The 71,691-nt window shown below is 47.8% G+C and overlaps 1 long non-coding RNA gene across 1 annotated transcript; it reads right to left on the bottom strand.

Annotated features, from left to right (window-relative positions):
• Window positions 1–30,997: 30,997 nt before the first annotated feature.
• On the bottom strand, window positions 30,998–41,907 carry LOC123615582 (uncharacterized). The gene is made up of 4 exons (XR_006723233.2): window positions 41,757–41,907; window positions 39,838–40,008; window positions 37,805–37,909; window positions 30,998–37,570 (listed from the first exon to the last, which is right to left on the bottom strand). It is a non-coding gene; the product is annotated as an uncharacterized LOC123615582 (long non-coding RNA).
• Between the last annotated feature and the right edge of the window lie 29,784 nt (window positions 41,908–71,691).

The raw sequence follows: 71,691 nt of genomic DNA, 5'->3' as shown, positions 1-71,691 counted from the left end.
CAAACCACGCTGCCAGCCAGCAGGGTTTGGCTACAAAAGCCCAAGAAGAAGCAAGTTTGTGTGTGTGTCTCTACCTGCAGCTTCTCTCTGCGGAAGTCACACGTTTCTTCAACGGCTTTGATATTTATAGGTGAGCAGTGTTGCCGGGGATGCCCTTTGGGGGAGCTTTAAATGTGGCATGTGAAACTGGCTAATTTAATTGGCTTCATCTACGGTAAGGACACCATCGCTGGTTCAGTCCCCTTTGCATTTAACTAGCCTGGCTCTATTCAAGGCACTGCTGATCCAAGGTGGCACTTTTATAAATGAAGAGCCTTGGTCCAAAATGGAACCAGGAGGAAGGATGTGTAAGGATCATGTTCTCGGTCTACTCCCAGCACCCATGATCACCTTCCCTCCTCATCACCACCCCACCTCACCCCCCGTCACACACTTGATCTCCAGTTTGGTTTGTCAGTTTCTCGATATTCCTGTGATGAGCAGGGGAGTGACTCGAGGAGAAGTCTGGTAGTTCTTCACCATGGGGTTCTGGGGGAGGACTGGCCCTGGGTTAGAGATGCAGAGTCTTTGCTGTTGGTTCTTTTGCAGATGTGGGGATACTTTGGAATCCAGAAACCCTGAAAAGAAAGAGTCGCCCATTCTCTATGTTACGGTCACTCGTTGATTCATTGATTCACCAAACGTCTGCCGTCCTCCTCTCTGTGGGGGACAGGCACGGTGCTTCCTACGTGAAATGTGTTGGTTTCCTAGGCAATGCTGGGTGAGGTCATTGTCACTTCTGTAGAAAAGTCCTGGATGGAAGTCAAGAAATAAAGTCTTCACTGGGTGACCCTGAGCAAGTCACTTCCCACCTCAGGGATTCACGTCTGTCCCCCGAGTTCCCTTGCAGCTCTGACGCTCCGTGTGTCTGCTCTGGCAGCAGGGAGAACCCAGACTCAGCTGCCAGGAGGCGCCTCCCTCGCCCCTCTGCTCCCGAGGGCCACACCTGATGGGGCCAGCCCTCACTCTCCCCGCAGGCGCATCCTCGAGAGTCCTCCTCTTCCTTATCCTCTCTTCCTGCAAAGATGAGGAGCAGACGAAAAGAGGAAGAGGGGTGCAGAGAGAAAAACAAAACGCAAGAGCCGCGTGCCTTCCTATAGCGAGCTGAGCGCTCAGGTTGGAACCTGAACGAAACGGTGTCACCGCGCACCTTGGCTGTTACCTGACGGGGGAGTCCAAATGGGTGTTCTCTGTCAAGTCAGCGATTGTGGTTCAGAGTGAAGACCGATTTATATACACATCACCGTGGCGACGTTTAGGTAAACCGGCTCAGAGGCCCGAGGATGGATATTATGGGATGGCTTCCTTTCTCCTTCTTTTTTTCTTTCCTCTCTGAACACTCGCCTAAGGTAAAGAACAGTTGAGCTGGATTAATTGACTCCTTTTTAGAGATTTCTTACCTTTGGATGTATTTGGTTCTGAAATTGTTGGTGGAAATTCAGCTAAGCTGTCAGCCCAAGGCGCTCTGGGGTCCTTGTGTTGTATCGGGAACGGGAGGGTGTGGCTGGTGATTCACATTGAACCCGATTGATCGCGATGCTCCTGGGAGAAGGGACTGCGTGTGCGTGTGTGTAGGGGTGTGTGTGTTTTGGAGTAGGGATGGTGGTGGCAACTTTGATTTGGGTGTCCACCTTCTCCATTCAGATGCCATCTCTCTGTCCTAGATTGCCTCCGAAATGGTCATATCCAGTGACACCCAAGGTGTCTTTTGTCTGCTCAGCCAGAATTTGAGCCATTGTCTTCCTGGCATCCCATGATCACACACCAGCAGGATCCTGGAAAGCCAAAATGAGCCTCTTCCAAAGGGGCCCAGAGCAGGTGCGGGAATCAACTTCCTGCCCCTTATTCCCCCCGGGGTTGCCGCTAGAAACCCGCACACGCTTATTTATAAAACAACGAGTCTCTTGGACTCCACTGGTTATTTTATTTGATTGCTTTTCCGACTTAGATTTCAGTGCTAGAAGCATCAAGCTCACCTGTGTGCAAAAAATAGCTCCAGTAAGTACTGTTATAGGGGCTACTGGAACTCATCTCCCAAAGATGGGGGGCAGCCTTCAGGCTGGAGCAGAAGTCTCATTTGCCAGGGTCCGTGAGCCCTACAAAGGTGGGCGTTGGCGTGGGGAGTCACAGGGGCAACTGGTGGAATTTTTTTGGAGTCAATTCCCTACTCTGCACTTTCTCCCAAAGTTTGTGAAATATTATTTAAACTCTCCTATCAATTGGGACAAAGACTGGATATTCATTCTCAAGACAAAACATCTGAAAAGTTACAACTTCTACAGGTGTGAGCCTTACCTTTGCAGTAAACAGGTACCTACACATCCATGTACATACATGGAAAATTAGAAGTGGAAACATTTTAAATGTATTTAAGGAGCTCATCAGAGGAAATCCTTGACAATTCCTTTGTGAAGTGCATTGTTTCTTTTAATTTTTCTGTTACCCAGATTTTTCTGCCTTAGGTTGGCTTAGAATAAAGTGTCCCACAGCTTAGGACAAACAAACAAACAAAAAAATGGGCTTGGCCTGAGTAAAATTCAGAGTAAGCAAAAAAGGTCTTTGGCATCTTCATACCTTTCCTTCTGAGACCCACTTAGCATTTTGGGGACATGTGGGCGTCTTTTCTCTTGGTCTCTAAAGTTGCTTAGGTCATGTTTTTTCTTTATAAATGAAATGCTCTTGTTCAGAAATTTTGTTTGTTTGTTTGTTTTATGTTTTAGAAGCTTTTATGGCACAGAGACTCCTAAGAAACCAAGAATTTCTATAATCACCTTTAACATATATTGACCCCCACTCCTTTGAGAAACTCAACTTTTTTGCCATCTCCCAAAACAACCCCCCCTTTGGCTATTCAGAGTATTTAGTCAGCAACTTCACAGGAAGAAATAAGAAAAGCTAACAGAAGGAGGCTGTGAGGATACTGGACAGAGATGGAACAAATCCACTGCAGACTGTAGAGTGCCTTCCAGCTCTGGGCTTGAGTCGACAAGGAACTCCCAGGGCTCTCCTAGCTTAAAGACCCAGAGGCATCACTTCTCTGGTCTTTCCTGGGCTCTGATCGATTTCAATATAATTCCGGTCTTGGCAACAGAGACTTCGAAGCCAAAAGTAGACTCTGTATACTTTGATCCTTAAGAAAACTGGAACAAATCTATTTGTTTATTTAAATTAAAAAAAAAGAAGAAGAAGAAAAAGAAAAAGAAGCCAAGGGTGAGTTTCCCTGGGGTGTGGTGCGAGAATTGTGCTGGGAAAGAAAGGACATGGTCCAAGCAAACACTGCTGAGCGAAGTCTTCCAGCTGGACTGGGTTCCTAACAGTTTCTCCGGGCAGAGTGGGAGATCCACTCTCAGATAAAGAGCAATGCATCATCCTCGGAGCAGCAGCTGGGCAGGCAGCCAGGCTGGGAAGAACAATGATTTCCTCGCTTTTAAATTCGATTATTAGTTCATATTTATTGGAAGCCTGCGGTGCATTTAGCTTTGGAGCCAACATGCAAGAAGAGTCAGCCTCATGGGATTCATTTTTTCCTATTAACTTTTTCCATTTTTCATCAACTGAGTCAGCATCTCACTAGTTAAGAGATGTTGAGCCAGATCTCACCTGATCAGTGTATAAGCTACTCAGATGGTTCCTCCCCTCCCTCTCCTCCCAGCCCCGAGGTCAAATTGGCCGGTTCCTCTCCCTCACGCCCATTTCCACCTCTTTCTGCATCTGTATCAATCAGGTGGAATGGCCTATTTCCTTTAAAATTCCTCTAGGATTGATGGTTTTCTATCATTGCCTGGAAACAAACCAGTTCAGCGTAGAATAAGGTTATTTTCACTCGCTTTGAGAATAGAAGGAAGAGAGAATGGGTCAGGAGACAGGCATTTTTTCCCCTCTTTGTTTTGAATATATATTGAATGTTACCGTCTGCTAGTCTCACTATTATATGAATCTAGCTCCCTCCTCCATAGCCTCCTTACGAGACAGACCGTGTTCTTGGCCCCATTTTACAAATGTGGAAACAGAGGCTGAAAAATCTCTGGGGAAATTTCTAAGCCTGAAGGTTAATGTTTGTCTTCCCACCTGTTCCCTGGATGAACCACTCCGTGCACTGCTTTCCTCAGTTTTGAATGCTGGTCAGAGCCCGATGTCCTAAAAACTCAAAAGCCAGTGGAGAAGCAGTAAGTGGCATTGCCGACTTCTCCTCTGGGAACAGAGTTAAAGCTCAGGTTTGTAGAAATGTTTATAATGAGAGGTCTTACATGCACGGCATCCTGAAGCTTAAAGCATCCTTTTAAGAACACATGGTAGGAGAGAGTATAGCTCAGTGGCAGAGTGTGTACTTAGCATGCACGAGGTCCTGGGCTCAATCCCCAGTACCTCTTCTGAAAAACAAATAAATAAATAAACCTAATTACTTCCCCCAGCAATAAAAAAATAAAATAAAATAAAATAAAATAAAATAAAATAAAATAAAATAAAAAGAATGCATGCTCATGCTTGCATTTGCTCCCAACACCAAGCTGTAGCTCTCTTATTTTCAAATTGCACTTTTCAGGAGTCCATTGAAAAACCAAGGTGTCAGGGGATAAACCCAGCCTAGATGCACCCAGGGGCAGAGCTGCTTGCCTACTTGTCAAACAAGCTGGTGGCTGTCTGAAGGTTGGGCAATCTCACCCAGCGAGTCCAGATGGAGCGCGCACTGGCGACCCTCCCTGGGGATGGATTGCCAGTGTTGGTGCTACCTGAGGTTCCCTCTAATGAGGAATTGTTTCAGCTCCTCTGTTTGCCCATTAGATGAGCTCTGGGTGAAACAATTTGGATGTAAGTGCTACAGGGGTTTGCAAATGAGGTTTTTGCAATAGCTTGATGTTTTCCTTCTGGGGATGCAGTGGATTGTGGTTGACGGCCAGGTGCAGAATAGTTTATAGACTGCCAATAGTGGAAGCCAAGAACAGAGGGAGCTGATGGCAAAAACACTATCCTCTGGAATATTTCATAGATGCCTCATGGATGTCCCTGAGAAAATCAAGGTAGACTGTAGAATGTCAAGTTTCCACACAGATTGCTCTGGGTCTAGAAGAAGTTTATCTTCACAGGAGGTTAATCAAACACATTGCTAAGTTCTGGGTTAGCCCCGGGATTCAGTGATCTGAAGGGGGAGCAAGTTAGGTAGTCGTGGGGTGATTTCTTGTTTTCAGAAGGGTTAGTAGATCACTCTGATCTGGGAGGAGTTGTGGTGCCCACAGGGTCATTTCCAAGAGAGCTGGCATTTCCAAAATAGCACTTCAGTGCGAGATGTCAGCATCATGGGACTAAAACCGAGAGTCTAAGCAAGGCAGGTCCTCTGAGATTCCAGCGGGCTGGCTGAACAAGCTCTTTCTCCCTGAGCAGGCAGGGCTCCAAATGATGCAGCTGAATGGGACAGATGGCACAGTTTTGGCCAACAGCCACTGACCAGTCAATTTCCAGACCTCTCTGTGGGCAGGCAGTCCTGACAAAGCCACCGAAGTCTGCCTGCGTTGGGCTCGTGGGTACACGCAGGTGTTGACTTTGATGGACTATACTTGGCTCCAAATCTGCTCAGATTAAACCAAGACAGACTTGCAATTTGCAAATACATATATTTTTGTATCGATGTAGACCCTCATGTCTAGCCCCAACCCCCTCTTTATGCCATAAATACTTAAGATGGTGATCTTTCCTGTTAGTTCTTCCCAAAACCTAATATGAGATGCTCCAAAGAGTGAGTGGGTGACCAGCGTTATTGGATAGCCTGAGATTTTTCTTCTAGACGCTCCCTCCACCTGCCGAGGAGTCCCCCTCTCACTGCCATGGTACCTATTCCTCGGAGGTGACATTCTGGGAGCTTTGGACTGATAACAAGTAATCGGCCCAGTTCTGTATAACTTTTGAAATGTTTCAAAACTTCTTAAACTTCACTTTTCTCATCTGTCAAAGAAAAGGGTCCTTGTTAGAATTCACATGTATCGTGTGCTCACATGGACCAAGCCCTGCGGGTGTGATCTCGTTCAGTTCCCGCAGATGACCCTGTGGGACTGTGCTGGGCATTCTCGGTTCTCCTCTTGTGTACCCTGCTCTGTGCCCCAACAGGCTGAGCTCAGGGGTCACTGTCAACAGGCTGCCCTGCCCTTGGCCTCCAGCAGGGTTCCGCCAAGGAGGGGAGGAGAGGAAAGCGGGCCATCTCCCCATCAGAGTTCACAGCTCCTGGTAAGATGCATCGCTCTTCTGAGATCTTGCTCTTTGGTCCTGGAGGACGGCCCCCACTGTTTCCAGCCCGAGGGAGAGCACTTGCCCTCGATAGTTCCTTTGTAAGTCGTTCCTTTATTAAACTCTCCTTAAATTACCCAGCGGGAGTGTGCCTCTGTTCCTGCCAGAACCCTGACTGGTACAGAAGTAGCTGCTAACCTGCTTCCCATTTTACAGGCAAAGAAACGGAAGCTGAGAGAGGCTAAGTGACTGAGGCCACACCCAAGAAGAGGTAGAATGGGGATTCAGATCCAGGTTGGTCTGATCGCAGAACCTCATGATGGCTGGCTTCACCTCAGCACTTCTGAAAGGTCCCTTGTTGTGCTGACAGTCTCTGACAAAGGCACCCACAGTTCCTCAGCCGCCGAGCGTTGCTCTCGAAGCCCACCCCTCCCCCACTCTGCCTCCGAAGAGGGGAATTGTGATGCTATGTCTGCCTTCTTCTCATGCCATCGTCATGGGGACAAAAGACACGAGTGTGTGCGGCAGATGATCTGGTCTGGGGTGCAGACTGCACCGCAGTCCTCAGAAGCCGCTGGCAGAGTCACTGAGCCTGGCTTCCTTGGTGCCATGTCCCCTCATCTGCGGGACACAGCACGGAAGGAGTGGTCCAGGGGACACGGGGCCTGCAGAGCTGCTCACCTCATGCTGGAGTCATTCCTGAGAGCACAGATTTACTTCCAGGAAGTGGGCTCGACCCCTTTCCCGCGCATCTTCAGAGCTGGGTCATAGAAAACGCAGGTGTCTTGAGAGGAAGCTCGGCACTTGCCGGGTTTTGTGCAGATTCCCTGTGCTCCCCTTCCCACGGATGCGTTGATGCCAGCGGGCGCAGGTTAGCCGGTTAATACGGTAAGCGATCGTGCTGCCGAGAGAGTGAATGAGTGGGAGAGGTGATCTTACTTTGACAGCACTGAGGGAGCAGAGGATGGTGCTTCTAAAAGCAACTGAATCATGTCCCATTCCTCTTTCAGAACACAGACTAAGGTCAGGGCCAAGAGAAGGCATTTTCTGGGAAATTAGCAGTGCTGGGAATACGGCTGGGAAAATAATAAATGATGATAGATATCATTTAGAGAGTGTGACCCGAACCGGGCATCGCACTAGTGAGGTTTGCCATGCATGATCTCGTTCAGCTATTGCAACTCCATGAGGTGGATAGAGTCACCCCCATTTTACAGATGAGGACGTTGACGGTCCCTGAGAAAAATGTCCATTAGTTCCAGATTTCCTTTTCGAATAAGTAGCTGCATCGGGATTAAAAGGTGGATCTGTCCTCAGACCTTAGAACTCGGGCTAATTATTCAAAACTCTGGGTTGGATGCCTGGTATTTATGGTCTGTTAATCCAGCCTCGTAGGGATGGTCTAGAGGCCGCGCTAACCTCCCACCGCACCTATAACCTCGCCACCCAAGGAATTTCTCTCCCCACATGATTCCTTCTCACCCCGTCCCCCCTTTCCTGAGGTTTCTCTTTTGCCAGGTTCCTCTTCTCCTCATTGTGAAATGGTTTTCTCTCTGTTGTTGCCTGTCCCGGCCCTGAGGCGGGAGGTGCTGAAATGGATTCGCTAGCGTTTGCCCTGACCTGTCTGTCGCAGCTCACACCACACCAGGGGATGCTTTGCCTCTCAGCTTTATTAATCATTTCAATTTGACACTGTGTGTGTTTTACGGTCTTCGCTTCCGCCCCCACTTTGCCCCCATTCAATTGTGTTTACCTTTTAAAGCAACACTGGAAGGGAAAAATCTATTCCTCCTGCCAGATGTTTAAAAAAAAAAAAAAGAAGAGAAAAGAAAAGAAAAACGCTGCCTGGACACACACAGACATTTCTGCCTCCAGTTTTCCTCTTTAACACACACGGAGACATCCGAGAGGTAAGCAGACCTCAGCTCCTCGCTTTTAACGATGAGCAGCAGGCACGTCGTCCTGGGGTATGAGGACCTCTAAAGCAACGCCTCTCACGCTTTCACGTGCACGTAAACCGCCTGGGGCTCATGTGAAGAGACAGATTCTGATTCCGTAGGTCTTGGGTGGAATCTGAGAGGCTGCATTTTGTGCCAGGGAGGAGCCAGGTGGTACTTCACATAGGCTCCGAAGTTTTCCCTTCCCTCTCTTTCCCCCGATGTGTCTCCACTCTCTGTCATTCTAGGAAGGGTGCCCTTGCCTCGGAAGCTCTCCTGGGCTTCCCGACCCTGCAGCATCTCCCGCCAATGTCCAACTCCGTGGTCGCCCCTTACGGCTGAGGGCCTTTTATGGTTTAGGTTGGAGTCTCCCTGCTAAGCCCTTCCCAGGAGAACAGTTAGTTGTCCCTGGCTGGGAGACAAAAGAAGTGCATTTTGCTGGAGCCAGTTTTCCCCCAAACGCTAATGGCACCTTTATCTCCGGGTAATTAAAGCTCTGACTGGTGAATGCATAATTGCGCATAAGCCGGACTAAAATGATCACCGTGGTCTTTCATCTTTTAGCTGACTTCGTGCAGACGGTAACAGTCTCAGGCGTGCTCGGGGAGGATGGCTGTTTGGAGGTGTCTGGGTTGGGTGGAGTCATCTGGGGGGCCGGCCACCCCCACAATTACTGTGGTGAGTGACGGCCAGAGTTGTCTCTGTCTCCATGAAGCAGTGGCTTTGGGTGGCTGGAGGGGCACCGGGGAAGGCATACAGTTTGTCAGGATTTGCCAGACTGCTTGGAGGTTCAAGCCCATGGATCTGGTCCACTTCTGCCTCTGGATGAAGGGGCGGCAGGGCTCTGCGCAGACTCTGGTACCTGGGCCACTGCCCTGCCCTGGACCCCTCCCTGTTTGAGAACAGGCTCTTTCTTCATTCTGACAGCCTTTGAACACAGCTATGTTGGTGTCACTGTCATCCGGTGACCATCCCGCCCAGATCTGGGTCAGGGCTGACTTCAGACTTCTCTCTTCCTGGGAAGATGCTCATGGAAGCAGGGAAGGTGCTGGGTAAACGTCTGGGTCTCAAAACCCCTGAACAGAAAGAGTCCTGTAGAGGGATCATAGAACTTGTGGGTCCTAGACATCGAAGGTGCTCAAAACCCCCCTCTCCCTCACCTGAGCTCTGCCACAGACGATACTTGGTTAAACTCTTCTGCATCTCAGATTTCTCACTTGTGAACAGGGGATTATTGTAGCAACATCACATGATGGATTCAGCAAGATGCAGTGTGTTCTGGCTTAGCACATGGTCTGGCTATTGCTTTGGGTATTCCTGTGCCTTGGTATGCCCCTCGGGTGCCGCAGATCAATCGCAATTGTTTGAAATCACCACCTTGGAGGCTTCTCTTCCTCCCTAACAGAACCTTCAAAGCTGTTGGACCACGTGGGTTGCCAAGAGGCAGGTGTAATCGACTGTTTCTTTAAATGGTCGGTATGGGCTTATAATGAACTCGCGTCTGATCCCCACAAGCACGAGGACCATTATGTGGGGGCCAATTAGCTAGGCCTAAACATCCATGATAAAATGAAGGGAGTAATCTGACGGCATTCAGGAATGAGCAGACCTTTGATGGGTAGCTACCACCTGCCAAGCTCCGCGCTCTGTGTTTTTCACAGACGTTAATTTATCTTCGCCGCATGACAGATACCTACACTTTCATACGACACGTGAAGAAGAAAGAGCTTAGAGAGGTGGCCCTCCCAGTTTATGTCACTACTAACTAATCCATGCTAGGCACCCCTGTCCCCATAAAGACGTTGACACCACTGTCCTTTTAGCCTGACTTTCCGGCCCCTTTATTTCTATTCTCAAATCATACACAAGTTTCTCAAATGTGCCTCCCTTCCCCTAGAAGACATTCATTCTTCAGTCCCCTAAAACTAGGCTCCATCGACACTGTCACCCAAAGGTCAACAATGACCTACCTCTTCACTGTCAAATTCAATCATCTTTTCTCACTAGGTCTTCTCTGTCTTTTCCGGCACCTTCCGTATTCGATGGACGCGTTTCCCTTCGACTCGAAGACGGTGGACCACACCCATTCCTCTCCTTCCCCTTTACTCACCACGTCTCTCTCTGCTGCCTCTTCTTCCATCCCCATACTTGCCACTGGGGCCTGATTCACATCCTATTCCTTGAACAACTCTCCTAATATGTCGCGACTTCAGCTCTACCCTCTGTGCTGACCTTTGTCAAGTTGTGGGTTTTCAGACTTTTCACCCAACAAGCTGCAGGCACGTGTACCCCAGCTGTATCTCTCTCGAGGTCTTGCCATGATTTCCACACGTCTGAATTGGAAGTCTCTGTCGCTCTTTGATTTTTCTTTCACTTTCTGATCTCTCTGTTTGCCAGTGTCCCGTGGCCCTTTGAGGACACATCTCAGCAGTCACACATCTTTGGCTGCTGTGTAGTCTGACCCTTCCCATCCAAATCCTACGGTGTCATTCCTGGCCACGCCACCCCATCCCCTTTACGAGGCCCTGAACACCTCCCCTCTGGCTTCTTGGCATGATTTCCCAAATGCTTTAAATTTTTTCATTTGTTCTCCGTACTAGGACACGCTACACAACACAGCCAAAGTATTTATTCTCCTGGAAATGCTGCTTTTACTGTATTTGTCTGCCTGGAAAGCCTGCAGAACAAGTGACACATGCCTGGGCTTGAGAAGTTCTCCAGGACCTCTGTGTCTTTCTAACCTGCTCTCCCACTGCCCACCTACAGAAACTCTTGGCTTAAGTCAAATTAGACTGTGTTCTAATTAGGATTCAGTTCAACTGCCGGTAACACTAGAGCCTCAAATAACAGAGACTTAAACTACACCGGGGCCTATTTCTCTCTTATTTCAAAGAGCAAGGACAGGCAGCCCCGGCCTGGAAGGAGAGCTGTGCTCCACTGGGTGCCCGGGGACCCAGGCTGCTTCTGCCATGTTTCACGTTACTCCCCCTTGTGTGACCTCCAGTCCCAAGGTCACCCTTGATGCGGATTAGCCATTTCAGATCCAACTGTCCTACTCACAGTCCAGCCAGAAAGGAGGAAAGAATGAAGGGTACTTTTCCCTTTTAAGGCTATTTTCTGACGTTGTATAGATGACTTCCACTTAAATCTCACTGGTCAAAATGTAGTCACATGACCACATGCAGGTGCCAAGGAGGCTGGGAAATGTCTGTTTACTGTTGGCAGGGGAAATGTTTGTGCCTGGCTAAGATTCAGGGTTTTGTTGTAAAAGTAAAAAAGGTGAGAAAGGCTATTGTGAATAACCAGTAATCCTTGCTGCAGCCAACCCTTTCTTTTCCTCGCAAGCCATGGCTATTTTTGTCACCGTGCTGCCATGCAAATTGATGTCTTTGCCTGACACACTCTCTGACTTCTCTAAATCCTGCTTCTCAGAGAAGTCGTCTCCCAGAAAGAAATGAGCACTGAGCTTGGGGTTGCTCGGTACCAACCAATCCCAGCTTTCCCACCCTCCCTTGCCATGAGACTCTGAACTCACTGCCTCTGTGCCTCAGTTTTCTCCTCTGTCAAATGGGGCCACAAGACTCACATTGGTTATTGTGATGATTACACGGTGGGGGTAGTTTGCATTAAGCACGTAGCATATGAACTAGAGAAGTGAACGTTACTTATCTCCTCCGTAACCACGAGATTTACTGTATTATCTCAAAAGGCTCAACTCAACTCTTTTTTCCTTTCACAGAGAATTTCCTGTCCATTCCAGATGAGGACAACCATTCCCTGCTTCCAACTCTTCCAATAATACAAATATTGTTTGAGACACTGATGTGGAAATGAATGTCACATCTTTATTTTTATTTTTTAAAAAAAATCTTGAACGCTCAGAAGAGTTGAAAGAACAGTGCTTTGACTTTTCTTGAATTGTGACCTTCAGTGGTGACCTCCTCACATAGATATGCCTAGTTTTTTCTCACCCAGATGAACTAGCTCTCGAAGGCAACGGCCATGTATTAAACAGGATGTTTCTTTTGTTTTTGATCCTTGCTTTTTAAAAATCCTCCTAGCACCTCCAGTGTTGCTTGATAAAAATGGGTGTTTCACGTCTTCCTGCCTCGTCCCGTCTTTGATAATGCCCACGGATGTCCAGGCAGCTGAAGGCAGCAAGGAAGGCACAGGGTAAGATTCTTAAGACTTGTCGGAATTGTCTGTCATTGTTTCAAGACACAGTCTCCAGGCAAATACACCCTCCTCTCACGTCTCCTTCACACACATCATAACTCCCAGTTGTATTCTTAAAACAAACAGTTGCTGAGTGAGTGAGTGAATGACTGAATAAATGCATGGCCGTAGAAATCCAACTTGTGATGACTGGGAAGTGATCAGATGGTCAGTGACAGAGCGCAGCCTCGGTCAAGGGCTCTAAACTACATCCTGTAAATAGCAAACATGCCCACAGATGGTCTCGAAGGCCCTTTGTCTCCCCGTTTTTTTTTTAGGGAAGTTTAAATGAACCAATGTCAATCTTCTCTCTTAAGAGAATCGTATTAATTAAGATATAACATATACTCTGAGGCTCTGGGGAAGTTTAACTGATTAGAATTCACTGTCGTTCTTTCCTGGACACGGCAGGGGATTAGGATGGTCAGAGAGAGCCGGTCTCCTTCAATACCTCATCCCTTTGACACGGTTGTGGTCTCGTCTGTGGTGCAGTAGGTGGGAAGGACTATCTTAGAGGCCAGAGCAAAACTGCTCCCCAGTTGCATCCTTGTAAATATGAGATGATAAAGCTATATGCAGAGTGTTGGGTGCATAAATGACCTTCACTCTTCACAAAACTTCTGAGGTAGACATTGTCATTCCATTTAAAAAAATGAGCTAACCAAGAACCAAAGAAGATTATACAAGATCGCACAGCCCCCGAGGAGCAGAGGAAAGATTGAACCCAGGTCTGTTTAACCCCAAACTGTTTTTTTTTTTTATTCTACGATGGAACCCTTTCTATGAAAATTTCATTAGTAAAGAACATGTTTTGAAGGGGAGGGTAGAGCTCAGTGGTAGAGTGCATGCCTAGCATGCACAAGGTCCTGGGTTCAATCCCCAGCACCTCCATTAAAAAAAGAAAAGAAAAAAAAAAAGAACATGTTTCAGAAAACATAAAACTCAGCAGATTTGCTGTAGTAGGTCTGCAAGCAGGAAGTGAACATGCAGAAATGGAATTTTTTCAATAATATTCTGGTCCTTTTCCCGTTCTGTTTTTCTCTCCCCGACTGCAACTTTCAGAAAATAAAGCAGATGCCAGGGAAAGTCGTTTTGCTTATTCTTTGTCCAGGCTTTTGAGAGCAAGAATTCATATAGTCTTTTTTCAAAAGTTACTCCTGCTTTATGAGATGGCCTCTTCTCAAAAGTCTTGGGATGCTAATAGCAATTAGGGTACCAGAGGCCAGCTTGCCGGAGAGACAGCAAACTCTCACTGAGTCAGAAGCACTTGCGTTCTCCCCTCTCTCGCTTCCTGGCACATATTATATATATTTTATAGCCACTAATGTGCAGGTACACCTATGACACACACACGTAATAAACTGAACAGGTAAAGTGCGTTATTATGCCTTGTCTGGATCATCAAATAACGTGCCGGCTGAACAAAGCCTCTTAGCAGAAAGATTGCAGAGTGTGTTGGCTTTTGTCTCTCTCCCCTCTCTCCTTCCGCACCCCGACCTGCCCCTCCTTCCCCGGCTCAAAGCACTCCATGTCAGGGCTACAAAGCATCACATTCCTCAAAAGGTTTAATCTTTGCAACATTCCAGCGTGCGAGTTATTAAGAGGAGATTGCGAAGGGCTGTGATGATGACTCGATGGAGACTTTTCCTGGATAAAAGGTCCTTGCCTAGGATTATCTTGACTTCATTTGCGGTAATCCCACCGCCCCCTTGCTTGGTTTTACTTTTCTTGGGGCCGGGGTGGAGGGGAGGCAGGTGCAGGGAGAGCGCTCTGCTGTGATTGGCAAGGGCTCCCTGGGGACGACGTGAAGGTGGACAGCCACTATTGGAGGAAACTGGGGAAGGGTCCAACAACTCTACTCCGTGGACGATGGAGTTTAAACAAGTTCCTGCTGAAAGATTCTGGGTTGGGGGCGGGGGGCAGTCTCTAAGGCTTTGCTTTAAAATGTAAAAAAACCAAGCTACTTGGTTGACTTTGAGGTTGACATTGACAACAGGTCCCAGTGCAGAGCGGGCAGTTCTGCGTCCTAAACAGGCAGTTTCCCGTTTGTTTCGGCTTTTCCATTTTTTTTTCCCTGTCCACTTGCTTCCTCCATCTCTGTCTAAAAGAGACCTGGATTTCCTTCACTTCTCGCTTGCTGTTCCCAAGTGATTTGATTATTTCCACTGATGTTCAAATAAGGAACCACAACAACGTCTATGCAAATTTGGATCTTAACACCCTCAGTTGCCATTTGTCCTCCCTAATGTCCTTGCAGACGGGAAAGAGGAGAAGTCACCTTCAGTTGAGGTGTTGGATGCTGATGGCAGGTTTCTCTTCCACGAAAGTGCATAATGGTAGCTACTTAGCACATCAAGCCCTGAGTACGTACCTGGCTCTTGGTAAGCAGGCAGCCGACACGGGGAGGGTGAGAATGTGTCCCAGGGGATATGCTGGTTGCAGAGACCACCTCGCTTTGAAGGGCCACTAAGACCAAACGGGGCAACGGTTTCTAACCATGACAGGGCATCAGGATTACCTGGGGGACTTACTAAATATACAGCATCCTGAGCATCTGTTTGTTTTAGTTTCGTTTAATTTTGTTTTCAACGAACTCTCGTGGTGGTTCTGCTTGGTACGATGAGAAACACAGAGATGGGTCAGAGGAGGAGTGAATAGTGGCCGGGAGTTAGAAGACGGGCAAGCCAACCACAAAGGGTGAGATTGAGCCTGTGTTGGTAGCAAATAGAATCAGAAAGGCAAGGGTAGATAAGAGACATGTCAAAGAAGAAAGGACACATCTTAGTTACTTCCTGCCTATGGAAAATAGAAGGGGCGGGGGGGGGGGAACGTTCCATGTTTTCAAAACCGCGTACCTGAGAGAGTGGGAAGGGCTGGGGAATCACAGAAGATGATTTTACCGATGGACTTAGGGGTAGTGGGAGGGGAAGCGTGTTTGAGAGGAGATAGGCTGGATATGTGAAGATTCAGAGGAAGGTTTCGAGACTAATGAAAGTACCCAACAGGAATCAGGGGGTTGACGGATGAAGCTTGGATGGAAGTTCAGAACTTGACTGAGAAACAAGGGAGCCATCTGTCCGTGGGTCAGAATGAAAGCTGCAAGGGCGCAGGAGCTCTCCTAGGGCTGGGGAGAGGAGAAATCACACTACTGAACTCACACTCCGTACGTAAGTCATAAGCAGTTCGTCATGAAAAGCAACGAACGGAGGAAAACCAAAAACAAAAGCGAAACAGAACACGAAGAGCACTTAACTGTGAATTCACACAGTGAGTCCCCCAGGCGCCCAGTGTGAGAGGACAAGGGCGGCGTGTCCCATGAACTGGAGGGCGTTCCTAGGGCCATACAGAGTCCTAGGAGGTACCAAGTGACCTTGCACGTGGCTACCACAGGCCTGCTTCCTCCTGATGCAGAGACCAGGTTTGAGTGTCCAAGCTCCTCCTCAACGCAGGACATCTGGCTCATCAAATTTCCTCGTTGATGTCTCTCCCAGAGACATGCACTCCTAATTCCTGCCCCTTCTCTGATCATCATGGGGCCTGAGCCCCTCCCTTAGAGTGTATTTGCAGGTGCCTTTAACTCGTGGTGCTGGTATACAGAACCATTTTTCCTCCTCTAGGCTAAATGTTCATTCCAGCCCATGTACATGTTCTAACAGAAGGGGCTTCAGAGTCCAGGGGCTGTTCTGTGTCCAGAGACTAATCCTCTAACTTCTCTCAATCCCAGTTTCCTTGTCTAGGTATAAAGGAGGTCAGATTCGTTTTTTTTTTCTTCAGTCTATCATATTCTCTTTCAACAGTACTGTATTCTATGCTTCCTATCTAATTTCTCTCGGCATCTCCCAAGTCCATTATCCGTACTGAATACTCAATCAATGTTTGTTTAATGAATAACTGGGGTGTTGGGTTACAAAGGCCAGAGTAAAGCAGAATATGGTTTACTCCTGAACTCTGACTGTTCCTCTTTCCTTCTCTTCTAGCCCAGGGTTTCTCAAAATCTGTTCCTTGAAATTCTTGTTCTGTGAGATCACATATCACTGTTGAATTAAAAAGAGATGGAACGTGTTTGTGTGTGCACATGATTTCCTGTAGAGAAATCCTGTGTTCTACCTACTTTGGGAAATTCTGTGTTCAGAACAGTAATGGGCAAGGCTGTCTTTCTGCAGGCCTTCTCAGAGCCTTTGTCGCACTAATGTATATTGTGAATTGCAGCGTTTAAATAAGGCAGCTTATCAAATAAGCAGCATTTATAGAGTAGATTAGATTTGACTGCAGGAACCACTCCCCATCTTTTTTTTTTTTTTTTTTAATTTCTGAGGAACTAATTTCCTGTGTATTCCACTTTGGGAACTGCTCACTGGTTGCAGTGCTATAGAGCCGTGAGAAAAAAACACAACCTAAGTTGTTATATCATTTAAAATCTCTCAGGATCCCAAATTTCAGACGTTTTCTCTTCCCAAAAGTAAAATTTGAGAGAAGAAACTATGAACTAGGCTTTTAAGGGGCCAGGGGATCAGGCTATTTCGACTAGCGCCTTGACCATATTTATTTGGATTTTTGAAGCATGTTTCATTCCATTTCAAATCGTGTTTGTACTAAAGTCTGAGGCTCCTGTAAAGAGAAATAAAATCAACCCCCGGCACACCCTGAGCGCTATAAAATTACTCATGAGAAACTTGTCAATTAACAGAGTCAAATAATAGGGCGTTTTTTTTTTTCTCTCTCTCTCTCTCTTTATTTAAAATACCACTTCTCAGCCAAGCAGTCATCAGAGTGCCGTCAAGGGCCGGATATGCTGTTTCCCAGCAGGGCTGGGCAGGCTGCCGGGGCTCACCCCGCGGGTGGATTTACGGCTTAGCAGTCCCGTGAGGAGCGGCAGGAGGAGGGAGCCTGTGCTTGTGGCCGGGGCCATTTTCCTTCGGGAGGTGGCACCAAGTGCTCAGCCCCACAGAGGTTGTCTGCTCCCCGGAAGGTTTCTGTTCTGACCTGGATACGCTTTCTGTGAGCAGGCCGGACTGCCCTCCCCATCCATCCTGCCCACTGCTGCTTCCTTATAGCCACCGGGAAGAAAACAGACACCTTGGCCATGGCATTGGGGTTTGTTCGTGGCTCAGTGCAGATGGCAAAAGGAAGCGTGCCGATAAATCCTCACATTATAATATGTACAAGCACCCTTGATCGTCGGTTCTCAACTAGCAAGAAGCATTAGCTGTTACGGTCTTGGCTATTTTCTTAACTAACCATTTGAGCTTTATTTCACCTCTTGGGTCTTGATGCTCTGAGATGAATGATATCAACACTTACCAAGTATGTTCGGGCGCTGGGTACGTTTACTCATATTCCACAAGTATGACGCTGACGGCAATACTGTGTCAGGTGCATCATCATTTGTCAGACACAATGGAAAAAAATTGGGCTCAGAGAGACTTTCGGTGATTCAGCCAAGGTCACACAGGGAATGAAAGATTCAGGAACTAAACCCAACTAAACTCCAGATTGTGTGCCCTTCTTGATCATCCTACTGAGGAAATTGAACTGGACAATCAGCAGGTCCTTTCAGCTTTTAACACCATCTTGCTGTAGGATGCAGTGCCTGCTTGGTGCTGTCTCCAACAGATGGCGATTGTGGAATCTAGAATTCAGGAGGGCCATGGGAGGTCAGCTCAGCCTCGCATCCAGATAGTAAATGGGGTCAGATTCCCTCTTCCAATGCACTCCTGGATCATCTGGCCTCTTTTTGAATTAGACTCACTATTGATAAGGAATCTTTTCTGGCACATTTTGTCTGTTCTCTCCTGCTACAGCTAGAGACAATTTTAAAAATTTTAAATTCTTTGTATGCACTGGAGCTTAATTATATGGATCATTAGCTGAGTAAATGCTATCTGTTTCAAGAGCTGGGATGCACAGACTTCAACAGCCAGTACTGAGGCTCCCTACCTTTGATGAGATTTACTTTCCTCCTGTGCACTTTTTGTCTGAATCCCACACCCCCTCTGTCCTCTCTAAGGCTTCCGATGTCCCCAGGTCAAACCCTGCCATGGCTACCACATCATTCTATTTGCTTGGCGGCCTCAGATACTCTGGGGTCATTCCTCCTCTCTGACTCTCCCCTCTAGCGCTCTGAGTTGTCCATCAACTTTTAATCTTCCGTTCTGCATCTATCACTTTCCCTCTTCCTGTCTTGGTGTCAGTTCTCAAGCCTACGTGCTGAGAAGAAAAGTGAAAAAGTTGAGAGTCTGAAATCTGATGCCCAGCGAACCTGTCTAATCCTGTTCCCTGTTTCGGCAGGGGCTGAACTTACCTGCGCTACAGAGCAATAACCCCAGGACATAAAAAGGGAAGAGGGGGAGAGGGGCACCCTCTCTTTTTCATTCATTCTGACAAATGCCTGTCAACACTTACAAGGGTGCCTTAAGGTCAAAAGGCCAAGGCAGTTCCAGATTATTATTTCCCTGAGTGTGACTTTGGAAGGGCATTTATTCTCCTTGGAAACGCAGTGGCCAAGATGGCATAAACAGAACCTCGTGTTCGGGGAGGAGAGGACGAAGTCAAGTTCTGGTGATGTTGATTACAATCCTAGACGTAACTTCAATTGGCTATGTGACCATGAAAAAGTCATTTACCCTTGCTGTCTGTTTTATCACTGGAAACATACAGATAATAAGGTCCTCATCCTGAGGACGCAGGCTGTGTCTCACCGAGTCTCACAGGCTGTGAAAGTAACAAATGAGAGATGTGACAGGGCTTTGAAATAATACACACATCATATGAACGCGTGGGGTCGTGACTTGTCTTGCGAGCATCACTTTTGTTGGTGGCGTTCTTCAAAGGGAAGTATCAGATTCCCATGGGCTTTCCCCGTTGGCTATATTCTTTGACGGTTGATTGCAAAAAAAAAAAAACCCAACCGATTTTGATTTATTTTGCCTATTATGTGTAATCTATTCATATCTGTTTACAGATGTGAGAATGATCTGTCACCCACTGATCACAGGGGCCACTTGAATGACCTGGCTGGCTAAGTGAGCGTCCCATTTCTTTTTTTTAAATGCACATCCCTCCCACACCTGTGAGCTCAGCTGAGAACAGCCTTCTTCCTCCACCAAGAAGGCTAATTTTCCCATCAAGTTGTGTGAGTAGCGAACTCTCCCTTGTTAAAACCCTCACCTCTTGCTTACTGTCATTTTGCAGCAAAATAATACAAGTCACACAAGAGGGGAAGCTTCTGGGGCTCTTTTAGTTATTAAACTTTACTTATATTTCATCTCATCATGAGGAGGAGATCAAGACAAGCTTTGTTCATAGAAAGAGGACCCAGTAAACCACCTCTCAACGATCATTTTGCAGTGAGATAAAACAAGGGGAGATTAAGTCACCATCTAATTGTATCTCGATCTAATTGTATGTAACTGTCACCATCCACCTTGAGGAGTAAATTTCATCCACTCACAGTATTCTCTTATTATATAAGGAAACCTCTGGAATCAAATACATTTTAGTACAACAAATCCAGGATTGTTGTTTTCAAAAGAAATAAGATCTAAGTTATGCCATTAGGAGAGATGTACTTTCCTCATATAAGACCAGATGGGACGTGTCTAAGAAAATAATAATGATGCTGGCTTTGATGAGGAGGGTTTCCTTCTTGGATAACTCGTGATCATATCAGCTGCAGCTTTCTGTTGAAGAAAGTGTGAACTTGAACTCTGACCTTCTTAACTCTTGAGACTCAGTTCCTTCAGTGTTCAAACCTGTAGAATGCTAAATTTGCAAGACATAAGTAGGGAATGAGGGGAATGGTGGAGCTCTTGAGGGAAGAGTGTGGGATGTATACTGGGGGGAATTATGGGAGAATAATAAAGATGAGAAAAGGACAGGTCAGGAGAAGGGAGCATCCGCGTAGGACCCCTAATTTCCCGAGTTCTATAGTACCTCTTGGTACTCATCTTGGTGTGGCACAAGGAAATAAGTAAGAGAAGCTCCCAGTGTTGCTCTTTGAGATCATCCTGACCCTTCAGTGAAAAGATGTGAGTATTCAAGTAGGTGGTTTGGGGCAGACCAGAAAAGCAGAAAGATGAAGTCAAGTTTCAGTGACATGGATTCCAATACCCTCTATTAGGTCCCGAGGCAAGAAGGAAGGTCTGCCTCCCATCACCCTGTGGATTGCACCAACAGGTACGGGGCTGGGAGGGCACGCATGGGCATCCCCAGGGACCACCAGCCAAGTCACTTCAGGGGAGCAGCAGTTGTGGAGGGGCCAGAAGACCATCAGTGGCTGAGACAATTCCTTGGACATAGTAGACATTAAAACTCATCCCAGGATCACTTCCTCTCCTCCTTGGTCAACAAGGAAAATGCCCGTGACAAAGAAGCAAGGGCCACATACCATGCGGGCTCTTCCTCTGCGCAATTCCATTCTGTGTCTTCCTATTCAGGTCACCTTCCCCTCTCATCACCTCTTTTTTCCCCTCCTTGCACAGCTGGTAAGTGATCAGGGGATACACAGTGACTTAAGTGTGACCCAACTCTAGGCAGGTAGGGAAGCAGTTGCAAAATAAAGCATATTTAGTTCATCTCAAAATTAAATATAAGTATTTCTTTATACATTCTGGGATAGTGACTTCTCTGCAGGTGGCTAGTCATAAGCAGCCTTTCAATTTCCATGTACGAAAATGAGGTGTCTCTCTTGGTCTTTGGTTTCTACTCCGGCAGCCAAAATTTGCCAAGAAATCAGAGGACCCCGTGACCAACGCCCTTTCTGTTTTCCATGAGTCTCTGAGCTCTGCTGGAGTCATTAGCTGGGCTTCTGTGGCTTATCCAAGAGTTCTTTTCTTCGTCTTAGAGGATGGGACAGGTTGAGCTGGTTGTTGCCAGCTTCTTGAAAGCATTCCCAGATTGGAGTGAATGTCTTTGCCAAGCGGTTGGAATAGGAAGAATTTCTAGGGAGGAGTTCGTGTTGGGTCTGGTTCCCATCACTAATTAAAATCTGTAGGTAATGGGTTACTAATTTGTTGGTTCCTTTTACCACGTTATTGCCTTTTGAGGACTCGGGGGGATAAGGTTACGTTATCCTATAGCTCTTGTCTGGCTGGGACGTAAGGGTCTGGCAATGGTCTTTGGAGTCACCTGCCTTGGTGTTCTTTCTTCTATCTAGTACCCTGGATGACAGAGTTCAGAAGGACCTTTCATCGTGGGTCCCTAACCAATGGAAATTCAAGCCAAGCTGAACCGAGCTGCTCCGAATTTAAGCAGAAGAGAGTCACAGCTCACTGAGCAACACTTCCCTTCCCAGAAGGAAATTCATAATTTGGTACCATCAGCTCTCTTGACTGTCACCTTTGCAGGAAGTGGGACTGGGTGGGAGAAAGATGCTGACTCTTTTTTTTTTTTTAAACATGCTAGGGTAGAAAGTCTGAGCACTGGGCTTGACGTCAGAAGTTTTGAGTTTGAATCGGGATGCTGCCGTGTGAATCTGGGAAAGTCATTGGGATTTTCCAAAACTCGATTTCTTTATCTCTAAAAATCGGGGTCCTAATACCTACTTCAGAGGGTTGCTGGAGGAAGGAAAGTTAAAATGAAGTATTGTTTGTGAAAAAACAATAGAATGGGCAAAGGGCAAAGCACAGTGGGATGTGATGTTTGCCCAAGGAATGAGAAACGTTCTAACTTATAAACTTAACCCAAATAAAAGATGCACCACCCCTTACCATCCCCAAATAGATCCTCTCCTCTAAGCAACCCTTTGAGAGCTTTTGCTAGAAATGTTGATTATTGAGTCATAAGAATAACAGATTTGTTCTTGATTTTATACTTCTGATCCTACCTGCCATACAAAGACAGCCTTGTCCACGTCATGGACAATCTCCTGGTGGCTTTTTGGGTGACTTCACAGGGACTTGGACACTAACAGAGCAGGTCAATCTCACGCTTGAATTCTTTGCGTTAGGGGCTTCACATGCCAGTGTCACCGCCTAAGTAGCTTCCAATGGGCAAAACTTCCAGAAGCTCGTAGCCCCGGCGCGGTCTGCTGTGGAAGTGGGGGCAGATCCCAACAGGCCGCTGAGCAGGCACGTCCGGCACCAGCCACAGGGGAAGAACGTCGGGCCGGCTGCCAAGTTTCAGCCAGGAGGGAAGAGCCGTTCGGGAGTTTATAACCCTGCAAAGGAGGCAGTCGGTAACGAGATGCGGCACCACGCCCTTAATAGCACAACATTACTCATGAACACCTTGCTGTTAATTAACAGCGGTAAATCCCACAGTTATTTCACTTTGCTTACCACCCTCTCAGGTGGCAACGCTGAGGCACCCGGCAGAGAAACGGAGGGGGCGGTTTATCTTCGCAAAGGTTTGGTGGTCTTGCTGGGACCGGAGCTCCGGCAGGTCCAAGGGGTCTCTGATCAAGCGGTAAAGGGATTCCCGGTTTTGTTGCCCACACTCTTGCGCCAAATGTAGGGTATGTGGCCATGACTCCTCTGGAAAGTTCAAGTTGGAACCTGCTGGTTTTTGAACACTCCAGCAAGTGCTTATTTGATATAAACACGTCTCCAGCCGTCCGCGAGTCTCCCTGCTTCCTGAGAGGGCCTCCTGAGTGATGCGGTGGCTCTCACCTGGTGTTGACATGTCATCTTCCCTGTGGCCCACAACTTGGAAGGTCTGACTCAGGGAGCGTTTTCCAACTCTCTACAAAAACTTGGTCTTCCTCATAGAGACATGTCCCCACTGGATGTTCCAATTTGACATAGCATTTAAAAACCTTTTCTCATTTTTTAAAATCCAAAAAACACATATCAAAGATACGTGTTCTTCATGCCAGAGGCTGGAGAGACAAAGCTAGATAGGACAGGATTCACGCTTTCAGAAACTCATGGTCAAGTAAAGTAGATAGATGGGTAACAAGTTGAATCACAATGTTAAGTCATACACGCAGTGATGGCAGAGGTGCAGGGTGTGACAGTAATCCATGGGGAAAGCAGTCATCAGGGAGTAAGATATGAAATGAAAATTAGGTTTTGAAGGCTGAATAGGAGTTTCCCGGGCAAAGAAGTCTTGTCATCCCAGGGAGCGAGAACTGCACGTGCAAAGATCTCAAGGTTCAGAAGAGCAAAGCACATTCTGCAGAGTGAGAGCAACTACTCAGTGATTGCTTATCCCAGGTGGAGCTTTTCTTGTGGACTTGTCTGGTTTTCTTAGTCTCACTTCCCTGTGGAACATTTACTAGGTTTGCCCTGTGTACGTTTTTTGCACATGCTGGTGTGTTTATGCCAACGTGCTGTGCATGGTTAAAACAGTCTTGTCTCACATGGTACCAGTGCCGAGCTTCTTTTATGTTTTGTTTCACCTCCAGATATGGGGCTCGGTCCCCATTCATTCCAGTTCTATTGCCTTTGAAGGTAATGAGTTCGAATCCTTCTCTTTGAATATCCCCTCTAATTCCCCCCTTTTAACTGAAGTCTGGAAGTGGGGCCGCAGGAGGGAAGGGAATGGGGCTCGCTCAGTGCTCTCTCCAGCCCACAATTCACCCCTCCATTCAATACTTGCGGGACAATTGTCTAGATTGTCCAGTGGATGTTTCTCCTATTCTGTGAGTCTCCAGTTACAACTGTAGCCTCATGTCTCACCTCCATGCCCCATGGGCACTGTGAGTGTCCTTGGTGAGGTCAACATGACAAGCATGAGGGTGGGGAGGGTTCCTGGCACCAGCTGTTGGGACTCTGAAGTTCCATGAAGTGTTTCTGATTCACTCATTCACTCATTCATTCCTTGACTTACCCACTAGGCTCCAGGCACAGTGCTAGGCCCTGGGGATGCCACACCGGCCAAAGCAGATGGTACCTACCTCTGTGAACCCCGACACGCACAAGATCCTGACTCAGAACACTCCTGCTGTGGCCACCAGTCAGGCTCAGGGTTGGTTCCTGAGTTGGTTAGTACTCAGCCCCCTTCCCAGAAGAGTACTACCCTCAGGAAAATGACATGTTCCTCCTGGGACGTGGGGTCAAGAAGCCAACATTGACCTAGAGCAGCCAGAGCTTCCGGCAAGGGTCAAGGCAGCCGCTGAGCTGGCACAGAGATGCTGAGGAGCATGGGTGCTGAGAAGAAGATGGTCCAGGGTGAGAGTAGGGGTAGTTGATGCTTTGGATCCATGGCTTTAAAGTGAATATTTTGTTTAGGCAAGAGATCTGGAAATCCAAGAAGCATCTTATTCATCCACGGAGAAAATGCATTTTGCGTGTTTAAACACAGACCCCTTCACCTACTGGCCTTGAAACTGCAGATGTCTAAGCCCCGAGAGTCGCTTTTGGACCGGGACATATGAAATGAACAAGCACGTTTCTGGCAGACTGGCTGAGACATCTGCAGGATGGGGCCACGTGCGTGTGGGTATCTGCCTCCAGCCTCTGCCCCCAAGCCTCTTAGAGCCTCTCTGCTCTACCCTCGACCCAGGCAGGCAGGGATTTCTGTCCGTTTCGCTCACTGCCACACCTCCACTGCCTAGGACCGTGCCTGGGCCACAGTAAGTGCTCCATAAATTTTTGTGGGATGAGTGGTTGGAGGCTCATTTTGACCCAGACACAACCACCCAGCTGCCAACACCTTGTGAAAAGGAAGGCGAGGTACTTCTTCTCCTTTGGCTTAATAACAGTCTGCAGGAACTGCTGTCTTTTATATGCCTGCTTAGCTCATTGTGAAGGCCCCATAAATATTAATTGATGGACGAGAAGCTCTGGGGTTTGGCTCCAGACAGATCCAAGTCCTATTTTTTGAGGAAGTTTATAAGAGCAGGGGAATGTCGGGCATTACATCCTGATTCTGGAGACTCTCAGGACCTCCTCCCCCTTTCTCCCATTTCCAAAGCCTGGGAGAAGTAGGCGGGGACAGAAGGAAAGCACCTATTTACCGGGTATGGAATTACCCTGTCAGGTTCCCACTGGTGGTGGGTTTTAAAAGAGCTTTGGGTGATTCCACTTTTGAAATGCTTTGTTTTCCTCGCCCTTTATTTGTCATCCTTGGTGCTGCCCTGGAGTCTTCCAGGAAAGGCCAGGTGATGCCATGCTACCTGGTTGAGCCCCCCAAGGGACTTCGTGTCCTCACATGACAAAACAGAGATCTGGAGAGACCATCTGGCCAATGGTTTAGCAACGGGGCTCCGGTGTCCTGAATTCAGCCTGAGCTCCTCTGCCTCTTCAAGCGCTCTTCACGGTAGGACCTCACGATCCATCAAAGTAGTGGTTCTCACAGTCTTGTCCCCAGACCAGCAGACTCGGCAACACCTGGGAACCTGCTAGAAACGCAAAGCCACGGGTGCCACCCCAGAACTCCTAGAAACTCTAGGGTGGGGCCCAGCAATCTTGTGTTTTAACAAGCCCTCTAGGGGTCTCCGATGCACATTATTGTTTGGAAATCACTGCTGTAGATTTTAGAGTTGAGAACAAGGATTTCCAGGCATGAGTGACTGTGTACGACAGATACCGCCCCCAGACCTACGAAGTGAGAATCTCTGAGTGTGCTGAAGCATCAGATCATTGTTTCATTCTTTTCAGCTCCTCTGGGGTTCAAGGATGCGTGGTCCATGGCCCCAGAGTAATACCCTTCACAGAGGACATATGTTGGAGCTGTTCCCCTGAGCAAAACATGACAGAGGAGGCAGCTGGAGGAACAAAGGAATGGGCCTCACAGATCCTCCCCAAGAACATAGCCAGCTCCTGCACGTTGTCCACACTTTGCCCCGGTGCCTGACCGCAGCCAGAGATGCCACCTCTGAGCCTGGGATTCAGGGACCTGGGTGGGAGGGCATTGCGTCGTGGTTTCACAAGGGACTGAAATGGCCCTTGTGACATTTCAGTTTGGGGAGAGAAGCCTGTTGGGACCACAGTTTGCCAACTCTAGGCCCTAGACCTTGACCCTGAATGCACAATAGAATCACCCTCAGAGGTTTTTTTGTTTTGTTTCATTTTTATTTTAATTGATGCCTGGACCCTACTCCCCAAAACTTGGATTCAATTATAGAGTCAGAGCTTTTCTTTTCGTAACTCCCCTGGGATTCCAATGTGCAGCTAGGGTTGAGAGCCACTGTGTCAGGTATTCACTGAATAAGTAACTACTCCCCCACCACGTCCTCAGAACTTTAAAACATCAGCCAGATCATACTGGTCCTTCACACAGCATTCCCCACCCTCCACTCCCGTGGAGCCTTGGGATGAAGGAAGCCTCTAAGACCACGGAGGCAGAGGCACCCAGCTAAACTGAGCCCAGACTCCTGATCTACAGCAACCATGAGAAAATGACTGTTTGTTGTTTAAAGCGGCTACATTTCAGGGTCATTTGTTACACAGCAATAGGGGTATGTGTACTGGGTCTCCAGTCTAGAGAGGGGTTTGTGAGTCATCCAACATTTGAACAGGATGACCTAGTCAGTCATATATTTACTGCTCCCCTCTCACCCCTGTCCCCACTGTGGTCCAGTTTTAACCCAGATCCCAGATGAGGAAACTGACTGGCGTGGTTCATCCAGAACTATGGAACCATGTGCCTCCCAGGACTGGGGTTTGCATGAGAGCTCCTCGGCCCCATGGGTTGACTATTCTCCTGTCAAAAGCACGGCTTCTTCTCAGTCAAGGCCTTTCGGCAAGAAGGATGTTATCAAATTCCACACTGAAGCAGAGACTTATTGCATCTGGGGAAGGATTCATTCTGCTGAGCCCTCAGCAGCAGGGGCCCTCTCAGGAGGCAGTCCATCCACGTTAATAAATGTCTCACCTCCCAGACAGCTTCAATAAGGTGAACCGCCAAGGGGAGGTCATGCTTGTCAGTTTAGTTTTGCTGAGACATGGAGGGCCCTTCTGAGGAGGCTCTGGAATTTAGCTGTTGTCCCGAAGGAAAGACAGGCTGGCAGCATCTTCCCAGAGACTTGCCCCCTCCCTTCCCGGACGTGCTCTTGTTCTGTTTCCATTCTTGGAGGATAGAGATTGCTGGAGTCACATAGCCGTGTGTATGTGTATGTGTGTGTGTGTGTATGCTACGTGTGTGTATTATGTATAATATATTTATGTAGAGTACAGCACAGGGAACTATATTCAATGTCTTGTAATAACATATAATAGAAAATAATCTGAAAAATATATATTTATGTATATGTATAACTGAATTGCTTTGCCATACACCTGAAACTAACATTGTAAATCAACTACACTTCAATAAAAAAAAAATTTAAAAATGCTTTCCTAACAGCCATCTCATTTGTTGTCTCAATGGGTAAATGGTGCAGGGATCACTTCCCCCATTTTGCAGATGGGTAAGACTGAGTCTCAGAGTTACCTGGTTCCCTTAGGTTTCAAGGTAAATGAGGCGCCCTCCTCATCCCTTAGGATTTCTGATTGCTGGTCCTCCGACAGACTGTGTTCTCCTGTTGGATACGGTAGCTCTTTGCATCACTTTCAAAGAAAATCTTAGCAGTCAAGGGTTCCCTAGGGTTTCTAGAGCTTCAGGACGTCATGAAAGGAAGAAAGCAACAGAATGCCCCAATCTTGGTCCTTCCCAACATACCAGGAAAGGGCAGAAAAACAGAACTGGCCAAGGCAGAATTTTGACAACCAGAGGGACTGTAAGAATCATTTCAGTCAGGCTCTTTATTTGACAAATGAAAAAACAGAGATGTGGGGGAGAAAGCATCCAGAGTCAGGCAGGCCAAGACTGGACCGTGGTCCTGACTCTCGGCTATGGTTTTTAGCATTGTCCTTCTGAACGCTAACCCAGAGGCCAGGTGGCCCTGAAGGATCTACATAAGCACCTACGTGCCTTTGTGCTGGCGAGAATCCCTTCCTGCTTTCCCCTCCACCCTGAGTGTAGGTCCCTCCTTTCACTCAGATAAGCCAGATTTTCTCAGTTTGCCTCGTGTGGTCAGCCTTGCGCTGGCCCTGGGGGCCTGGCCCCGTTCATCTTCCCTTCCCGCCCCAGCTGCTGCCCCCTCCACCCCGCCCTCCGGGGTCCCTAGATGCTTCACCTGTCCCGTTAGGTCTCTCTTCTTCCCCCCTCCGACCCCTCCTTCCCTCTTTCCACTTTGTCAGGCTATGAGTAATGGTCTCTCTCCTTCAAAGAGGAAACAAGATTGATGACAGAGGAAAAGGCCAGGGAAGACTTTTGCCATGCTCCTCCCGCTCCAGCAGAAAACATGCCCACTCCTTATGGATTTATGACGTGAGCGCATCCCCCCTTCCAGATAAAGCCTGGCAGAGACTCGCTCGCCCACAGTCCCGTTTCCTCTTGCAGCCAAGCCCAGAGAAAGATTCTCCAAGGTGGGTGTGCAAGGAAGACCACCAGCGGGGAGCAGAGGCTATTCCTCAGACGAAGAGAGATCTGGACAATCACGCAGACATCCTCTGGTCTTTCAGAACAGCCTGATGAAGTGAGATTAAGGAGAGGTTGCCTTTTTTTCTGTTTTGTAATTTTGTTGATTACCGGTCAAATCCTGCTCCAAGAAAATGGAATTTTTCTGCACCGTGAGAACATCTGTTCCCTCTCTGGGTTTTGTTTTTTTTTTTTCTCCCCTGTGTGATTACTTCTACCTGAAGACAGTCTTGCCAGATAAAATGCAAGATGTCCCGGTAAATTTGAATTCCAGATCAACCATCAGTAATTTTTTTAGCATCAGTATGTCCCCAATACTGTATGGGACATACTGATACTAAAAAAAAATGTGTTCCTTGTTGCTAAATCTGACAGCCCTAGCTGAAGAGGCATTTTGCTTGCAGGTGGTTGGTCTTTGTCTGAAGGATGAGTTTAAAAACTCTCTGTGGGGATAAATGCCCTGAGGCCAGGAGCTGGGCTTCTTTCTTCATATTTCCTCCCTTTCTGGGTCCCCCGGGGCCCTGGCCCTCCTGCCTGGCTGCAGAAGGCACTTGGGAGGCCAGCACACTCACGGTGGATGGCGGTGCCCAGAGGAGGCCAAGGAGAGAGGATTCGTAGAGCAATGGTTCTCAAATGGGGAGAATTTTGCCCCCAGGGGACATTTGGCACGCAGGCAAGAATTATCGGTTTCCAAATAAAGGAAGAAACAGACTAGCTTTAAAATTCTGGCTTGAGGCTCAAACACAAACCATCAGCCTAAAAATACCCTCAGGCCCTCAGACATCTCATCAAGGACTGAACAGGCAGCCTGGAACCTGTAATCCCACCGCCCCCTCCACTCCGGGGCTGCAGGACCCTGCCTCCCATTTCCCCTTCAGGGCTGCCCTGGAGGTTAATTCTAACCATCTTTCTTGCCTATAACAATGATGGGGGATGGGCGGTGTACACAATGTGGGGCCAGGCCCTCATCTCCAGCTTTCCGCCCTGCCCTTCCCGGCCACAATCCCTGTCGACGCGAGCCCTTCAGGACTCCCGCCACACCTCTCTATCCCAGACGTAGGCTGAAGGAGGGAGGTGCCTAATGGGAAATCTGAAAGCCCTGAAGAGGCAGCAATTTTAGGGCCCACCGTTCTCCTGAAACCCACCTCTTTCCTCCCCACCCTGAGCCCAGAGTTCCCAGGCAGGAGGCGGCCCGAGTCAGGATTTAGTCCTAGGTTCTTCCGAAAATTACCCCAGTGAAAATTGTCACATCTTCAGCAAACGAAATCAGTTCTAGGTAACTTCTAGTTCAGGGAGGGTTCTCAAGGTGGGCTTTCTTGCCCGCCCGTCCAGAGATGCCAAAGGGCTGAGCCGGCCCACTCAGCAGGTGGCTCTCCCGCCAAGGATGGAGACGCTGCCGATGCCTCCGTCAGCCCCTCTGAGAGCCCCCCCCACGTGGTGGTGCTGGTAAGCAGTGCTCTGCTTAAAATAGAAAAAAAAAATACCCCCCCCCACCAAAACAACAAACCAAAATAAAAACAAAAAAAAGACAAAAATAAGCAATGAAAAAAGCCAGGGACTTTGCTTCTTGAAGCATACGACAGATCACGTCGAACTTGTTTTCTGAGTTGAAAGAGTTAAAAAAAAAAGTTTTCGTTTGTTGAATTTAGATTTTGTTTCCCACAGCCTCCCACTCCCCCATCTATTGCTGGAGAAGCGAAACACTTAATTTTCTGTGCCTTGTGACTCTCCCCTCCACCAAAGGAGGCGGGCCAGGGGCCGCCGCCGCCCGTTGGGTTTGAGCGGTGACTCTCCCCGCAGCCCCGCCCCTCCCTCTCCCGACCCTTTTGCCGTCTGCCCCCCCCTCCCCACCCCGCCCTCGCCCAGAGATTTATAGAGCAGAGGGGCTTGAGAACAAACGAGCAGACATTAGCCTGATGTGTTCTGCATACTAATGACAAGATACTGCTTCTGTACCTGGGGGCAAAGCCGGGTCAGGCCCGTTTAACCATAAACTTTATTTATGGCTTAGAACTTTGCAGCTGCAGGAGCTCGGCCCAGGCTGGGGACTGAGACCTCTCTCTCTCTCTCTCTCTCTCTCTCTCTCTCTCTCTCTCTCTCTCTCGATTCATATATATTTCTTTACACAAATTTAGGAGGTTGGGGAGAGCGTGCTGGTAGCTCTTTCTTTATGATCTGCTGAGCAGTTCCAGCAAGAAATTTCAGCCAAAGGGAAAAATGAGTCAGAGAAGGAAGCAGTAGTGGTAATAATTAGTAATAACAACAGGTAATGCTGCAGAAATTAACAACAACAACAACAACAACAATAATAATATACTTCCTCTCCCGGAGTTCCTGGAGCAGGAATCTGTTAGTTCTGAGTTTTTCGCAAGCTGATATTTAGAGCTGCCAATCTTGAATCTTGAATCAGAAAATGAAATATTTACTCTGAAATGGGTCCAGACCCTTCGTCCCTGCAGAGGGCCTTCCAAGTTTGACCATCTTCAGTGCCTCCCCAGGCGGGTCCTCTCTAGTCCGGATGCTGTGAAGCTCTGAGCTGGCGACCACTCGGCTTCCCTCCTTCAATCCTCCCCACCCCCTCCCCGCCCCCTCCGCGCTCTGATTATTCTGTGTTACGACCACGTTGGCCCACGTTGTTAGTGCAGCCTGAAACAGTGGCCGGGGGTCATGGGTTCACTGCCCACGGAGAAGGATTGATCTTGCTTGGTCTCAATGTCACGGATGTAGCTCAGGGTAGAGATGGTGTCCAACAGGACGCAGCAGCCCCCGCCCGCAGTGAGCCTGGTAGATGCAGGCACGTGTTTCAGAGCCTGTGCTGGCCCAGTTCTGGTTCCCGGCCCGTTACTTGTCAAGCACGCCAGTCCTTTGAATTACACATTGAGGAGCACGTTGGATGGGTGGTTGGATGCCGGCCTTAGTAACCAGGAGCGTGGGTCATCATCCCTGCCCATCCACAGAATTGTTCATCCATTTAATCTTCCTGCACTTGAGTCTGCCCTTCAGAAAACATCTGAGACATGGGTGGGTGGGCTGCTGCTTAATGCTGAAGGCAGGTGGTGCAGGATTTCCTATTTATTCTTTCAGGAACCCCACACCCCCACTTCCATCTCCCTCTCTCTTTTACCCACCACTCCGGAATGGTAGGTGTCTCTGGCTGGAAAACACAAGAAGGTCACAGGGTGCGGGAAGACCGTGGTAGAGAGTGAGAACTGAGAGGTTGGTTTGTGGGTGTCTTGGGAATGGGGTGAGACCACAGAGCTTTAGAGTTTAAGCCGATCCACTTGCCTTGCGCTAAGGGGTCCAGAGGAGATGCCCTGGCCACCGCATTGGGAAGGCTCCTGAGCCTCCCTGCTTTCCATGCAGAGACAGACAGACCAGCCAGGCTGGGGCAGCTGCAGAGTTTGCAGATGCTCTACAACTGAGAGGTGGACTGTATCAGCTCTGGTCCTTGGGACAAGTGCCATCTCCCTTTGCTGGACACAGGAGAAGGAAATTACCAAACACCTCTTGGAAAGTCTTCTAGTTTTGAAGCTCCAAGAGACGAAAAGGAAACTCTCATCATTACCTTCTCAGTGCCTTGGGGAAATGCAGATTACGTTGGATAGAGAGAAAAGATTAGAAGGTAAGAGCTTTGGGTTCAGGAAAGCAGTGAAGAGAATGGTAAGCGAGTGGACAGACCTTGGCTTACTAGCTGCATGAGCTTGGACGAATCTCCTTACCTATCTGAGCATCAGTATACAAAGGTTTGAAATGGGTGCAACAATAAATCCTGCCCTAGTTACCTTGCAAAGTAGGTAATGCATTTGCGAGGTCTACGTAAATGGTAAAATGCTATAGAAACGTTAGTCTTTTATTTTTTTAAGGTGATGACTTGGACAGTGGAAATCAGTTCCTGATGAGGATTTGTATAAATGACTGCTTAAGCAATCGAAGAGCTTGAGGGCTCCACAGCTTTCATCCCACTGAGTCAATGCCTATATAGATAAATCTATGTAGCAAGTATCACTTGTCATCGCTTGTCTGACTGATTTTTAATGGATTCATTGACACTAGACTCCCCAGGAAAGCATGAGGTTCCTGTGGCCGGAAATAGGTCTCTCCCTTCGCTGTGTCTGCTGTGAAGGGCTCGGTTCTACCTGGACGTCACGCCCGCTGGCTGACCAACCAATGGATTAACAGACTAAGATTAGGGCTGAGCTTTCCCAGACATGGAAATACATTCGCCAGTTTCTTAACATCTACGATGTGCCTGTGAGATCCCTGGAGTTGGCGCCTGTAAGTGCCGACTGAATAAAAGCAGGGAGCTGTACAGTGTATCGTCCTCACACTAAATGTAGATGCAAGGAGTGATGTGGCTCAAGATTCCTTTACCCTGGCACGGTTAGTTTTGGCTCTGCTGCTTCTTCGAAACGAAGAGATTGGGAAGGAGACACTTTGCTCTCTGAGCCCTGGTTTGCTGATCTGCACGCCTGGAATTCTGCCGGGTCCCTTGCAGCTGTTGTGTGGGTTGGAAAGAGCGCCTGTAAAGACCCTACCTGGCTCGGTTCCTGGGACATAGTGATGTTTCATGAATGTTCTCCGCCATATTGCTTTGGTGACAATACCAACTCAACTCAAGACTACGCTCACTAAGTGTAGACACCAGTGTTCACGGTAACTGTGTCATCCTTTCCGTATATCTGCTGCCACTTCACGGCTTGTGAGTCTGTGCCACTCGTCCCCAGGCTCATAGCTCCTAAGGATGTTACTTCTGCACTTCAGCTGACCCCAGAGGAACCACTGGAAGAGTCTTCTGTACCACGTCATTTATTCCTTGCTTTGTCCATCCATCCAACATGTGTTAAGAACATCCTGTTTCCAGGCTCTATGATGGACATTTTGAGATACCTCTAGGCCAGTAGCATTGAGCTCAGAGCATAAACCTAATAAGAACCGACATCCAAACTCAACCCACAAGCTCTTGATACAGAGAAGTCATAAAACGCAACAATTAAAAAACAACTTAATTTAAAAAAATAAATGAAATGTAAAAACAGGACTGCACCAAGGAATATAGAATATAGATGGCAACTAACCAGAAGAAAAGATACTCAACACCATTTGTCGTTAGGAGATTGCAAATTCGAATGATGAAATTCCATCACATGTCTATTAAAAGGGACTGAAACCCCAAAACCAACAATACCAAATTGGTGAGGATGCAAAGCAACAAGAACTGGCGTTCATTGTTGGTGGAAAAGCAACATGGTACAGCCACGTTGGAAGACAACTTGGCAGTTTCCTATAAAACTAGTCATCTCACCCCACAGGTCAGCAATCACATTCATAGGCATTTACCCAGCGGGCTTGAAAACGTATGTCCACACAAAAGTATGCCTGTGGATGGGAGTTTTGTTTATAATTGCCCCAAACTGGAAACAACCAAGGCGCTCTTCAGTAAATAAACTGTGGTGCATCCATATAATGGAATATCATTCAGGGAGAGAAAGCATTGAGCCATTAAGCCCTCAAAAGACGTGGGTAGATCTTAATTGCATATTGTTAAATAAAAGAAGCCAGTCTAAAAAAGCTACGCAGTCTAAGATTCTGATTAGACGACATTCTGGAAAAGGCAAAACTATGGAGATGGTAAACAGATTAGTGGTTGCCAGGAGTTTGAAGGAGAAGGGGGGCAGCTGAGTAGGAGAAACACAGAGAATTTTTTAGACTGGTGAAATTGTTCTGGATTATACTGTAAGAATGAGTACAAGATGGCAAGCATTTATCGGTTATGGAAATTTACAGCCCAAAGAGTAAACTTCAATATTTACAGGTTTTTTTTTTTTAAAGAATCATTGAAGAGTTTGAAGGAATCCCAGGATGAATGATAAGATGAACTCAGAAATATTTATAGGTACATGTATACATGCAGGTTAGTATTTACACATATGTCTATTTTCTCTGTCAACTGAGAGAACCTAGAAGCCATGATACCCTAGAAGCTATGAGCACACCTAGTGCTCAGAACTTTGTTCTTAATGACAAGATATTCTCCAGTAAAAAGAAATGGCTCTTTGGAAAAAAATGGTTCTTTCTGCTGGGGCAGGAAATATACCAAATGAGCCTGAAGAGTCTAGGAGCGTCAGAAAATAAAAAAATGCTCATAAAAAAAAAAAAACCCACCAAAAAAAAAAAACCCAAAACACTACATAATGATGGGATATGTTAAAGGGATACAGGAACCAACTAAAAGAAATGGTCAAAGCTGGCTGAGCAAGAAAATGCATAGAGTAATATTAAGTATAACCCAAAGTATAAAATCAATGCCCATGAGTTCATAACGACATAAACAAGTGATCGAATAAAGAGAGGTGAACAGATCCTGGGGAAAGGGGGTGGGAAGGGATACATTTGGGGGTCTGAGATTTGCAAACGTTAGCCACTATATACATAAATAGATTTTTTTAAAGTTTCTTCTGTATAGCACAGGGAACTATGTTCAATATCTTATAATAGCCTTTAATGAAAAGAATATGAAAATGAAAATATGTATGTACATGCAAGACTGGGACATTGTGCTGTACACCAGAAATTGACACGTGTAACTGACTACTTTAATTTAAAATAAAAAGAGAGAGGTGAACAGACAAATGTCTTATGCAGAAGAATTCTAAATAATGTCTGTAGCTACTCCGCCCTTAAGCATGTGCCATGCATGGTGACTTTCTTCCAAAGAGTACAATGTGGAAAGGGAGGAGAAACAAAAAAAAAAAAAAGAAGAACTTTCCATTGGAGAAACCTGGCAAACCCCGCCACAGCCAGGTGACCCAGGCTGACACCAACCATGATCCATCTCGCAGGTAGTAAGTAGGTGCCCTCAATATGATGGGGTGAGAATGGCACCTGACATCTGTGGTCTTCCTTCCCAAAACCCGTTACCCCAGTCTAGGCATGAAAAGATAATAATAATTAGGCAAATCCCAACTGAGAGACATTCAGCAAAATGCGTGTCCAGTGTCCTTCTAAACCGTCTAGGTCATCACAGATGGGGAAAGTAAGTCTGAGAAATGATTGCAGCCAAAAGGAGTCTAAGAAGACGTGATAGCTAAACATGTTGTGACGTCCCAGATGGGATCCTGGAGCAGAAAAAGGACATGAGAGGGAAACCAAGGAAATACATCGTCTGGCCTTCAGGTAAGAATAATCGATCAGGATTTTTGTTCGTGAGTTGTTACAAATATACCGCACTCATGAATGATGTTAGTAATAGCAGAAATCGGGTGCAGGGTCTATGGGGAACTTCTGAGCTATGTTCTCAATACTTTTGAATATCTAAAAATTGTTCTAAAATACTTATTAAAAAAAAAATACAGGAAGCAGCCTGAATTCGGTCCACGGGTTGTAGTTTGCTGACACCTGTCCCCAGAAAGATGTTTTCAAACCTGACTAGTCATTAGAATCCCCTGAGCAACTTTTTAAGATCTTTATTTTTAAAGAGAAGTCACTTGTATGTTTCAGAGGTCAAGACCCTATAAAAGTCTCTGTCTCATCCACGTCCCTAAACAGTCTGTCACCCCCTACCTCCCATAGTCACCACGTTTATTATTCTCCTGTGTGTTCTTCCAGGATTTTTTTATGCAAATGCAAGCAGTTTGAAAGTATATTCTTGATTTTTATCCCTTCTTCTTATACAGTAATAGTGCCCTATAAACACTGTTCTGTCTGTTGCTTTTTCTTTTTTTTTTCCTTTTTATATATCGTAGAGGTCTTTCCATATCAGTGCAGAGAAATCTTTCTCATTCTTTTTGAACAGATGTATACTATTCTAGACTGAAGTTGGACCAGAGTTTGTTTAATGAATCTCACAGATCATCATTTGGGTTGTCCCCAGTCTTCATGATTACAAATTATGCTGCAGTGAGTAATCCTGTATGTATGGAATTATAAGCTTGTGGAGGTATATCTTTGACACCTGCAGCCCACTTCCAGCCAATTAAATCAGAAATTCTGGGGGCTGGTTCCAGACATCCTCATTTTTAAAAAGCCCTGTGGGTAATCCTAACATCAGCCAATCGCAAGGAGCACTGTGGCAGATCAAACACATCCTGTAAGGTAAGAGGGCGGAAGGGGACACTCCAGGTGGGTTTTCCAAGTGGGACAACGGTTCTCAAGTCTGGCTACGTATCAGCACCACTGAAGAGCTATTTAAAAATACCCATGTTCAAGGCTTACCCCAGAGAAAACTGAATCATAACCAAAGGTGGGTAGAGCCCCAGTATAATTTTTTAAAGCTTCTCCGCGATTCTGTGCACAGTCGTGGTTAAAAACCATCCAACTAGCGGGGTGGAAAGCATCTTTTTAGAGAAAAGGGTGGTCTGCCGAGTCAGAGCTCTCTCTCCTCTCCTCCAGTCCGCTTTCTGTCTCTCCGCTCCCCTCCCAAGCCCTGTCTTGGAAAGCAGTCTGGGAGTCGGTCTGGAGCAGGGGATGAATGGCGGGTCATGGTGTGGCCACGGTGCAAGGGTGGGGTGGTGGGCTCTCGCAGCCCACAGGCAGCCTGAACAGGAACGGAACGCCCGCTGCCGGGGAGCGCGCATCGCTGCCCATCCGTGAGCTCCCAGATTAATATTTTGCCAGCCCTTGATGAACTTGCCTTTCCTTCCGGTGGCCTCTCTCTCCCATCAGCAGAACGGTGGTGAGAGACAAGGACATAGGTGTACGAACAGAAACTTCTCTTTCCTCATCTTTACTTGGTTTCAGTGGCTTGGCTTGAAATCTAAGACATGACATCCTTTGGGCATTGCTTCCTCCCTGTGTCATGAGGAAGGACGAGGGGAGATGCACTGTTAAAACAGAAACGAGAACTATCCCTTAATAACTGGCGTGTTGAGGTTCTTACTCACAGAAACTTTACCTCAAATGTATGAGATTTTATCATCCTCATTTCACAGTGGGAAACAGAGGCACAGAGAGGTTGAGAGATTTGTTGAAAGTAACACAGCCAGGTAGTTTCAAAGCAAGTGGATCTCAAATCCAGGTCTACCCAGCTCCAAACCCCAAGCTCTGTGCCCTGCTACCTTGTCTTTTTCTGATAGGAGAGTTTTCTCCTTGTTCTCGGGGGCCTGTGGTATATTCTCAAGGGCTGCCACTTTGATGGAATCCGAAACACTGGTGGCCTCCACCTTAGAAAGAGATAAAAAGAGTCTTTATACATAATCTGCCTTTATTCCAAAGATTAACTTTCTTCATGAGGCAAAAAAGGACTGCTTTCCATTGTCAATAAGGCCAGAGAGTTTTTCATGGCGTAACCAAAAGGTCCTCATAACATCCCCCGAAAGTGCCACCAGGTTGTCCCCCATGGTCCCCAAACCGTGATAGTCACTAGGGGCATAGACGTGTTACCCTCATTGCCTCGTTTAATTCTCCTTCCACCTTCTTTCAGAAGCAAACTAGGTCTCCCAGAATTTAAGTAACTTGTCCGATGTCACATCACTTGGAAGAGGTGTAGCCAGATTCAAATTCAAGTCTCACTGGACACAGACGCTGTGCCCAGCCCCTCCCAGTGTGTTTTCTAGGGGAACGTTCTTTTTCACCCCCAGTGCGTCTTCCCACCCTCCTCTCTCTACCCTGAAAGACAATCAAAACTTTTAAGTCTCTTTCTTTTCCTTTTCCTACCCAAACCAGAGAGAATTCGGCCACAGAGGATGGATGCATACGCAGAGTTAACCCATATCTTCCCCAGCCGGGGCCAGAAGAATTCTAGAGAGGAGAACGGGGTGCCACGGAGCTGGAGTGAGAACCCAAGGGTTAATATGGCCCTAGTGGGAAAGTTATCTGCTTTGTTGTAAAACACAGCTTCCCAGCACTACAGAAGGGGCTATTAGCATGCAAATGCACTTTGCTTCATGCTTTTTAATGTTTTACTTCTCTTAATTGCTGAAACCGGTTGTAATTTCTGAGCACTGTTGGCTCTGGGAAGCTGTTTCCTCTAAAGGGATCTACCATTGCACCTGGAAAAGATTTTGAATTCTAATTTTATGAACCGGTCGGGGTGGGGAAAGTCCAGGTTGACGTTAGAAACCTCATTTTGCCCCAGTGCTTCGTTTCCTTCAAATTCTTTGGTGTGAACCCTTGACATTCACTAAGAGATCAAAACTCACATGTGATATATGGTGAAGGTAAGCTTAACCAAGACTTTAGGTCTCAGACCCCTGGTGATGAGTCTGCAGTGAAGAGGTCTTCTGGACGCTCCCTGGATTGGGGCATAATCTCATTTCTCACCCCAGAGATCTCGCTGTAGATGCATACGTTATCCCTGGGATTCTCAGACTGCTTTCTGTGAAGTAAACATGCCTTGAGGACCTCAGTCAGGGTGAGATAAATGCTAGCAGCAACCGAGGCACTCTCAGCCAGTTTAGGGAAGCACTGCCTCACCCTCCCCAGCCACACATACGCCCCAGCTGAATTTTTTTTTTTTTTTCACGAGCCAGTGTGGAGAGACTCTGGAACCGTTCTCGGAACTCTTGGCAACAATTATTCTGACCCGGCACTTCTTTCTCGTTGAAAAGCAGTCTTGTGGAGCCTGAAAGCTCACCAGAAGCAATCAGGCATTCCATGAGGATCCAGGACCACTGTATGCAGAGGTCTGTGCCGGAGAGAAAGTGAGAGAAGCCGGCCGTGACATCACTACATCACTACATGTGAAAGGGTGCTGTCCCCTCCTGGACCCCACTGGGTCCGAAAGTCAAATGTCAATACAAATTTGGCCTCTGCTGAATTCGTACTGCTGACACATATATTTTCCTGTCATTTGCGATGTAGAAAGGATCATTAGTATCTTTGATTCGGCAATCCTTTATCCACCACCTTGTCACTTAGCTTGAGATTGAATTCTGAGTTTCTGGGCATCCGGGCTGCCGTGGGGAATGATGGAGAACCACGGGCTCCAGACTTGAACGAGCCAAGGTTCATTCTCTGGCCTTCTGCATACGTCTCAGCAGCCCCATGCAGTCCTTCTTGCACTGCCTTCCCACAGTACCGTCCTCATAACAGCGTGTTAATGAGCCCCCACACGGAGCAAGGCAAACCAGAAAATAAATCATGAGCTTACCTGCTGATTTATTTCGGCACAAGGTTTTCAGGGTTGGGACACTGGAACGTCTGAACGGGCTGATGTCAAAGCGAGAAGACACTGTGGTCAAGCTGAGGTCCAGACCAAGCTTTGGAGGAGACTGAAGAGAAGACAGGAGGAGTTTGCTCCCGGGTTGGGGAGGCTGGAACACTGCACGGGGTGAAGTGACATTAGCCCGCAGTATCAAAGCCAGCATCCTTTCACTTTGCCTTTTAAAATTTCTCTTTAAGGGTCATTGCGAACAGGGCTGCTGGGTAAGAGGAGAAAGGCTTTCCCCTTTTTGAGCCCTTTAATGGTACCTGTTAGTTTAAGTTCACTGAGGACCCTTACGGATCCACGGAGGTAGGTTTCATCTCCACTTTGTGCTAAAAAGAAACTGAGGCTCAGAGTCACACAGAAGCTCCAGGCCGTGGGGCCAGTGAGAGAGGCTCACGGCTTACATTCATTCTCCCTGATTCCAAAAACTTCCCCTGCTCCACACCACCTCCTAGACATGCACCAGAATCCTCCACTTGCCCTGGCAAAGCCTCAGTGTAGAACTGGTGGCGAGGACTCCCCCCCCACCCCCAACAAGGTGGCCTTAGTCACAAGGAGCCCAGCTCTGTCCCCAGCCACCCACCAGCCCTTCCCCTCCCCAACAATTTCAACTTGTTTCCTTCAGAGAAAACATGGCTTTCCCCATTGATGGGACCTCCCTGGGACCAACAATGCACCATTGCATATGCCCCCCTCTCCCTTCTCCCTGATTTAATGCTGGCTGCTCACTCTGATCTCCCCCACCCCACCTGCCCTGCCCATCCTTTGGGGGGAAACTTTCTGCATAACAATGTCTGGGCCCTGCTGCCCTGAGCTGCCCTTTTGCTATTAGCACCTAATGAAAATGTAACCGTATTTAACCCCCCACAGCCCCAGATTAGCAGGAGAGAGCCCAAGTGGGTTTAATTCCTTTGTATGATAAGCATCCAGTTCTCCATTTGGATGGTCCAGGCCCCTTCTCCCTGGAGAGGACGCAGAGCTGTGCGGAGCTCGCTGGGACCTCTCAGCTGTCCCGGGCACAATGGGGAAAGTATCTTTTGTGGCATTAACGGCTTTGGGGAGGGGAGAGGGGAGGGTACGGGCTGGTGGGGAGGGGGTGCCGTTGAAGAGAAGGAGAACAATGTGTGAGAAGCGGAGGCTGTGGGTTTCCCACACGGACCAATATGTCCCCCCCACCCCCCTCTGGGAGAGACGGATCTGCAGCGACCAGCCCACAGCTGATCCCGCCTTGATTGGTTTTTTTTTTTTTTTTCATTGTGCTCTCAAGGGACGAAAATCCTTTTGTGGCGTGAAAGGAGAGGCGTTCCTGCCGTCCCCTCCCTCGAACTGATTGGCTGTGTCACAAGATGGCCAAATCTACCCGGATTAATGTGCGGCCGACCTGGCCTCTGAGTGAGGACGTCTGAGTCCGCCCCTTCAGGCAGCGAGCGTGTCTGCCGCCCTGGGAGCAGGGGAGGGGGACACGGAGGGGCAGGCCACCATTTCTTCATATTTATTATTCCCCCCCAACGTCCCCCACCCCCAGCCCTGAGGGGATGTTTATTCATGGGCCACATCTGCTGGCTGGCAGGCGACACCATCTCTTGTTTAGAATGCCTGGGGTCCCCAAGGAGCCAGGAAAACGGGGCACATTCCTCAGGACCTGCCTGTTCTCTCTGCCCAAGGAGTCCTTTGGCTTTGGCAGCCCACCTAGAATCTTAGCCCTCCCCACCACCCCGCTCCCGCCTGTCCCCTGGTCTGGACTTCCCACCTGGAGATGCTGGTCTGTCTCCAGTACCCGGTGCTGGAAGGAGCGCCCTCTCTCTCTCTGCCCTGTGCCCTTCTGTCCCTTCCCCCTGAGTCTCTCTTTCCCCCGTGCTTACGTGAATAAATCCCAGGCCTTGTTAGGTCCGGCTCAGGCTGTGTCTGCCCCACTCTCCCAGTGGGAAGAAGTCTCGAATGATTCTGTACTTCTTTCCCTGGGCTTACTGCTTCCTACACGATGCCAGCGTGTGCCTTGCCTCCCTCCCTGGCCCAGAAGACAGGGCTTGTCTCTGGTTCACCTTTGTCCCTGCACCTGCCCCCGCCGGGTGCCGATTCAGACTGCGTGTCCTTGGGAGGCGTGGCCCAATAGCTGTGGATTGAACGAAATGAACAAAAGCAGCTGGACCCCACCACAGGCCTTGGGTCTCTCTTTCGGGTCTGTCATGGGTGCTGGGACTAGTCTAGAAAGTATGCAGTGCCTCCCCCCACCCCCTTTTGTAAAGTGACACTGAGTTTCCTCCAAACTAGCTTTCCCTTCATCTGTCCTGTGCGTGGTTTTAGCAGAACCATTGCATTTCAAACGGTTAGATGCTGAGGAAGGTCCCAGCAGAAGGATGGTGGAGGGACCTGTTCCCAGATTTTGAGGAGTCAGGATGCTCCACTGAGCCACTCACAGCTCATTCTGTCTGTAGGACCAGCTGCATGGCTGTCAGGCTGATGATCACGTTTGCACAGGTAGCTGAGAATGCCTTTGCTAATTTCTAATATAATTGATATCGATTTTTGGAAATGGGACAGCTTCCAATGTACAAACGGGGAAAGAGGAAAAATAGGGGGGAAAATAAAATGAGGCAAATGGTAGCATTCTGATGCACAAGCCAGGTCTTTATATGCATTAAGTTAAAAAGTAACATTAGACCAAGCTGTTCCGGAGTCATACAGTTTTAGGAGTGCTATCAAGAATTCAGATTAGATCCTGGCTAGTTCTGGCTGTGAGTGGGAGTATGTCTGTGAGATCGCGGAAAGGGGCTTCTAAGTGGGATGGCGATCGCGGAAAGGGGCTTCTGAGTGGGATGGCCAACTTTATGATGATAATTAGGACATTTTTAGGTACACGGGTGAGGGGCTGGAAGCCCCATCTTTCCAGGACAAACCAGACAACTGGAGTGTGACGCTTCAGAGACACCCTCCCCCGTGCTCCTGAAATATTGCTCCACTGCATCACGTATCAGCATAAACTGGTTCAATCAAATTGCTTTTCCCTTAAATGTTAGCTGGTCTTAACTGCCCTGGATAATGGGAACTTGATTGCTAGAGTGGGAACCTGATTACCTGGGAAGGGCTGAACGAAGGCTAAGAAAGTCCCAACAGCCTCAGAGAAAGGACGCAGGGAAAGAGAAATGCGGAAAGGGAGAGGTGTGGTTTTAAGCAAACTTCCTCCACCCTGCCCCCTGCACCCCGCCTCCTGCCTTGTCCTCCAACATTTTGCCTAAGATCATTCCTGTCTGGGAATTCTGACAGGGACTTCTCACTTTTCTATCCCTCTGCCCCCAGAGCCCTGCATGCAATAGTTATCACTGCAACATGGCTCCCTTACAGGTTAAACACGGAGGCCTAGGACCAAAAGCGCTCTTCAAAAGAAAAGAACAAAAAAGCCGCATGAGTTCTTAGGTCCAATTAAGCTTGACAGAGTACTACTACTTGGACTACAGTCCCTTCCCAAATTGGCATCAGGACGTAGACTGGACACGGGAACCGAAGTGAATCAGGACATGGAGGTACTGGCCAGGCCTCTGAGGGCATCTGGTCCTCCTCATTTGATTAGTGCAGAATCCAAGGGGCCGTGTACAGCATGCATCCCAGTGTGTCCGCTGAGGGGGACTTGTGCCGGGCCCCTGGGGGCGTTAAAGAAAAATGCAAGTCTGGCCCCCAGTTGAGACTCTTCAGAGTCTCTGGGTTGGGGGCGGGGGCCTGGTGATCCTTATGCACACTGAAAACAATTGGTTTGAGTGGAGGAGTTCAATCCAAGCCCTCTGTGGTGCCCGCAGAGCTCACCACAGTGCCCACTGCCCTCCGGAGAGGGTGCTGAGCGGCGAGGAAGCTGACCGCGATTCTGAGTGAAGCGGCCTTAGTTAGGAGTAATTAATACTCAAAATTAAAAAAAAAAAACCCAACCTACTTTCAATTCAATTAAGTAACCCAAAGAGCCTACTTTTTTTTTTTTTTAAAGAGGATTGGTTTTAAGAGAAAAAAAAGTTCATGTTACAATAGCAAGATCCATCTTCCAAGGCATCAGAGGTTAAAAGGTAGACTTGCAAATGTGATAAGATCATGGAAATTCTGAGAAACGTTTCCTTCAAAGATGGAGTGCTTGTCTCTGAAATGAAAATCCCTCGTTGGGTTCAAAACTTGAGTGCCTCTCTCTCAAAATAGGCTTCTGCAAGCTTCTGTGCATTTATCTATTTGCCCGCATCTATGCGTAGATAATGCATTTATTCATTTGTGGCCTTCTGAGAGCTCAGACTTTAAGACATAACTTTGAGAGGGAATTTTGTATGAATCAGGCACGACCCTGGATGTTTATGCCTCCAGTTATAACTGAGAGTTGAAGCAGGCTCGGAACTGTTAGGGAGAAAGTCCAGGGAATATGATAGGAAAAAAGTCTCAAATAGATAGATCTGGGTTTATCAAAAGGAAGTACTGAAATTGGTATTGTTTTTCTAAAGTTAATCGATTAGTCATTTTATACCTCAAAATACGTATTTTAAAAATAAGAAGAAATGTCTTGAGCTCTGTTCCTATTTTTGAAAAAATCTGCACACCTTTTCTAAAGGTCCAGTTCATCAGAGCCTAGTTGGTGATGTCATAATGAGTTAATTCTCACCAAGGTGGATGGGGTCTAGAAGGATCTCTTAGGACAGCTTACAATCTGAAGTGAAAAACCACAGTTTCCTAAAGCAAGCATTCTTAACAAAAAGTGGTTTCCTATCACGTTCTTTGTCTCAATGTTTCAAAACAACAGTACAGAGTCCAAATACCCATAAACCTCAACGTTCTTTGTAGAACCTATATGTTTGTCTATGTATTATTTTGGTCTGATGTCACTGATAGTTATACACAGAGTTCTTTGCCTTTTTTGTCGAAGTGTAATAATATACCTATAAAAAAGTGCACAGTCATAGGTGAGCAGGCTGATGAATTTTATGAGCTGAACACACCTTTGCAACCAGCACCTGGATCAAGAAACCGAAATCAGAAGCCCCTTTTTGTTCCCTTCCAGCATCTCCTCCTCCTCCCCACCATCCTGACTTTTAACCCCATGAATCCATTTGCTTAGTTTTGAACCTTATAGAGATGAAACCAACAACAGCCCCTGCAGTTTTGAGTCAGGCCCCTTAACTCAACTTTCAGTCTGACGGTTGCATTAAGTTGTGGACTGTTTATTCCTGTGGCGGTGAAATCGTCCATTGTGTGAAAAATCCCACAATTTATTTTTCCGTTCTGCTGTGGATGGACATTTGGATCGTTTCCAGTTTGGGCTATTATAACCAGAACATGCGTAGAGTTTAAAGAGTCAAGCAGGCTGACAAAGCTTGTAAGAGGAGGTCATTTTTTAATTGATAAAATCCTATCTCATTCTTGCAGTAGGATGCTAAAAAAAAAAAAAAAAAAACTCCTAAATTGTAAACAAGTTATTGGGCTATGTGTAGTACTGATGGGAAACAAACAGATACGGTCCTTCACCGCCAGGGATTAAAATCTAAAACAGGCCAGAGGGTTAGCATGAGAAAATGAATGGATGAGATAGAACACTGAGCGAGCACGGGATGGTGACGTCAGGGAAATTTACTGGAAGGTTCGCAATTGGCCTTTCTCAATGTTAATTTAGAACTAGTAATATGATGTGTACGACCAGTGGCCCTAAAGGATTTTATTTGCCCTTGATCTGGTTTACACAGGGTACCGGATGCTGCCGGGCCTCGGAAGAACTGAAGGCTGAGCCTGGGAAGTCAGCGGGCGGGGCTGTCCCTCTCTTTCCCATCTCTCAGGAGCCCATGGGTCTCTCCTTTCTGCTTTGCTGATTCTTCTGTGTTTCACCAGCCCTTTCCAAGGCTGCTTTGCTGGATGTGCAGTAGTTTCTGCTGCTTCATAGTATCGTGTGCACGGCTGTGGTTGGCCCCACATGGAGCCAGCCTCCACGCCTCCTTCTCCCCTCTTTACTCAACTCCAGCAGCTGACTGGGAACCAAGTCATTCGCTCCTTGTTAATCCTCTAACACCCAAGGGCGGAATCTCTCAGCCCAGATCATTTCGTGTTCCGTTGGTGAACTGGATCGTTGCCTGTGGGTCAGGAGATGCAATCGGCTGTGATTTGGGTGGTGGGTCTGGTGACCTGCCTGCATAGGTCTGTGGATGAGGATTCCTCTTCCAGAAGGGAGACTAGGTCACCTAACACCCTGGGTATCTAATGCAGCTCCAAGTTTGTGAATTTCTTCGAAACACTGGGGAAACCTGTCCTATTCTGCTCCGTGGTATTTCTGTTGGATTTTTCCCTTTGCAGAGTGCCAAGAGAGGTCACGTAGTAGACAGCAGTCCATAATTGCAGGACCGCAAAAAAAGTCTGGCGCCTTGATACTTGCCTCCAGACCTTAACTCACACCTTAAAACTTGGGGTTTGCAATGTCTGAGCACCTTCAGCAGCATGCAAACACCAGCAGCATGGCCACCTGCTTGGATGGTTTAGACAAGCTACCTGTATCAGGGGGCTGGGACTGAACAAGCTTTCAGATCCCACCCAACCAGGACATTCTGTGAGCTCAAGAATGATGCTGGTACCATCTGGCTCTACGTCTGACACGGGAAGCAGAAAGTCCTTTCGGGAAGATTTGTCCACTGCCTGGAGACAGCTCTGTTATCGTCCATCACTGTCATTATCATTAATTTTGATATTAAGTTTCAACAGTTCACTTACTAATTTTACCTTTTTATCTAAAGGCAACCTTCCCCTTTAGGCCACCCAGAATCAAAAGCAGTGTCCCAGTACACACAGGGGTTAGTGCGCACCAGGGTGGTAAGCCTGGAAGATCTTCACTTGGCCCTTTCAGACGGGGGCCAGGGAAATAAGACTCATCCTTACAGGTACCCGGGCCCCTGGGTGCCCAGCTCTAAAATAACGATACTGTCCAAAGAGCAGCGAACACCCTCCTGACTGACCGAACTGTGTGGGTCCTTCTTTATGGGGGAGCTATTCTGTGATTCCGAACACTGGCCCTTAACAGAAGGAGTCTGTATTGTAAGACATCTTTCTCCCAAACCTGTGCTCCCATCTGCTCACATTGGCTCTGACGGCCACTTCGCTTTTAGAAAAAATTATACACATACGTATATATACACACATATGTATATACATACACGCATGTACATATATGATTAAATGGGATGATCAACACACACATACATGTGTATGCTATATATGTGTACCTGTGTGTGTGTGTGTCTATAATTTTGCAAAAAAAAGCAAAACGGTCCTCTGAGCCAATATGATTTGCCGTCACATTTATTTCCTAGAATGTTGGGACTAGAAGAGCCCCTTGGCTTTTATAAAGAGACATTGAAGCATAGGGAGTAAAGACGACTTGCTCAAGGTCATAGAACACGTGCGTAAGAGACACGAAATCTCCCCCTTTCCAATCTATTGACTCTGCCCCTCCGGCTTCTTCTCTAGCGCGGCTTCCCCTCTGCAGGGAGACAGGGAGGGCTGAATTAATGGTCAGACGGAAAGAAGAGTTGCCCTGCTCTCCCAGGATGGTGAGTGCAGGCAGGGGGGTGGGGGGCGGTGTCCACTGAACGGGGCTCTGGACAGGACTTTCCTTACCTGGTGATGGAATGCCAGGACTCTGTGGGGTCGACCAGCTGGCTCGCCTGGTTCCCAGGATGAGCACATCACATTATTAACGCCAGGAACGAAGAATTTCTCTCTCCTCCTCAGTGCCTGTCTCAGTGCGTGGAACAAACCAGCATTCCAAAAATGCTTGCTAAAGCAACTCTTGATTAATTAGCTTTCACAGGTACATAACCGTGGGACGGGTTTATGATTTGAATCGTCACCTGTTGCCTATCTTTTGGTATAGATGACTGCATGAATGTTTGGAGAGCAGGTTTTGTATCAGGGAGAGGAGGGGACAGTGTGAAATCCCTGGGTTCTGGGAGTAAGGATAAAATTGGGAGTTAGAACAAGTACAGACCAGGGAGACAGTCACCGCCAGGACAGGTGGAGAGCATTTTGCAATCTGCATCCTGCCTGTCCTGGCCCCCAGGGCCATGGTGCCCATCAGAGTGACCTCTCCTAGGGCTAAGCCGGCACCCTGGAGATAGCCCGCACACTCTCTTTCCTTCCTGGGGACTTTCCCATTTTCTACTTCCCCTGAGTTAATAGGCATTCCTTTCTCTTTCCCTTATTAATGTCATAATGAGTCACTTGAGAGAAGTTTTCAGGCAGTGTTCTCACCTATGGAATAGTCACCGGTGGGGGTATTGCCCCAGATCTTAGCCCCTCTACATCCTGACATGCATCTGCTGGCCCACCGCTCCCTTCATCGTATTCCTTAGATCCCACTCGTGGCCACCCCATAGTATTACCATTCATTGAGTGTCTTCTTGCATCAGGCTCCGTGTCTGTGTTTTATTTCATCCTTGTGAAAGCGTGCATATTTGTTTCCACATTTTATGGGTGAGCAGATTGAGGTCTCCCATTCAGTAAGTGGTTGAGTTGGAATCCAGACCCTCAGTTGTCTGACTTCCAAGTCCCCGACTAGGAACTTCGACACACGATCTTGCCCCGTGAGTTCTGAAACTCTGCGTCCTCCATTAACACCATAAGATCATCACGACGATCGTGTCTTCCTCAGATGTTATTCATTCCTCCTTCCAGCCTTGACACATCCTCACTCCCCAGGTCCTATCACATCCCCAGCATTTGGCCAATCGTTCCTCCCAGTCATGAAGGAGCAGCAGCAATTTTTGATGCCTTTTCTCGGCATCTACTTCCATCAGTTTGGAAGTTTCATGTGTTCCAAGAGCTGAATGGACAATGTAAAACAAAATCTAAGAAAAGGGGTTGGATCACACTTTGATGTCATGGGGCAAGAGTTAGTTGAGGGCAGAGAAAGTCTTGAGTTGAGGTGGTTGTGCCATTTATTCATTCATTCTTTACTCATTCATTTGATCCACCAGACATATGATGCATCCACAAAACACAGATACATAAACAGAAGCTGAAGTTACCACTATGTCGGGAAGGTGGTGGCTTCCCTCCAGGGTCTGAGGTCCCCAGGTCCCAGCCTGACAGCCCTGTATATGATGCCTCACACTAAAGCTGCTACCTGAGAGGGGTTCCAAGGCCTGGGGCTGAGTGATTGGGGTAGAACCTTCCAGGATTCCAGCACAAAACTTGTTATCACCTCGACTTGGATGGAATGAAACAGGAACAGCAAAATCTGAGCTACCAAATCCCAAATTAAGCCTCTGTTGCGTCTGCAGGGTCCCCCGACCCCTGCATTCTTGCCAGCACACACCTGAGTGACCGCCTCTGCCCCTTTCCTCTGACAGCGTCGGAAGCCCCTGGTGGCAAATTCCCCCGCGTCACTGCCGGAGTTCTCTGGACACCCGCCTAGCCGGTTGAGGGCTTTCGATGTGATTTGATTTTCTCGATGGAGATGGAGTGGCCTCTGGGGCCCCGTGGGAGGGGGTGGAGGCGGGGAGGCGGGCAGCCAGGCCGGACCAAGGCTGTGTGAATGTAGCTGCCCATTGTTCCTCAGCTTTATTCTTCGGACCTCGATGGGGCTGATTTAGAAGCCCTGATCGGGGAGCTCTCAGGGCTTCCCGGGTGTGACACGAGTTGAGCGGCTCTGGGGGATGCTTTGTTCTCCGATGACAGCTGACTTGGTCTCCAGTGGGAACAGTGTGAGCATAACTCCACTGCAGGCACCGGCAGCTGCGGCCTTAACTCTTTCTTACCCACCCCTGAGGGAGGGCCCTTCACTCGCCTGCTCCTTCCCCAAAGCACCGGATCTGACAATGACCTTCCTGGGCCGGGAGGACGGTGTCGATGCCGAACGGGGGAGGGGCGCTTTGGGTCCACACCTGGGACTCTCTTGGACAATCAAGTGTGTCCCCTGCCCCCACGCAGACCCACTTTGCTGGCAGTAAAGACCATCTGGTTTGAATCTAGCGCAGAATATGACCGTTCATCTCTCTGCAGGTGCCTGGGTGGGTTTTTCCCCACCTGGCAGAAGTGACTAGAGGCAGAGGAACAGGGGGTTTTAAATCCCTGCTCACATTCTGGGGCTTCTGCTCCAAAAACAGAATCAAGCAGCTCAGGACATCTGATAAGAAGACCACCATGCAAAATCGTTAAGGGCTCTGGGCTTGGAGCCCAGCAGATCTACACTTCCGGGGTTGCAGTGTCACCATTTGATCTTGGGCAAGTTGTTTCCTCGCTCCAGGGCTCCGTATGTTCATCCTTAAAGATGGAGGTGGTTGTAACAATAGCGAGGCTCCCTGGGATTGTTGGGAGGATCCCGTGAGTGGCCCACAGGGGTGTTGGCAGTCGTCACTAGTGAGTGTCCACTGCTGTTGCCGTGATCCCGGAAACGTTCTCCAAAGAGAAGATGCTGCTGCTCCAGAAGCATGCAGGAGGTGAAAGCTGCAAATGCCTCTTACATCAAGTTGTTATTCAGTGTCTCTTTGGTTCTGAGCTGGGAAGGTGGCCAGAAGGAGATGGCTAGAGACTTATACTTGGTACCAAACCAATTATTTATTCAGCAAGCATTGCGTGCCAGCAGTAATTTGGCACTGAGGGTAACAGAGATGACTGAGACATAGACCTGGCCCCAAGGAGCTGAGATGCGGGGAGGAGCAGGGGTGTGTGCACTGCTAGGACTCTTGGTTGCGAATACAGAAACCCAGTTCTAATTGGCATACGTCAAAACAGAACGAAAAGGGAGGAATACAGGTGCTGCTCATGGAATCCAAGGAAGAGTCTCTCAGCGATGCTTCTGGAAGGGTAGGGATGTGGCTTGACCTCAGGAATGGCTAAGAACCAGAGATTCAAATGTGACCAGGCCTCTCTCTCTGGGCCAGCGTCCCACTCCTCTGTGTTTGCTGGCAGGTTCGTGTAAAGCATAGTGGACCAAATAGGTCAGAACCACTCCTGAGTTTAATACTGCACAGAGTTCCTGGTGAGGGAACTCATTGACCCAACCATGGCCAAAGGCCCACTCAGGACTGAGCAGATCTGGCCACAGGGCAGGCTCATGTCCTGACATGACCATCTCCTCTGCATCCTCACGAATGGGGATGGGGGATTTGGCCAGTTCTCAAAAGAGTCCCTGGAGAGACAACTGTACAGGAAGCCACTATAGAGAAAGGGCCAGATAATTAAGGGGGTTTGGAGATAGATATATATAATGTTTTAAATATATCTGTGTAATTTATTTATATATATAATGTTTTAAATACATCTGTGTAATTTATTTATATATATAATATTTTATATATATAATGTTTGTGTGTGTGTGTGTGTGTATATATATATATATAGAGAGAGAGAGAGAGTGTGTTAAAAGCAAATGGATAGGAGGGAGATATTTTTGAGATGGACAGATCTGTCAGAAGGCTATTGCAACAGCCCAAGCATTAGATGACGTGTCCTGAAGTAGGGTAATTAACAATGGGGATGGGCAGAAGGTGATGGAAGTGAGAAATATTTAGGAGGTGGAATCAACAGAACCAGTTAATTAGATATTGGAAGAAAGAAATTGAATATTGAGAGCAACCTCCAAATTTCCATTTGGAAAACAGGTTTATAGATATGGACTATAGCATAGCCCTGGACTGGTTGGGTCTGATAAATTGAGAAATTTGTGGGTCAGTGAAACCCTCAGGCATATCCATATCTATATCTAAATTATATATATATATATATGTCTTCCTTCCCTCCTTCCTTCTCTCCCTCCCTCCTTCCTTCCCTCCCTCCCTCCTTCCTTCCATCTATGTATCTATGTATCTATCAATCAATCAAATGGTCCATATTGTATGCTTAGAGGATGCAAATTCACTTTAATATTAGTTTTAGCTACATATAAAGATGGATCTGATTTTCAGAGTACATACTGTGCATTGGAAAATGCTTGCCATCTTCTCTGACTTTTTCCACACCTTTTAACAAGAACTCTCAAGAGCTGATTGTACATCAATGTCTTGGAAAGTATAAACCTGATGAGACAGTTTAATGGGTTCCCCAACTTGTATCTCTCCAAATAGGAGACTTCATTTGTTATTTCAGTTTCCAACACCCAGAAACTTACTTCTTTTGGCCATTAAGGACAGAATTGTCAAAGAGATGACAGGTTCATTAAGTATATTGATTAGGACCCTTTATTATTAAAACAATTTTAAAAAGCAATTTATTAGAACTCTTTATTTTGAAACCAAACAAAAAGTCAGCCCATCTCAAAATGGGTTAAACAACAGAGGAGATTTATTGACTTACTCTATTGGAAGAAGACTGGATAAAGTGGAATTCAGGGTTGGTTTGAGTCAACTCATCAATTAAGTCATCATGGACCTGGTTTTGTTCTGACTCTTTGCTTTGTTCTCATTGGTGCCACCTTTATCTCCAGGCCAGTTTCCTTCAGGATGACCAAATGTCCAAATCTCTAGGAGCGTTATCTTCAAACCATGCTGTCCAGGAGGGAGGAGGTGGGTCTTGGTCGTCTTTCTGACAAAGTTAAAAATGTAGTCTTTCAGAAGTCCTAGCAAACTTGCCCTTAGGTCTCAGATGGGAAAATACCATGTGTTGCTCAGATTGCATTTACCTGAACCAGTCATTGTGGCAGGAGGACCATAATCTAGTCTCTGATTGGTCCAATTTTGCATCTGGGTGGGGTCAGTCTCCACTTAAATTCCATGACTGCTAAACTATGGAGGAAAGAAGAACTGTTGAGGATTTAACTATAATTTCTTCTACAGTAAGACTTTAAAAAACATTTTTCAATAGTCAATAAACCAGCATGTTTTGAGTGCCCTCTACAAGCAATGAAACCTGATGATAGGTTTTGGCAGGTGACTGCAGAAATCCTGATCTTGACATTTATGGCTACTGCAATGACAAAGCGATGACCTGGAAGCATAGAGCAGTAGTCTGCGTCTGTTCTCCAGCAGCTGTGGGGTGAGTGTGGAGAATGGCTTGTTGCAAGATTCCTGATGAGTACCTAGAATCTGAATGATTCAGATGACCGAGTTTCAAAGCACCTAAGTAGGAACATGTTATTTACATTTTTTTGCAAAAAAAAAAAGGAGTAACTGAGAAGTTTCTTTCCTCCTTTCCTCTCATGTTTATGTTTGATGACATTTCTTTGGTGGAAATTATGTCCACCAGACCTACTGAGCTGTTAATATTTGACGGTTGGCTTCCTGTTACCCAAAAAACTAATAGTGAAGAATAAACCACCATATAAGTTAAGTCTCCTCTTCTCCTTTTCTTTCTCAAACTTTGGTGTCTCTACTCTGTTAGAGAGATGCCGTTCTGTTGTAGAATTTGAGGATCTGTTTACTGTTTGTCCCAACCTGTAAGAGTGGGGAGAGTCCTTTGATGGGATTTGACCCTTGGCGTCTACTTTCCAAAGTGACTGAAGGAGGTTCCAGTGACCTTCCTTTCAAACATTCTGCCTCACTCCACGGCTTCTTGAGCATTCAGCCAGCTGCCCATCTTAGAAGTTATCCAGATTTGCAGGGGAGGTAGAGGAGGAAAGAAGAAATGAGCGCTGAAAAGAAAACAAAGCGTTGGTACGTGGTAACAGCATGTATCAGAACGGTGCAACTCCCAGTGGAGAGAAAAGAAGCTTCTAACCCCAAGGACATAGCCCGTCCATTTGTACCTTAGCCCCCAGTCTGCCGTCTCACAGCCTCTCCCCCTCTGACCCCCAACAGATTGAAGGATCTTGTTGGTCCATACTGATTCCCCAAACACCTATGTCCACCGGACTGTCCTTTATGATATTTCCTGATCTCTTGGCTTCGGCTGGCTGGTGTCACCACGGTAACGGAGAGTGGGGAGGGGGATGTGGGGGCAGCTCGGTCCATTTGTCATCAATTGCCACCGTTTTGTTCTGCCTAGTGTGTGCTCTCAATTGAGTCCTGGAGGAGGCAAAGCAGAGCAGAGCGATTCAGCTGAAGAGCTGCTCCTGCCCTCTGGTACTCATGGCAGCAGGATGCAAGTGCGGGACCTGCCTTCAGAGAGAGCCACGGCGTGGCGGCTGTAACCAAATGCTTACCTCCTCTGGGAGAGTAATTTTTCTGTAACTCAGATATTATGTTTTACGGGGGAGGGTGGCATGTGTGCCAGCCCAAAGAGCTTTACATTTTTGTTGTTGTTGTTGAATTAAGAAGAGGGAAATTTGGCCACCTCCCCATCACAGAGAGTAAGACCTTATCTTTCTTAGTCTAGGTTGGAATTTGACTTTAAAAAAGTATTAATTAGGTACCATTGCACCACTGCTTTCAACAGAGACTGCGTCGTGCATCTTGTTTTATTTGGGGCTCTCTCTGCATGCTCTGCGTTTCTTCAGATAATTCACAAAAGACTGTCCCCACCCCAGGCCCCCAATCAGGCTTAAAAGGTTCAAGCCAGGCCAGCTGTTTGGAAACACTCCTGGCTGGCCCGGGCCTAGGGAGCCCCTTCTTGCCACTGTCCTGGGCCCAATATACTCCTTCTGTTCTGCTCTGCTCCCATCTCTGCCCTCAGCGAAGGCTCAGACCAAGTTCCACCCAGGCTCACGGCAAGTGGGATGACGTCCTCGCTGTCATTCCACGAGGAGCTCGCCAGTGCGGTCGGAGCGAACGGCTCCTTCTCCATAGTTTTACTGTGTGGTTCTCTGCACCCTTTACGACACGCTGTCGCCCCTCTTCCAGGCTTCGCTCCTTTGGCTCCCATCACACCCGGTGCTCCCTGTTCTCTGGCTTCCTCTCTGTCGACTCTTCCTGATGATCCTGCGTGGCTCTTTTGTCTCCTCCCACCGTGTAAAAGTCGGTGTTCTCCAAGGACCTGTGCTCGGCCCTCCTCTCATGCTGCTCTTCGCTCCTCGCCATGTCACCCTCTCCTGCAGCCTCAAGTGTGGATCTGCCTCGAGAGCAGATTTCTGTCCCAACTCAGCAGCCTCCCCGAGGGCCAGCACTGCCTGGATGGTACACTCAAACTGCTCAACGCACATCCCACTTTCCCTTGAAATTTCTCTCCGTTTCCACTGGTGGTGTTAGCACCCCGATTTGCCCAGTTGCTCAGACTCACAAGCTTTGCATCATCTTTAATTATCCCATCGGAGATGGCATGACTCAGTTATTTCCCTCCTCCTCCTCTGCCTCCTTCTCTCCTTCCTCCTATCCCTCCTCCTTCTCATCCTCCATCTCCTCCTTCTCTCTCTCTCCTCCCTGCGTCTGTCTCCCCCCGAATCTCCGTGCTCTCAGTATTCCGTTTTACCCTCCCCTAGATCAGGGCTCTGTCCCTTCCCAGCTTCTCCCCCTTCCAACTTGTCCTTCCTTCTGATTTTGCCACTTCTGACCAAGTCAATCTTTGCTCAAAAACTTTCGTACCTCTCTCATCCCTAAATTGAAGTCCTGTCTTTACTTCATGTCCCGCAAGGTCCCCTTAAACAGGCCTTGCACTCTGACCCTCCAGCCACCCTGCTCCTCACATGTCCTTTGACTCAGCCTTCTGACTCCTAGATATGGCTGCAGCGACTATAAAAAAAAGCACACCCTTTGCCAAAACATGTTGAAAACCTTGGTGTGTTTTGACCAAGTTATTTCACTTCCAGGAATTTATCTTAAGGAAATAATCAGACAGCAGCAAAAGGATAGGTGCATAAGCAGCTTCATTATAGCCTAATTTGCAATTATTAAAAAATGAAACCAGTTTCAGGGTCCAGTAATATCAATATAATGGAACACTAGACAATCATTAAAGAAAAATATAAACCTATACCCTGACATGGAAATATAGTTCCAGCATTTTTCTATGTTTCTAAGTAAAAAAGAAGTTATGCAAGGATATATATTAATGTACGATTAATATATATTCATATGTGACCTTTATATATAGTTATACGCATAAAGAGAGAGAACAACTCTTCAGGGACACAGACGTACGTATGTGTGTATGTACATACAGGCAGGGGCTGGAGTTGTCATTAATGGGTTTTTTTGTTGTTCTTTTTCTTATCAGTATTTAAAATTTTTCTATTATAACCACAGACTAACTACATAAAGTAATGAATAGTTGAATTTACCATGTGCTAAAAAAATTCTTAAAAGAAAAATGTCCTCCACACTTTTGTCACCTTACCTTTGTTAATCTCATCATTGTGCCATTAAGTCTTCACCTCCCCATGTTGTGGTAAAGTATTATCCATCTCCCAAGTCCTAATGAACTTCCTTCTGCAAAGGCGAAGCAAAGGACCTGGGGTCAGAAGTCCAAGGTTTGTGTCCTCATTCTGCTCTTACTAAGCCAAGTTTCCTCCTTTCTAGGAGAGGAGTAGCATGAGGATCAGACAAAATATGGGAAAAGCCTTCACTGAACAGCAAAGCGTCACACGGCGGTCAGGGAGTGTGATTTATTATTACTGAGGCCGGGTCTTACTCCGTGGACCAACCTGCACACGAGAATCGGAGCCTTTTTAGCTTCAGCCAAGAGCCCCATGTGGGCACGGCCCAAGCTGCATGTCAGACTGAGCCCTGGTCCCCAAGAACTGGTTGAGAGGGCGAAGTGGGGGTATGAGTCCTCCCAAACATTCCCAGCACTGCCCGGCCCTTCCGATGTTTCCAAAGTGATACTTAACTCTAGGAGGCGCAGGGGGAACGTTACGTCCTGGACCAGTCTGTCTGCTCACCCGCACAGAGACTTCAGAGCTGCCTTGCTATCTCTCTGACCTCGTGCAGTCCTGTCCTTGGACCGCAGGAGCTGGGGGATCCTCAACGCCGCGGGCTGTGTGGACGATGTGGAGGCTTCCAATTCCCCTCACAGCCCCAGCTGGAGAGCAGGCTGGGCTGCTGCTGTGGTGTGTGTGTGTGTGTGTGTGTGTGTGTGTGTGTGTTCCTGCCTAGTTTGAAGTCTCCTCTCAGCATAAGAGGATGGGGCCTACCGCATGCTTTGTAAAGTGACTCAAGACTCAAAACCACCTACTCAGGTCCTGAATTGTTTGAGTGGGAAGGAGAGAGTCTGGGAAGAAGTCAGGAGGGCCCAAGAGGACCCAGGCCGAGCTCATCTTGGGTAGCCAGCGATGCAGGCATGGAGGACAGACTCAGTGTCCTCCATCTCAGCTGGTCTGCTCATTTGCCTGTAGAAGCAGCGGCTGCCTGGGAATGACCCTGGGGAGGCTTGGAAGTGGACCGCGACCCAGAAGGACTTGGAGGCACCAGGGGTCCGAGAGCTGGAGCTCATTTGTCTTGGCGTCGCGGGGATGCTGTTTGGCCAGCCTGACCGAACCTGTCAACAACCAGAAAGTGAGGTCAGCTGGGGGCTGGAGGCCTCGTTAGCTATCACCAGAGCTTGCATCTCAACCCCTTGAATCATCCATGATGAAACTCTTTATCAGCCTGGGAGGAGGCAGCCCCCGGGGAATAAGACTCCTGTATAAGGCTCGATTTTGAGCAAGGCTACGTCCGGAAGGACCGGCCAGGATGAGTTCGCCCCAGTACGCACTCCAAGATAACCAAACAAGCTGACTTGCTGAAGGGAGTTATTCAGCAGTCTCCATCTGGGATCCAGGGAATTCCATTGTTCCTCGTCCGTCCGTCCTCCGCAGTCAGGCTAACTTAACCCTCCAAGTACCAGGCTGCAGAGTCCCCTCCAAACCCCACTCTCACTCTCAAGGAGAGACTCTGGGAAGCCAGCGGCTGAGGGACGGGGCTCTGGCAACAGTCTTACTTCTGGAGGAAAGATTAGGACTCATCATGCGGCAGGGGGGTGATAACACAGGGGAGAATCGGGGAGTCTTGTCAGAGATATTCTGCTCAAAGGAAACAGTTGCCATCCCCACGTAGCACACTGGGGAGATAGGAGAGGTGGGAGAAGGTCTTGTACCTGACGTGTGTCTCGAAATGCTTCAAGGCCGCCCCACGTAGCGCGGGGGAGAGGCTGGCCTCTGGAGCCGTCCTGAGAGGGACGAAGAGGTACTGGCCGCCTGCCGTGGTGATCCCGGGGGTGGGAGGGTTAGCATCGTGAGGGAGGCTGGAATTTTTAGTACAGCCTTGAAAGAAACTCTCAGCCCGCCCCACCCCTGGGATGGGAATAGGGTCGGAGTCTAGCAAAGTGAACAGGACCTGCTGTCCGAACCGACCGTAAGCTGTTACTTGAACAGCCAAGGGGGAAAATTTTCCATCTTCTCATCCTGGGTCCCTTATCAAAGTGTTTCTAGAAGCTTCCCGGAGGGAGCCATTGTGTGAGGGCCAGGAAGGGGGAAGCTCGGGGGTCCTGCGACGCCCTCGGGCTGGCACACCCGCTCTGGGAGCACTGGGCGTGGAGAGCCGGCCGCCCACCTCGGAGTGAGAACTGGCAGTCGGCAGCCGGTGCACTGTTTGTCTATTTACCTTACGTTTTATGCTTCAAAAGGAAGTTCGGTTGTCATGAAAGTAACTCGGTTTGCAGCCCCAGGGAAGTTTGAATTACTCTCCTTTGAGTTTTAAGTTGACTGTTCCTTGAATTTTTTGTTTTTCAACGTCGCCTTCAGCAGGGAACCAGGGAGATGGCTGAAGGAGGTTCCACGCACCTAGATTTTCAGCCCTGCGACAGCTGTGAGCCCCCGTGGTGGCCGCTGCTCTGTCGCTTAACGGGTGAAATTCATCAGAAAGTGGCTTGTGCGTATGAGGTTGCTGGACTGTTAGGTGGACCCTCAGAGCCAGGCCAGTCACCAAAGGCCGCGTCCATCATTTGTTTCGGTGTTGCCTTGGTGCTGCTGGACGTCAGGTCAGTGGGGGCTGAGAAGGAGCCCCTCCCCGGGCAGCTGCCGAAGCGGGAACCTTCGCCTGGGCTCTGACAGCACAGGGTGACTAGAGGAACTCGTAACAGGAGGTGCTCTGACCCCTTCTCCACAGAGCGAAGTCAGGAGCTCCGGAAAGCGCGGGTCCTGGAAGATGTCTCCTAAAGCACCCTAAGTACCTTGAGCCTGTGAGACAAGGTGTGGACTGAGACGGAGTCAGGGAGCCTGGGGTTGACTTAGTGGTGAAGGTTCAGAAAAGTAAGCTTTGTAATCTGGCTGTTGGCTAAACCCAGCCTGTGTTTCGTTTTCTTCTGGATTTCTTTTCCCAGTGGCTCTGTCCCTCCAGCTCTGTCTCGGCCTCTTTCTCATTTAAATCCCAGTCTCTCCGTTGTTGCAGACGTGAGAGGCGGAGAAGGGCAAGGCAAAGAGGAAGCTGGGGAGAGATGGCAACTCTGCTCGGTCGGGCAGTGCTCCCTCCCCACCTGGAGAGCTGGCTTCCAGTTTTAAAGCCCTGCGGACTCTGTGTTTTGTTTAAATAAGGGAAGCTATTTCCCTTACATCCTTCCATAAATAAACAAATATAAGGCTCTCGTATCATCTTACAGATGCTGCTACCGACAAACAAAGCTTCAGAACTCTGAATTTTTTTTTACAAAATCGAAGGATGAGAAGGTGGAGTGTGGGATGCAGGGGAGGATGATTTTAGAGAGAGAGAAAGATGATTAGCTGGCTCATTTATGTCTTGTGTTATTCCCACCATTGCCCCTAGTAACAGTAAGAACATGTAACCATCACCGCCACCATCGTTACCCGACCACCGTGAACACCATCATCACCACAACCACCACTACCATGACCGCCATCACCACCATCGCTGCCACATCACTGCCATCATTACTACCATTACTGTCACCACCACCCCATCATCATCATCATCCTCACGACCACCAACACCATTACCACTATCACTGCTGTCACTACCACCACCGTCCCCACCACCATCATCCACACCATCACCACCACCATTACCATCGCTACCATCCACCATCATCACCTTTACCATAACTACCACCATTGCCACCACCAAGTAGCTGCCAGGAACACCAAAGTTAAGCACTTCCAAAAACCTTAGCCAAAATGATGGGACAGAATAAGCAAATTACAGAGGCAAATCCCAAAGCTATTGGTGGCGGCGGCAGCAACTTGATGGAAAGTTTCTGGCCTTGCAGCCAGAAGACCCAGGTTCTGCATTTTATTACCCACTGAGTGACCGTGAGCAAGACACTTGTTTTCAGGGCCTCAGAGCCTTACACATAAAACAGGGGTGGCCAATACCTGTGGCCTTATAGAGTTGAAAGAGAAAAAGACATAAAATGTTTTTCATATGATCTAACCTACACAAAATCTTTCTTTTTTCTCTCCCACTCTTTCTTTTCCTCTCTTTATTCTTTCAGTTTTTCCTCTCCTCATTACCCCTACATGTGAGACCCTCACCCATCCCCCAAACCTTAAGCTCAGATGGAACCCTGATACGGAATAATAGAAAACCCTTCACCTGAGATCCATAATTACTCCCTTGGCTCCTATCACCCTGCGTTCACAGCACATGCTCCCTTCTCCCAAAGAGGACAGATATTAGTCCCAGTCTTTGGGCACCCAACTCGTGGAAGGTGGATGAGGGTAACGGCAGGGGAGTGGAAGGGGGTCCAGTTCCCCCAGAGAATGAGGTCAGGCTCCGCACGAGGGCTAATGAAAAGGTTAGGCCTCATCTCTTGTGTCTTCCAGGAGAGCTCGCAGGGTGAGCAGGCGGGGGAAGGCCGGGGCTTCCTGAAACCTCCTGCCAACTTTGCACTGCAGCTGCTTGCTGGAGCACTGGCTCCAAAGAGCTGTTTGCTTTGGCCAGATGCGCCACACGGAAACAGTAGTAGGACGATGTTGGAGGAGTGGCAGGGACTGGGGCAGAGGGGACCCTGTGCATTTCCTACAGACAGAGAAGTTTTCTTTGCAGGTGGTGTCAGGCCTCAGGCTGCCTCAGGGAGCCAGCTGTGACTTGGGCTCAAGACTCTGGCCCGCGGGGACATACAAGATGCTCAGGGCCGAGCGTGGCGGGAAGAGCAGCTGGGTGGTTAGTGCAGAAGTGGGTGATGTGCCCATGGAAATCCAGCAAGGCTCTAAGGAGAGCCAGCCTTCGGCTTTTTTTTTTCCCACCTGTCTCCATTTGAGTTGAATTTTCATGAGATGGTGAAGAGTCTGTGCCTAATGGACACGTGAGTGCTCTCAGCCCAGAGATGACCTTGAACGCGGCACTAGGAGCAACATCGCCAGGAGATGGCACTGGTAAATGTGGCCGAGCCAACGTGAGCTTCTGCATGTCCCTCTTACCACTTTAAACTTTGTCTACAACAGTAAAATAAGGAAGATGTCTTGAGAGCCACATGCCCTTTATATCCTTTACCTACACAATCTTTACAGACATAATCTCATCCAGTCTTTTAAAAATACATTTAAAAATAACTTTAGAGATGATTATGCTAAAACTTCAAGATGATCGGACGAGATAGATCATGCAGCTAGTAGGAGTAAGAGAGAAAATTTGGACCAAGACTGGCATCTTAGTCACCCTGTTATGCTGTACCAGCGGGTGATAACCACTTCCCAGCAACTTTCACTATTTATCCCAAGGACCACGCAGACCCGAGACCCATGGAAGGTTGAAGATATTGCGTCTTATACTACAAAGGGGTGAGACTGTGGCAAAACAAGATGAAAGCTTGATAGCTCCCCCTCCAGATCCTGGGAAAATGTAGATGATTCTTCTGTATCTTGGAGAAACGGCATCTCTTAGAGCCAACCTTGATCTGCAAAAATAATTTGATTTCTTTCCAAACCACTGAGGCCAAAGGGAGGAGAGGGCTAAGCCAGGTGGCAGAAGCCAACCTCGTGCCTCTTTGCAGGGAATTGCTGAGGCTGACTCGGGTCTCATGTTTCTGCGTGGGGAGCAACGCTGACACACGAGAATCCTTCGCGTGAGCAGAGCCGGCTGAGGAAGCCCCAGATTGTGGCTCCCTCCTTCCCTCGATAAAAGGTAATAGACTCTTCCTGGTTCCTTGGTGATGTACCTTGTGGCCCCCCTTGGGGAAAGAAATATCCAGGAAGGATTTTTCTACTTACTCTGCTCTCTCAGAAGAATTTGAAACAGCTGGGAGGGGAAGCAGCCGTGTTTGGCTGCCGGGGTGGTTTGGGGGCCTCGGAACAGAGCCAAGAGAGAAAGATCAGCTGCTCCGTCATTTAAGGAGATCCCCAACTGAGTCTGTAGCCTCTTAACTTCCGGTCACCACACGGGGCCCTTCTGCCCGCCCAGCCACCAGCTGGTCCCCGCAGAAGAGCTGACCGCCCCCCACTGCTTTGTCCAGGGAGGAAGAGAGACTCGCAAGCTCCAGGCCAGAGCCTGACCCCAGCCTGCTGCACCGCAGCCATCGTCTCCTCCCCTTTCCTCTGGTCTGACTTTCTCTGCATCTCAAAGAGGGGGTTTCAAAACTAAGAGGCTAACACACCCTTAGAAAGTGCTGGGAAGAGAGAAATGTGTTTGACACATGCTCACCCAGGGTGCAGGGGGGGCTCCCGGCAGGATGCAATTAATGACCAAGGGGGAGGAGGGGATTGCAACAATACAGGTTTTTTTTTTTTTTTCCCTCCCCAGATCCCAAATTCCTGGACTTTGGCAGCATTACTTGGTGGAAATTATTTTATCTGTAAATAAATAGCTGGGGCACATTGGTCTCAGGCACACGCTGAAGGGGGCCTATGAGATATTGCTCACCTGCCATGGAAATCCAAAGGTTTCAGAGGAAAACCTGGGTTTTAAATGGGAAACTCGCCTAAGGGCATTGGGAGATTTTTCTCAAGTTTAACCTTTTGAGCCTCCTGGCTACTTTAAAAAAAGAGACAGAGAGAGAGAAAGAAGTGAAGCAGGATAATAAAAGTTATAAGAAACTGTTTAAAGTTGTGTTAAGTAATCCACAGGCATCTAAGCTTGACAGGACATTAGCATCAAAAATGGGAACAAGACATTCTGTTCCGTATCTTTAAAGGATAAGTTTAGTTCCTGGGGGCATCATAAGACCATAGAAAACCAGAAACCCTACTTCTTTTGAGAAAATCTTCTTTATTTTAGCGTCACCGAATCACACAGGGTTTTCTTAAGTCATAAGGTCTCAATGAGTTATTGATACCACTGCCTCAGGTTTTACACCCTACCGGCTGTAAAAAAAAAAAAAAAAAAAGCTGCACGTGGGTAGAAAGACTCCAGGAATCGCCAGTTCTTTTCTTCCAATGTCCTCCAGGAAAGGGGGGAAAAAGGAAATAAAAGAAGAAAATGAAATTGATCATAAAATGTGTCGGGGAAATCAATTTCAGCATGATCAGAATACCTTCTGCATTTGTGGACAGGTTGGAAAAAATTTTAGAGAAGTCTGTTTTTCGGGGCATGGGTGAGGCCAGGGGACCAACAGTACTTGACATCTGCCTGTTCCAATTGGCACCTTTGTAATTTTCTTTGTGATTCTCAACTACCTTGGGCAGGCTTTTAATATCTCCATTTTACAAAGAAGTAGGGCAAGCAAAAACCCTAGCGAATCAAAATGCCTTGAGCAAGTTCCGTAACTTTCAAGACTTAGGGTTAAGACTAGACCCCAGTGTTCTGTGTTTGCTTGTTCATTTCAGTCCAGTCCAGTTTCCTTTCCCTTTTGCCATTATGCTCAGAAGCAGAGAGATGACCTACATGGTTTTATAAAGACGAAGTGAGTGGTGCTTAGATGAAGCCAAGCCGGGAAGGTCTTAGGGCCCCAGTCCTTTCCCTTTCACGGCCCTCCTCCCTCCCCTTCTCAGGGCAGCGCTTTCCTGGAAGCAGTGTGTATCAGATGCTCAACTGCACAAATAGTAATTAGTAGCTAGTACTCTATGCACATATGGAGGAAGCTGGGGAGAAAACACAGGGACCTTGGACATTGCTCCCCTGATCCCTCTTCATGAGTGTCCTGCACATTTGCCTGAACTGCTCTTGGAAGGGTATTACCTTTGTTCATGTTACCTGGGGTAGACCAGTACACTCCAGGATCTTCCTTGGCACAATGCAAAAGCTAAGGTTGGGCTCTCTGGGTGTGGACTCAAGAGAGCTTGGGCCAAGGCGTCTTCCTGCAAACCAAAAAAAAAAAAGGGAAATTTCAAAGACCCCATTGGCACTGGGAGAGCCAGCTGTGGGTGGGAAGACCCATTTGGAAATGCTCCGAGTCAAGCCTGACATAGGGAGTTGGAAAGTAATTACTGGCCGGTGCCAACAAGTGTTTCTGTGTTCTTGTTTCTTATTCAAGGACAAGGTATGACTTCATGGCTGGAAGTTGAGAGAGGTTTGTAAGTGAAAGGCTTTTAAAGGGCTCCTCACAAACTAATGACTCGCAGGGCAATGGTAGTGGGGCCAATGGAAGGATTCCATATTCCTTCTTGCCCATCCCTTCTCTTGACCAATCTAGTCACATCTCCTCCCGTATCCCATGTGACAGTGGCTGTCACAGAAAAGCGTTCCACAAATATTAGCTCAACCTAGATCTGGCCACAGTACATCCCATGGTTTGAGCGAGGCCAGCCCTTCAGTGCTTGGCACCCTGCAGGGAGTTATAGAATCCCCGAACTGGAAGGGACTTCAAAATTCTTATTGTTCAACCTCCCCTCCTAGGAGACAGGGCCGAGTACGCCCTGCACTCCCGCCCACCCCAGTTCCCCTGTCCGTTTCTCCATCATCATTTGTATGTATCCTTTTCACCTCGGTCAGTAGATAAAGAGCTATTTTAGGTGTCCCTGAGCTTCTCCACAGTGGAAGTTGAACAAAACTACTGTGGGTGGGACAAATCCTCAGCCTTAATCTTGGCCCTTGAAGTGAGGGCAGCTTGAATGCAACGTGCTGTTTATGCAAATCCCATGCAAATCAGGGCAACTAGATTAACTGGGAAGAAAAAAAGTCCCATGGTCTCCCTGAGCCTTCCCAGCACCCTGTGTTGGCCTCAGAAAAGATGATTTACTTATTTTTTTTAAAGTGCTGTTTTCTGTCAGAAATTTCTCCTCCGCACCGGTAGCCTTAGCCAGTCCCTGGTGGCTGTCCTAACTTGGTTCTTTCCACCCACCGGAGTGTGTGAACAGGGAGGTCTGTTTTAAGCCCTGTCAACGGGGCCCTGTTGGAAGTGACCACACCTTAGACAGGCTCGCCAAGATCCCCGTGGGGGGTGAGTGTAGGGAAGTGGCTGGCAGTGGTCAGGGCACTGGGAGGGCCCAGGCGAGCGACTTGTGCTCAACCGAATTCGGGGTATCTCATCATAACCAGGACAGATGAAGAACCTTCTTTCTGGGGTGGGAATCTTCCGCCTGTTTGTGAGATCTTGAATATCCTATTTGAAAACACAGTCAGCTGCCATTTGACATACTTACAGACACCAGCACAGCAACCCGGCTTGCATATTTATGCAAAACAAATGCAAATGAGCCATTGAACCCTTTGTCTCTATTCTGCGAAGCTGGGAACCTGAGTCTCCTGACAACCTCCTCCTCCAAGCCTTTATCCTCTCCAGGAGAGTTTTTCTAATTAGGACATGGAGCCTCGGAAACTTTGCTCGTTCAGTGAAATTCGACTCCATAAATACATTGACTGAACTCCTACTAATGTGTCCGGCTTTTAGTGGGTGTAGTAAAGAAGAAGAATCTAGTCATTGCTCTTCGACAGTTCCCGATCTCTTTTAATGAGATTTCCAGCCCTGGTTAGTTTCTTATTTAATTATCTATTCCACACACGTGTATTGGGCACCTACTATGTGCCAGACCGGCAGCTCAGCCCTGGGGATACAGCCTGGAGCAAGTGTAGGAAGGTTCCCACCCTCCTAAACTTACAACATAAAATGGATGAGACAAAAAAAGGGCAGTAATGAAAAAAATAACAAGATAATTATGGATTGTAATAAGGGCCAGGGGAAAACATACAGAGTGATGTTTTATTATGTCAGAAATGCGCTGGGGACAAGTTTGGGAAGACTTCATGGCAGTTAAGTCTTATTTTCAAGTGAATTAAAAGCAGTTACAAAAATGGCAAGGTACAGAAGGCATTCTTGCTTATTCCCGGCATCCTTGTTTGCCTTAATTGGAATAATGATATTTTATAAATTAATGAATTCAGTAAAGATTTACCAAGTGCCTACTTGGCACAGGAAATGTTCTCGGCACTGGGGGTTCATAGTTGAACAAAGCAAGCCAAGCACCTGTTCTCACGGGATGCAGAGTATAGACACTAAGCAAGTCCACAGGACATGCAACGTGGATGTGGGGTAGAAGGGCAGAGAGAGGTAAGTGGGGCAGTGATAGTGGGCGTGGGGAGGCAGGTAGCTGGCAAAGGTGGCTTTTATGAGAAGCACAGCCTGGGTGACTAGAAGAGCAGGGGTAAAGGGTCTAAAGGACCTGGGGTGTCTGCAGGACAGCAGATGCTTTTTGTAGCTGGCTGCAGTCAGGAAGGGAGCAAATGGCGTGAGGAGGGATGGCCAAGGTGAGCAGAGGAAGGGCCAAGGTCAAGTGTCGAGATCTTTTCATAAATGTGGGAAACCCTCGGCACATTTTGAATAGGGGTGAGGTCTGATCTGATTTTTGGTTTTAAAAAGATGATCCAGTGGTGGCTGAGCAGGGCTTATAGTAAGAGGGCAAAGTGGAAGCTGGAAACGCAGTGGATGCTAGCAGTAACTCAGCTGAGAGGGACAGCAGTGGAGCTATTGGGAAGGGAGCATCTCAGCCGTATTTTGATGGTCAAGCTCACCTGACTAGTGAGTGGACTGGATTCGGGGTGTGGCAGAAATAGAGACATGAAGACTTCTAGGCTTTTGTCTTCAACTGAGTGAACAGCGATGCACTTTATGCTTTGGGGAAAGTTGGAGGAGGAATGGTTCGAAGGGCATTAAGAGTTGCGATGAAGACGTAATGAAGGTTGAGATGCCACTTGGACATCCAGTTGGAGATGCTCAGAAGGCAGCTAATAGACAGATTAAGAGCTCAGAGCACGCAGATTAATTTAAATCCAGTATTATAACTCTCACTCCAATACATTTCTCACCGTTTATCAAGATACTTGAAAGAAGTGAAGTGAGGTCTTCCCAATGCATGGGGGGGGGGGGGACAAAGGAGCTAACAGAATGGATGAGGTGGAGCTGTTCTTGAGGACCAGGTGTATCATTTGTAATCTTCTGGGGGCAGGAAGAGGCCACAGCAGACCCCTGAAGCCTGCTCCGTGCCAGGATCCTGACCTTCTACCCATTTATCAGATTTGCATCAAAGGGGCGACTTCCTGGAGACAAAATGAGGAAATTCTAATTATCATCGGAGGGAGTGCTGGGAGCCCCAGGTGTTCATTCCTGGGAGGGCCTGAAATGAGGCCAGCCAAGAAGGAAGTGGCCACAGCAGCTCCTGGCTTTGCAGATGAGGAAACAGAGCCCTGGGGAAGAGAGATGCCCTGACCAAGGTCGTTCTGTTCAACTGCACGCGGAGCTGGACCTTGGACCTGGGGGTCATCTTGGTTCCCACAACATTTCCTCATGGAGAGCTTTGCAGACAGGATCATTCTGAATGTACTGTCAACAGGTGTGATGGAAGAGAGGGGCAGACTCTCCGATATCCACCCTTTGATTGTCTGACACAGTCTCACGAGGAAGAGTTTCCAGAGCGCTCAGGCGCCTCGATGTTCGTGGCCGACGACAAGGTCCAGCGTCTGAACTGGTCACTTACCTGCTGGTATTGCCTGTGCCCACGATTCATCAACTCACCTGTGAACGCTTCCGCAGCAGAATAACAAATCAGACCCCAGACAACAAAGCAAAGCAAAAGAAAAATCCCACAATCAGCAGTTTTCGTTTGTGGAGGCTTTCATTATAGGACTGGATCTACTGGAGTCTCTGCCGGTTCTCTGCGGACAAACCACCACCGTCCCAAACAAGACTAACCCTGGGTGTCAGGAGATTTCTTTAGATACCTGACTTAAAACCGTGGATTTTCCGAGTCCAAGCTGGTTACCCATGTGATGAAAAGAGACCAAGTACGAAGCAGATACAATAATCCAGGGCAACGCAGGACATCTGACTGGCGCCCAGTGAGGGGGACCGATCATCCTCTTTGCCTGGGATGGAGTCTGGGAGGAGGTTCGCCAGTGCTAAGACAGGGACACATGCAGGCGAGCCAGGATGGTGGTCATTTTACTTCTAATTCAGCATAAAAAACAGAAACAAAACAAAACAAAACAAAACAAAAACGAAAACAAACAGCTCTAAAACAGGTTTGTAAGACAGCTGGGGAATTTTTGTTTGGGCTGGGGAGCAGATAAAGATGGGCAACAGCTGGGAGTGTTTCTCGGGTGCATCCGAGGTACGTGGTGACGTAAGGGGATGCAAGCATTCTAGGCTTTTGAGAGGTGAAGTGTCCTGAAGTCTGCACCTTACCCTCAAAGGGTCCAGCAAGAAAATAAAAACCAAAAATCAAACAAATAAACACACACACACACACACACACATATAGAGACAAAGCAAATATGGCAAAAATATTAACAATTATCGAGCCCAGGGACAAACTCTATCGATGTTCCCGGCACTGTTCGAACTTCCTGTAAGCTGATACAAAAAAAAAAAAAAAAGTTAAGAAAACACTGTTGAGTGGAAAGGCCGCTGTCACCTTCTTTGGAAGGATGTAGTTTCTTGTGTAAGCTGAGGTTTTGTGACTCAGTTCTTTGACACGATTCGGTTGTAAAAGGTAGCCAAGAGTATGTGTGCAAATGTATTTTAGCAGGAGAAAACCTACTGAAGTTACAGATCAGAAGCGGGGAAAACGTACCACAAACCTCCCCCCCCCAAAAAAAAATAAAAAATAAATACAAGGAAGGAAGATGGCTAGCGTGAGATGCTGGAAGACAGCTTGTAAATGGGAAGGTGATCCGATCTCTCAGGGCTCACGCCGTAGGCAAAGGGACCCAGCGCAACGGGTTTCTCTTCGTGCTTCTTCCACGTAGAACAGGACGAAGACGATACAAAAGAACAAAGCAGCTAAATGGAGAGGTGGGGAGTAAAACCATCACAGAGGAAGTGGGATGGAGGTGGGTGGTGAGCAGACACATGACGATTCCTTTCCTTGAAGTAATGAAAAATAATCATGGCCTTAAAGCAACTGCAGTGCTTTGACGCTGGGCACTTACTAGTGCGGAGGAAGAAAGGCTAGCTAGAGGAATATGCTTATTAATTCTAGGCCCAAAGGTAGCATCCACAAGGGGACGCAGGAAATAAATATTGGGATGGAAGTGTCCACATTATATCCATTTGGATGTTTCCTTAAAAAGACGTCCCCTTAATCTTTTATCATTCTTGGAAGCCGTCGAATACCATTTCGATTTTCATTTTAAAAGATAAGGGGTGAAAATGTGGTATTCTGGGCCTGTTTTCAGATTAAAATCAAAGCAGCCACAGAATAAATCTTGAATTGGTTCCTTTGGGCCGTGCCCAGTGCAGACAAGACATCAAGGTTCTCTCGATCACGTAATTTCCTAAGATGGACGGTTGATGAGTTGCATTCAGAAATTGGGTTCAGGATCAGACAGGCCCATGAGGGAATCTCAGCTCTGCTCACTGTTTATAATAATCTTAAACCAGCTACTGAACCCCCTCCAAGTCTCAGTTTCCACGTCTGTAAAATTAGAGAATAATGGAATATTCTTCACAGAGTTTTCAAGGCTTAGAAGTATCTATGCAGGTAAAGTAATTGGTATAATGTCTAAAATGCAGTAAACTTTCCATTAACATCACCTGCTATTTACCACTAATTAAAAAAAGGAAATAGGTCTGATGAACTCCGTTAAACTTGCAACCTTAGCTACGCCTCCTCACACGGGATGACCCCACCAGGACGGAGAAGTAGACTAAATCCAGGAAAACCCACTTTGAGGACCATTCTTCTCCAAGAACTTGTTTAGACACTTGCCATGCTCTTCGGGGACTCTGACCTTGTTTAAATATTTGGCCCTTAACACACAGTTGTTTTTTTCCCCTGAAACCACATGCTCTCATTTAGAAGGACTTGAAAATGTCCACGGTCTTGGAATTTGGGGTTAAGTCCCGGGAATGAGGGGAATGAGAAAGCAAGACTGAACTGGGGGGCAGTGCAGTATGAGAATAACAGAGAAGTAATATTCTGCCCCAGCCCAGGAATACCTGGCCCCAAGCGCTCGCTCTGGAGGGCAGGTGAGTGAGAAAGGCGCTGGGACCCTTTATGGTGCATAATAACCATCGCAGCTGTGCAAGCAGAGATCAAAGATCAAATCAAATTTCAAGCTGCAGGGACCTCAATCCGATCACCTGCAGAGGTCAGGGAAAGGAATTTTTCTTCCCTGAAGAGCCCCAAGATTGGCTGAATTCCCGATGGGGGGGTGGTGGTTGGCGCAGCCCTGAAGGATCATATTACTGGCTACTGCCCAGAAGCAAGGGGACACGGCCTCGGGGTAGATGAGACTGGTGGGACCTTTCTGTTGCTCCCCAGCAGAGTGTCTGCCAAGCAGAATGGAGAAACTCAGAGAAAGCTCAGGTTCTCGGCATCCTTCCAGGGACTCCCGTGTTATTGGTGCTCGAAAGCCCCCTTTTGAGTGTCTTCTCTCAAGATCGGTACCTAGAAGGCTCAATGCTGATGCTCTGTTGGCCTCCATCTTCCTCTCCTCTGACGAACCCAAGGTGAGATGGGACTCTGCCAGAAAGAGGATGGGGCGTTGACTTTAGGACCATCCTCACTGTTCCCATGTCCCCGTGTCCCTCCCAAACCAACACACATACAGAGGAAAGTCACTGGAGCTGAGAAGCTCAGGCCGGTGTCCAGCTTTTTGGACACTTCTCAGTGTGCCCTGTTGGAGGCAACACCATCTGGTCAAAAGGAATTCCCCCTGCCCCCCGTATCTCTGTACTGTTGGAAAGAAGTCGGTGGCCACCAGCCACCATATGAACTTGAATCTTCAGCTTCAGCCGTCTCTTTGCCCTGCGTCTCTCCCAACTCCCACTCGATGACATTCTGCCTTGGGGGAGAAATTAGGAAGATTTATTGCAACGGTGGGAAGAGGATTTCATTTGATGATAACTAAAAGAGAGAACAAAACTTGGTTCTCGAGAGATGTAGCAGATTGCTCTCTAAATATCCCCACAATGGTATTTATTTCAATGGTCTTTATCCACAGGTGTCCTTCAGGGAGAGGGGATGTGTGTAGAAAGCCTTGGGGTTGCGGGGGTGGGCTGGGTGGAATTAAATGTATCATCAAGCGAACACAGGAAGCCAAGTGAGGGTGAACTTGGCCACTTAGACTGTGGACGTCAATCAAACTAATGTGTTGGGGGAAGGGGGGGAGGAAGTTTGTCACCCGTTTTAATATCAGAAATTCCTTTACGTGGGTGGTAACTGGGGAACAGCTGCAGGTAGCTGAATCACAGCCCAAATCCTTGCAAAAACGCCGGTGGGACCCCTGCCAACAACTGAGCAATGGCTTTTCAAGCTGGAAGGGAGCAAGTCGGACTAAGTTAAGGCGAAGTCGGGGGAGAGGATGGGGGCGGGGAGGCAAGGTTTTAAAACGCTGAGTTTGGAAGCCGGTGCATATTTAATAGGATTAGAACACACGAGTTAGAGGCTGAACATTCTCAACCTGCCTCGTTAAACAGCCAGCCTGAAGGAAGGCCCAGCTCGCTGCGCGAGGGCAGGAAAGCAGGGGAGGGGGGAGGAGAAACACCTGGGGTCCTCGGCGGGGAGCTGAGGCTGGAGGAGACAGTCTGGAAGCTCTTTTCTCTCCTGCACGCTCTCTGGAGCTTCTCTCTGTCTCTCCGGGCCCATGCACACACCCAGTGTGTCAATAATGCCTTCGGTGCCCTGTCCCTGCCTGCCTTGGCCGGGGCTGGTCCACCCAGCGCCTTGTGCCAGTCCCTGGGAGGAAAGTG

Source organism: Camelus bactrianus, chromosome 16, assembly GCF_048773025.1.
Source record: "Camelus bactrianus isolate YW-2024 breed Bactrian camel chromosome 16, ASM4877302v1, whole genome shotgun sequence".
Lineage (NCBI taxonomy): Eukaryota > Metazoa > Chordata > Mammalia > Artiodactyla > Camelidae > Camelus > Camelus bactrianus.
The sequence above is the reverse complement of the archived record's forward strand: the minus strand, read 5'-3'. Positions and strand labels throughout refer to the sequence as shown.